Source organism: Moschus berezovskii, chromosome 2, assembly GCF_049115385.1.
Source record: "Moschus berezovskii isolate FMDL1 chromosome 2, NW_MosBer_1.0, whole genome shotgun sequence".
In the NCBI taxonomy this organism is placed as follows: domain Eukaryota; kingdom Metazoa; phylum Chordata; class Mammalia; order Artiodactyla; family Moschidae; genus Moschus; species Moschus berezovskii.
The window spans coordinates 74,035,330-74,107,418 of NC_142461.1; positions in this window are offsets into that span (position 1 = coordinate 74,035,330).

Genomic DNA, 72,089 nt, shown 5'->3' on the forward strand with positions numbered 1-72,089 from the left:
ATAAAAAAGTACAATTTTGACCAACCTAGATAGTATATTAAAAAGCAGAGACATTAGTTTGCCAACCAAGGTCCATCTAGTCAAGGCTATGGTTTTTCCCGTGGTCATGTATGGATGTGAGAGTTGGACTGTGAAGAAAGCTGATCGCTGAAGAATTGATGCTTTTGAACTGTGGTGCTGGAGAAGAGTCTTGAGAGTCCCTTGGACTGCAAGGAGATCCAACCAGTCCATTCTAAAGGAGATCAGTCCCGGGTGTTCATTGGAAGGACTGATGCTAAAGCTGAAACTCCAATACTTTGGCCACCTCATGCAAAGAGTTGACTCACTGGAGAAGAGTCTGATGCTGGGAGGGATTGGGGGCGGGAGGAGAAGGGGACGACAGAGAATGAGATGGCTGGATGGCATCACCGACTCGATGGAGATGAGTTTGAGTGAACTCCGGGAGTTGGTGATGGACAGGGAGGCCTGGCGTGCTGTGATTCATGGGGTTGCAAAGAGTCGGACACGACTGAGTGACTGAACTGAACTGAACTGAGGAGCCAACAATAATATTTTGTATTATAGAGGGATCTTGATGTTCAAAACTGTTGGACATCATTGAGGAAAGTTACCCAGATGATCCATCCTCAAATTTTGTAAACAAAAGGGTGACTACTTATCCTAGAATTCTCCCCAAGCTGATCTGCAGATTAACACAGTCTCTATCAAATATCAATAACCTCAGACGTGTGGATGACACCACCCTAATGGCAGAAAGTGATCTTGATGAAAGTGAAAGAGGATAGTGAAAAAGCTGGCTTGAAACTCAACATTCAAAAAACTAATATCATGCATCCAGTCTCATCAGTTCAGTTCAGTTCAGTTCAGTCGCTCAGTCGTGTCAGACTCTTTGCAACCCCATGAATCACAGCACGCCAGGCCTCCCTGTCCATCACCAACTCCCGGAGTTCACCCATACTCATGTCCATCGAGTCAGTGATGCCATCCAGCCATCTCACTCTCTGTCGTCCCCTTCTCCTCCTGCCCCCAATCCTTCCCAGCATCAGAATCTTTTCCAGTGAGTCAACTCGTCACATGAGGTGGCCAAAGTATTGGAGTTTCAGCTTTAGCATCAGTCCTTCTAATGAACACCCAGCATTGATCTCCCTTAGAATGGACTGGTTGGATCTGCTTGCAGTCCAAGGGATTCTCAAGAGTCTTCTCCAGCACCACAGTTCAAAATCACATCACTTCATGGGAAATAGATGGGGAAACAATGGAAACAGTGACAGATGTTATTTTCTTGGATTCCAGAATCACTGTGAATAGTGACTGCAGCCATGAAATTAAAAGATGCTTTCTCCTTGGAAGAAAAGCTATGACAAAGCTAGACATCACATTAAAAAGCAGAGATATCACTTTGCCGACAAAGCTCCATCTAGTCAAGGCTATGATTTTTCCAGTAGTTATATATGAATGTGAGAGTTGGACCATAAAGAAGGCTGAGCACCTTGATGCTTTTGAACTGTGGTGCTGGAGAAGATTCTGGAGAGTCCCTTGGACAACAAGGAGATCAAACCAGTCAATCCTAAAGGAAATCAACCCTGAGTATTCATTGGAAGGACTGATGCTGAAGCGAAAGCTCCAATACTTTGACCACCTGATGTGAAAAGCCGACTCATTAGAAGACACTGATGCTGGCCAGGAAAGATTGAGGGCAGAGGAGAAGGGGACAACAGAGAATGAGACAGTTGGATGACCTCACTGACTTAATGGACATGAGTTTGAGCCAACTCTGGGAAATAGTGAAGGACAGGGAAGCTCAGTGTGTTGTAGTCCATGGGGTTGCAGAGTCGGATGTGACTGAGTGACTGAACAAACAACAAACAAAAGTCCCAGATGACTTTTTTTTTTGCAGAAATTAACAAACTTCTTAAAATCCAGAATAACCAAAACAGTCTTGAAAAGGAAGAATAAAGTTAGAAGACTCACACAATTACAAAATTTATTACAAAACTTCAATAATGAAGACAGTGTGGTATAAACATAAGGATAGACATATAGATCAATGGAACAGAATTATAATCAAGGAATAAACTCATATTTGCAGTTGATTGACTTTCAACAAAGATGTAAAGATAATTCATGGGGAAAGAATAATCTTTTCAACAAATACCATCATATGCAAAAACTTAAGTTGGGCTCAAACCTCACACTATATACAAAAATTAACTTAAAATGGATGATAGACCTAAAGGTAAAAGCTAAAGCCATAACACTCAGGAAAAACACAGGAATAAATCTTTGTGATATTGGATAGGCAATGGTTTCTTAGATATGGCACCAAAATCATAAGTGAACAAAAAGAAGGCATGAATTAGACATTGACAAAATTACATCTTTTTTTTACTTCTAAGTATATCATCCAAAAAGCGAAGAGCAACCCACAGAATGAGAGAACATATTTGCAAATCATATGTCTGATAAGTGACTATGATCAAGAGTATATAAAGAACTCTTACAATTCAACGATAAAAAGACAAATAATTCAAATTTTAAAATGGACAAAGGATATGATAGACATTTCTCCAAAGAAAGCATGCAGTTGGCTAGTAAGCACCTGAAAAGATCAACCTTATTCATCATGCTGCTGCTGCTGCTGCTAAGTCACTTCAGTCGTGTCCGACTCTGTGAGACCCCATAGACGGCAGCCAACCAGGCTCCGCCGTCCCTAGGATTCTCCAGGCAAGAACCCTGGAGTGGGTTGCCATTTCTTTCTCCAATGTGTGAAAGGGAAAAGTGAAAGTGAAGTCATTCAGTCGTGTCCAACTAGTAGCAACCCCATGGACTGCAGCCCACCAGGCTCCTCTGTCCATGCGATTTTCTAGGCAAGAGTACTGGAGTGGCTTGCCATTGCCTTCTCCGTATTCATCATCAGGGAAATGCAAATCAAAGCCACAATGATCACACCCAGTTAGATGCCTTGAGTCAAAAAGATGGACAATAAGAAGTGTTAGCAAGAATTTGGAGAAACAGGAAATTTCATACATTGTAAAGCTTGTAAAACAGTGCCATTGCTTTGTGAAACAGTTTGCTAGTTCTTCAAAATGTTAAACATTTAGTTACTGTATGATCCAGCAATTCCACACCTAGTTATATACTCAAGAGGACTGAAAACTTAAACCATACAAAGCAAATGTTCATAGCAGCATTAACCATAATAGTCAAAAAGTGGAGATGACCTTAATATCCATCAACTGATGAATAAGAAGAAAGTGGTATATTTACACAATGGAATATTGTTTGACAATAAAAAGAAATAAAGTAACATGCTGTAACATGGATGAACCTGAAAAATAGTATACTTGGTGAATGAAAGAAGACAGTAACAAAAGACAACATATTATTCTACCTCTATGAGATGTCAAGAATGGGCAAATCCATAGAGATAAGTATTAAATTTGTGGTTGCCAGGGGTTAGGGTGTTGGCTGCTAATAAACACTGGGTTTCTCCTGGGGTGATGAAAATGTTGTCAAATTCAGTAATGTGATAAGTGCAATAATTCTGTAAATATATAAAAATTCACTCAATACAGAGGTGGGCAAATGTCTTCTGTAAAGAGCCAGATGGTAAATGTCATAGGCGTGTGGGTCATACAATCTTTGTTACAACTCTTCAGCTCTGCCGCTGTAGAGGGAAAGTAACCATAGGCCATGTGTAAATGAATGAACATGGTTGTGTTCTAATAAAACTTTATTTATAAAAACAGGCATCGGTCTTCAGCCCTCAGATGTAGTTTGCCAATCCTTTCTTTAGGTAGTGGGTTCTTTAAGATGGGCCATGCTTCATTCACCTTTGTGTCCCCTGTTGGCCTCATCAGTATGTGGTACTCCATACATTCTTACTTGAATTAAACAGAAATTCCCTTGCACCATCTGTCTCCCTTCCATGGACAAAAGGAGTTGCTAGAATTTCTTATCCTGTTTGGCTTCTGACAGCATGTGGAAACATAGTGACCAGATACCCCCTGGTTGGGTATGGAAGAAGTTCTATAATTTGCAGACAGCTGGGCATAAGATCAAAAAGAAAGGGATGGAAATAGGATAAGAACAAGTGTCAATGGAGTGATGGAGACTAAAACACGGAACCCATTGAACAGTTGAGTTACCTCATCTAGAGTCTTCCTGGAATAGCAGCACTGTTCAGAAAAAGGAACTCTGGCCTAGATGTCCCAGTAACTGCCCTGCTTCCAGCTACAGCCTTAGGGCAAACCCACAGGTTTCTAGTATAGCTACCACACCAAGTGGAAGTAGTCTGTGGTTCTCCTCTGAAAAAGGACCTTGACCTATTGTTCTAAACTTAGTTAATGCTCTGTCAGTCTTTATGTAGGAAAGTCTTTGCCACTTGCCACATTAATCCAACTTCTCCAAAAGAGGAATGCAAATTCTTTACAACATTTGCCGTCCTGACTTAATGGGATTGCTTTGAAGTGTGCACATCCCAAAACTGTTTGCTCTTGCACAGGCTATGGGGAGAGATGGAGCCATCAGATTGTGTTCCATTAAGGGTAGTGAGAGGAAATAGGGCACAAAGTCCCTCTCTAGACTTTCCCAGTGATGAATGATGGGGATGTTCCATTGATCACTGCTGTGCCTCTGCATTCACAGGTTCCAGCTTTCTCCAAATAACTCAGCCTTGTTCTTCTCTCTTTAGGAAGACACCCCAGAGTGAGTAATAAGGACAAGCTTTGAATTTTCACCCAGTAGTGGGGATAGATACGAGTCATTCCCATCCTCTGATTTATTTAGAGCTTAATGACCTCAGCACAGTGACTTACTATAGATATAGTTGAACCTGAAGACAATTACAGATAAATAACTACTAATTTCTATAACAGCATCTTACAGTTGTTTGATACTCAAGTAGATGTTGGGGAAACATTAGGAAATACAATACAGTCTTCTTTGCAGAAGAACATGTCAGATGGAAATAGTGTTATAAGCTGTGCTTTTATTTTTACACAAGGCTATTGTATACTTTTTTATGTCCAGAAAGCCAGAATATGATATTTGGAAGACACGGTTATTTTAACATATTGATGTGTGTCATTTATTGTCTTTTTAAAGTTTCAAGCACCAGAGGGAAAAGACAGCAGATGTGTTAGGCACTGAGCAAGAACGGATAAGAGAAGTGTTTATATCTGGTGTGCCCCTCAAAGCCCTTTGGAACAAGGATAAATTGGTATTGCCCACTTGGGTCACAAGATGACAATTGGAACCAAAAAGTTTATCTTAGTTCAAAATGAATACACATAACCCATAATAATTCTGCATGGCTGCAATCCTCTAAAATTACCAGCCTGGCTCCTTGCTGCATCCCAGTGCATTTTAGAAATTGGTCCTGAGGGGATTGGGTAGAAAGAAAGTATGGACACAGTGATAGAGCCTCCCCACTAAAGATGGGAAGTAGTTTGCAAATATTTTTATTTATAGAATTTCCAGTTTGCAATAAACACCCATGTCAAGAATTTTACTTCGAAAGATTAAAACGACAACAAAGCCCAAGCCTATACTGTTAATGCACTTTCAGCTACAAGTAACTGAATTTACTGAAAAGTTCACACAAAAAAAGTTAACACATTAACCCATTAACAAGGAGACCAGGGGCAGAGAGGGGACCAGACATGTTGTATTAGAGTTCCAGCCCCACGTCTCTGTAACTTTCTCATTCCTTCCATTCCTCCTGTGCTGGCTTCATTAACAGGCTTTGTAGAAAGATGATGATGTGTGTCAAGTCATGTGCGCAATGACTGTTGAGAGGAAAAGGACTTTGTTAGGATCAAGAAACTATAGAGGCAGAGAACTATACTCAATATTTTGTAATAACCTATAAGGGAAAAGAATCTGAAAAAGAATATACATATATATACACTGTAATTGAACCCCTTCACTGTACACGTGAAAGCAACACAACACTGTAAATCAATTATACTTGTTTAAAAAGTGGAAAAAACAAAAAAGAAACCATACATATCCCCATTGCAGGATCACCCGCATACTTCATTGGCCAAAACTAAGCCACATGTTCCTTCCATAACCAGTATCTACCCCTGGGCTTGGGGTCACCTTTCTACAAATCACCTAGAATAGAGATGTATACCTGGTTAGAATCTGTTAGGAAGAGAAATAAAAAATAGTATATAACCAACAACACCCTCTGCAGACAGATCACTGTGTCAGGCCTGGGTCAAGTCTCCACCTTTCAATCCCCTACAGCAACAGTTAATTAACAAACCTGCAGTCTTGACTGTTTTTGCCCCTGACCCCACTAGCTTTAGGGCCAGTTCTGACCTAAGATGGAGACTCTGTAGATAGGAGGTCACCTGTTTTGGTTACCCATTGCTGCATAACAAAGGGCCCTGAACTTAGTAACCTGAGGCAACAATCACTTGAATTGTTCACAGTGCTATGAGGCAGGAAATGAGAAAGACACAATGGAGAAGATTCGTTCCTGCTCCATGATATCTGAAGCTTCAGATGGGGGAATGGCCAACTGGGGGACCTAGAGTTTGGTTCTTGGCTGAGTTCCTTGGTTGTCCTCCACGTTGAGAGCCTACATGGCGAACTTGGGCTTCCTCACAGCATGATGGCCTCAGAGTTCAAAGAGGGAGAATTCTAATAGTGTAAAGTCAATGAGCAAGTGCTTATCAGTGCTCTAATTAATCAGATTTGCTGACATCTCATTGGCATAATAGAATGTATGATTCTACTTGGTTACACAGAATATTAGGGTATTCTTTTAGCGAAGGAAGAGCCCCAGGGCTCTGGTTTTCTAGTTGGTATGTCATTTCCATAATACTGGGCATATAGCTCCAAGTCCAGAGTCCAGCCCAAGATGGAGTCCTGCTTTCAAAATAGGGCCTTCATTGCAACTTTCAGACCTTCATTCCTCCTGTACACACACACAAACAAGCACACACACACAAACACACACACATGGCTTCCAGGATGCTTGTGCACCATATGGTATCATCCTATCAGAGCCATGAGAAGGTCTTTGTTTCCGTCACTCTCCTTCTAGTACTCCTGGTACAACTTTACAGTTTCGGTATTCACATAGATAGTACCTCCAGGACTTTACCCCCCACTTTCCTGATCTCCTCTTCTCCACTTATTTTGTCCTCCCTACTTCTGCTCACCACCACTTTGTTCTTTGTCATTACCATATGCCACACCCTTCCACAATCTGTATTTCAAGTAAAGCAATACCAGACCACCTTACCTGCCTCCTGAGAAATCTGCGTGCAGGTCAAGAAGCAACAGTTAGAACTGGACATGGAGCAGCAGACTGGTTCCAAATCAGGAAAGAAGTACATCAAGGCTGTATATTGTCACCCTGCTTATTTAACTTATATGCAGAGTACATCATGAGGAACACTGGGCTGGAGGAAGCACAAGCTGGAATCAAGACTGCCGGGAGAAATATCAATAACCTCAGATATGCAGATGACACCACCCTTATGGCAGAAAGTGAAGAGGAACTAAAAAGCCTCTCAATGAGGGTGAAAGAGGAGAGTGAAAAAGCTGGCTTAAAACTCAACATTCAGGAAACTAAGATCATGGCATCCAGTCCCATCACTTCATTGCAAATAGATGGGAAAACAATGGAAACAGTGAGAGACTTTATTTTGGGGGGCTCCAAAATCACTGCAGATGGTGACTGCAGCCATGAAATTAAAAGACACTCCTTGGATGTAAAACTATGACCCACTTAGTTCAGTTCAGTCGTTCAGTCGTGTCTGACTCTTTGTGAACCCATGAACTGCAGCATGCCAGGCTTCCTTGTCCATCACCAACCCCCAGAGCTTGTTCAAATTCATGTCCATCGAGTCAGTGATGCCATCCAGCCATCTCATCCTCTGTCATCCCCTTCTCCTCCCGCCTTCAATCTTCCCCAGCATCAGGGTCTTTTCCAATCAGTCAATTCTTCGCATCAGGTGGCCAAAAGTATTGCAGCTTCAGCTACAGCATCAGCCCTTCAAATGAATATTCAGGACTGATTTCCTTTAGGATGGACTGGTTGGATCTTCTTGCTGTCCAAGGGACTCTCAAGAGTCTTCTCCAACACCACGGTTCAAAATCATCAATTCTTTGGTGCTCAGCTTCCTTTATAGTCCAACTCTCACATCCATAAATGACTACTGGAAAAACCAGTAGTCTAGGCCTAGACAGCATATTAAAAAGCAGAGACATTACTTTGCTGACAAAGGTCTGTCTAGTCAAAGCTATGGTTTTTCCAGTAGTCAGGTATGGATGTGAGAGTTGGACTATAAAGGAAGCTGAGCACCAAAGAATTGATGTTTCTGAACTGCAGTGTTGGAGAAGACTCTTGAGAGTCCCTTGGACAGCAAGAAGATCCAACCAGTCCATCCTAAAGGAAATCAGTCCTGAATATTCATTTGAAGGGCTGATGCTGTAGCTGAAGCTCCAATACTTTGGCCACCTGATGAGAAGAACTGACTGATTGGGAAAAGACCCTGATGATGGGAAAGATTGAGGACGGGAGGAGAAGGGGATGACAGAGGATGAGATGGCTGGATGGCATCACTGACTCGATGGACATGAGTTTGAGCAAGCTCTGAGGGTTGTTGATGGACAGGGAAGCCTCGCATGCTGCAGTTCATGGGGTTGCAGAGTCAGATATTACTGAGTGACTGAACTAAACTGATTCTCAGTCTTTTGTCCCAAGCTTATTCCCTCTGTACGCCAGTATCACTGATGTTTTGACTACACTGGGATCATGAACCCTGTCATCATTTCACTTGTCCACTCATTAGATTCCATGGTCCATTATTGGAATAATCCTTCATAGGCATAGTCGACTCCTCTGCTCCTCTCTTGGTCTGTCATATTCACTTGGGCAGCTCCATATCCACACAGCTGAAAGTGGTCAGAGAAAAGCATACAGCTAGGATGACTTGTCTCCTCTTAGTCACTCCAGTGAGTCTGTAGCACTGATTGTCACACCCACCACGTTCCCTGAGTCAATTCACTCCCCCATTGCATGATGAGTAATTCACACCACCTTCTCTCCTCTCAAGCTGCCCACCTCCTTCCCACCGCACGTCTCAGCTGAAGACCTCACCTTTCATTTCGCTGAGAAAATAGAAATAATCTAGAGAACTTTCATGTGCTGCCATCTGCTTTTCTCACCCTCTTAGACTTATACCCATTTTTCCTTCATTCTTTATGGTCTTTATGTCAGATTTTCTTTGCTGTTTAATTCAGTCTCCTCCTTTCTGAAGACCATCATTCTCATCTCACTTTCCACCACAGTCACCTCAAAATGGTAACCTGAGCCCCCAAGACCACTTGATTTGTTTCTAAGAGTTCCAATTTCAAATTCCCAGTGTGAAAAAACTTATTGTCTAGCTTGGGTCAGGTGGTCACCTCCAGTCCATTTACCTGTGACTGTGGAGGAGGGGTTACACTGCACATGAGGCTTTTATAAAGAGATTTTGAGTAGTGGATATAGGGTAATAGAAAATACAGGACAGCAAACAGCCAAAACCAAACAAACAAAACAGAAAACCCCTCCAAAAGTCTGTCTTCCACTGGGGAAAACCAAAACCAAGACATTAAAAAATCCAGACAACAACTATCAGGTGTAATATAGGCTGAAGGATGTACAACACTGTACATGTATAACATATTGTACAACACAGGGACTATAGCCCGTATTCTATAACTATAAATGCAAAGTAATCTTTAAAAATTGTATAAAAATATTTTTTATTAAATTAATTTATTTATTTTAATTGGAAGCTAATTACTTTACAATATTGTAGTGGTTTTTGCCATACATTGACATGAATCAGCCATGAGTGTACATGTGTTCCCCATCCTGAACCCCCATCCCGCCTCCCTCCCCATCCCATCCCTCAGTGTCATCCCAGTGCATGTTTCAGTGCTATTCTCTCAAATCATCCCACCCTCACCTTCTCCTGCAAAGTCCAAAAGACTGTTCTTTACATCTGTGTCTCTTTTGCTGTCTCGCATTATAGGATCATCGTTACCATCTTTCTAAATTCCATATATATGCGTTAATATACTGTATTAGTGTTTTTCTTTCTTTTTTAAAAATTTATTTATTTATTTTAATTGGAGGCTAATTACTTTACAATATTATAGTGGTTTTGCCATACAGTCACATGAATCAGCCATGGGTGTACATGTGTTCCCCATCCTGAACCTCCCTCCCACCTCCCTCCCCATCTAATCCCTCAGGGTCATCCCAGTGCACCAGCCCTGTGCATCCTGTATCATGCATCGAACCTGGACTGGTGATCTGTTTCACATATGATGATATATATGTTTCAATGCTGTTCTCTCAAATCATCCCACCCTCGCCTTCTCCCACAGAATCCAAAAGTCTGTTCTTTACATCTGTGTCTCTTTCACTGTCTCGCATATAGGGTCATTATTACCATCTTTCTAAATTCCATATTTATGCATTAATATACCATATTGGTGTTTTTCTTTCTGACTTACTTCACTCTGTATAATAGGCTCCAGTTTCATCCACCTCATTAGAACTAATTCAAATGCATTCTTTATAATAGCTGAGTAATATTCCATTGTGTATATATACCACAGCTTTCTTATCCATTCGTCATACTTTTTTTTAATTCATATAACAAAGCTTTATAGAAACTACTGAGAAAGTAAGGAGATAGTATTGTAAGAAGAATCTGAGGAAATTATAGCTATAATGGAACGTGTATTTCACTCTGCATCCTGTAGATTGTATTGAATAAATGTTTCAGAGCCCAGAACTTGCCCTGCTGATTTTTATAAACCAGTATGTAACATGGTACCCAGCATCCAATATTTGCTGCATTGAATAGAATCCCCTGAAAGATAATGGGGGAGAAATGACAGAATGATGGGCATTGCAGTTCTCCTCTATAGACAGTCAAGTTTTCCTGGAGAGTCAGATCTTTCTCAGGGACTGAATACCATGAAGAGAAATCTTTATTTGGGTGACATTTGGTCACATAGCAGACAGTGGCCTCATCTAAGGTTTTGGAAATGATTCAGAAATGCCCTTCAACTGTCTTGCCTGTTTCTTATGTTATCCCAATTTAAGAGCCAAGGGTATAATTCTCCATCATAACTCTGGGATGGTATTTCCATGGAGAGATGAGCTAGTCTGGCAGAACGAGCTGCTTCCTGACCAAACACAAAGACAGAGCTGAGAAAGCCTGGAGATGTGGCTCTGAGCTCTGGGGAGAGGATTGGGAGACAAAGAGGTATATCAAAATCATCTGAAAGAATTTTTCAAAATACAAATCCACCCTTCACCTTGATTTTCATATTACCTAGGAAGCTGGGGAGTGGAGGTAGGGAAGGATGAGAAAAAAATACTAGAATGTACATTTTGAAAAATAGAGCTCCCTTTCCTTTGCCCTCCCTTGTCACTCTCTTGAATATCAATAACCTAGAGGGATGCATTTGTGTTTGATGTCTCTCTCAAATCTCAGCATTTCATTTTATGTGTGCCTCTATGTATGTATTTATATGCCATCTCATTCCAGAAAGGATGGCAGATGGCTTAAAATGATATATCAAATACCAAAAAAGGAGCATAAAAAATAGAAACAAAATGCCAAAGAGGAAAAAAAATTGGAAATGTAAATGCAAGTCACCCTGAGGTCACTTTCACAAAGTTCAGCTGGCTTCCATTCAGGAGAGACTCAGCTCACAGAGAGAAAATCCAGGATAGTGCAGGCTGGGTGTTCAGGGAGCACATGAGCCTTAGGCACCGGATTGTCTGCTGGAAAAGCTGCTCATCTGTTACCAAGATGGGGACCCATATTCTTCGGGTCCTCACAAGCTGGAAGCACTCCTAAGTGAAAAAGGAGTGGGCAACCAAGGTCCTGTTTTCTACAACTTGGGATGTTTCAGGGTTCCTGGGGAAAAGCCCAAGAAGGATAACACTTTTAAGGACTTAGTAGGCAAGGTCAAGGATTGTTATTAGGTCTTACTATGGCCTTTCCTGACCAGAGAGATGCTCCAGGTTGAAGCATCTGGAATTCAGCCTTTTATACCCAGGTTCCATCTTGACCACTGTCCAAATTACAGATTAATGCTGATTCTAGTTGACTGTCTTGTTTTGCATACAACAAATATATACTTGGAACATGACCAGGCATTTATATAAGATCCTATGATAGTACTGAAAACATGTGTGGGGAAGTCATGGGGAGTTGGCATTTAGGTGAAGGACAGCAAATGATCAATTAATTCTATCCCCAGATATTAATAATGATAGCTAATATTACTGAGGACTTTTTAAGTGCTGGAGGCTTTAAGTGCATTATCTCATTTAAGCATTTCAATGACCACTTTAGGAGTACTCTTGTTATCCTTCTTACTTTATAGATGAGGAAATGGAGGTTCAGAGAGATTAAATGTGTCACTCAATACAGTTCAGCTTTTAAGCTGTTGAAATAGGATTCAAGTCTAGCAGTCAGCCTTGTTAAGCAGGACTACAGAGGGAAGGTGTGAGCTGATGTGTAGTCTGTAGTTCATGGAAACCAGGTGGAAAAAAATAAACCTTGATCTGTTCTCCAAAGCTCAGAAAACTCTGCTTTTTTAGACAAGTAAAAGAGCAAAGATCCATGGAAAAATGTTTCTCCAACTTCCCTTCCAAAATAATGAGTCCTCAGTTATGCCATAGAAAAATTTCTACTAATATTTAGCAGTCATCCCAGTTTGTCTTAGCCAGTGGTTGAAGATAGGGAGGTAGAAGTGGTGGGGAGGAGGCAGCAAATAAGATGTAGGGTACCTGAGAATTCTACCATCCAGTCCAGAAGTTTTCAATAGATTTTCTTCTAGTTTCTTTTAAGACTTAATTTTGACTTGAAACAATGTAAGAAAATACAAATGTAATGCCATATTGCTACTTTTAAAAGTTCTATCATTTTAAAACTAAGAAGGGGCTTCCCAGGTGGCTCCATGGTGAAGAATCTCCCTTGTTGAATAATGACTTCAGAACCACTTATTCTTCATCAATATAAAACTTCTCTTCAAATTTACCATTCTTTGTGCATTTTTATACTCTACCACTTCTGCTGTATCATTTGCCTTCAATAAACTCATCTGCCATTTAATTAAAAATATGGATTAAAATGTTTATTAATATATGTTATTTAATATAAAATATAAATTTATATACATTTAATAGTTGTCTATATAAATTGTTTTGTTTTTTATTAAAATATAGTTGATTTACAATGTTGTGTTAATTTCTTCTGTGCAACAGATTCAGTTATACATATATATATGTATATACACATTCTTTTTAAAATATTCTTTCCATTATGGTTTGTCACAGGATATTGAATATAGTTTCTTGTGCTATGCAGTAGGACCTTGTTGTTTCAGTTCTGTTCAGTTCAGTCGCTCAGTCGTGTCAGACTCTTTGCGACCCTATGAATCTCAGCACGCCAGGCCTCCCTGTCCATCACCAACTCCCGGAGTTCACAAAAACTCCTGTCCATTGAGTCGGTGATGCCATCCAGCCATCTCATTCTCTGTCGTACCCTTCTCCTCCTGCCCCCAATCCCTCCCAGCATCAGAGTCTTTTCCAGTGAGCCAACTCGTCGCATGAGGTGGCCAAAGTATTGGAGTTTCAGCTTTAGCATCAGTCCCTCCAATGAACATCCAGGATTGATCTCCTTTAGAATGGACTGGTTGGATCTCCTTGCAGTCCAAGGGACTCTCAAGACTCTTCTCCAACACCACAGGTCAAAAGCATCAATTCTTTGGTGCTCAGCTTTCTTCACAGTCCAACTCTCACATCCATACATGACCACGGGAAAAACCATAGCCTTGACTAGACGGACCTTGGTTGGCAAAGTAATGTCTCTGCTTTGTAATACGCTATCTAGGTTGATCATAACTTTCCCTCCAAGGAGTAAGCGTCTTTTAATTTCATGGCTGCAATCAGCATCTGCAGTGATTTTGGAGCCCCCCAAAAGAAAGTGACACTGTTTCTACTGTTTCACCATCTATTTCCCATGAAGTGATGGGACCAGAGGCCATGATCTTTGTTTTCTGAATGTTGAGCTTCAAGCCAACCTTTTCACTCTCCTCTTTCACTTTCATCAAGAGGCTTTTGAGTTCCTTTTCACTTTCTGCCATAAGGGTGGTGTCATCTGCATATCTGAGGTTATTGATATTTCTCCTGGCAATCTTGATTCCAGCCTGTGCTTCTTCCAGCCCAGCGTTCCTCATGATGTACTCTGCATATAAGTTAAATAAGCAGGATGACAATATACAACTTTCACGTACTCCTTTTCCTATTTGGAACCAGTGTGTTGTTCCATGTCCAGTTCTAACTGTTGCTTCCTGACCTGCATACAGGTTTGTCAAGAGGCAGGTCAGGTGGTCTGGTATTCCCATCTCTTTCAGAATTTTCCACAGTTTGTTGTGATCCACGCAGTCAAAGGCTTTGGCATAGTCAATGAAGCAGAATAGATGTTTTTCTGGAACTCTCTTGCTTTCTCCATGATCCAGCAGATGTTAGCAATTTGATGTCTGGTTCCTCTGCCTTTTCTAAAACCAGCTTGAACCATCATGGTCAACAAAAGAGTCCAGTGCAGTACTTGGATGCAATCTCAAAAACGACAGAATGATCTCTGTTCATTTCCAAGGGAAACCATTCAATATTACAGTAATCCAAGCCTACTCCCCAACCAGTAATGCTGAAGAAGCCAAAGTTGAACGGTTCTATGAAGACCTACAGGACCTTGTTGTTCATCCATGCATATATAATAGCTTACTTACATCTGCTAACCCCAACCTCTCAATTCTTCCCTTCCCCAAATCCCTTCCCCTTGGCAACTGCAAGTCTGTTCTCTATGTTCATAAGTTTGCTTCTATTTCATAGATAGGTTCATTGTGTCATATTTTCAATTCTGTATGTAAGTGATATCATATGATATTTGTCTCTCTCTGACACACTTAGCATGATAATCTCTAGTTGCATTCGTGTTGCTATAAATGGCATTATTTGTTCTTTTTCGTGGCTGTGTAGTAGTCCATGGTATATATGCACCACATCTTTATCCATTTATCCAATGATGGACATTTAGGTTGTTTCCATATATTGGCCATTGAGAATAGTGCTGCTTTGAACATAGAGGTGCATGAATCTTTTTGAATTAATTATAGTTTTGTCCAGATATATGCCCAGGAGTGGAATTGCTGGATCATACGCTAATTCTATGTTTAGTTTTCTGAGTCAATAGTATTTTTTAACCCATATCACCATTTGATGAGGAGCTTCCCAGGCGTCTCCATGGTAAAGAATCTCTGTGACAGTGCAGGAGATACAGAGATGCTGGTGTGATCACTGGGTCAGGAAGATTCCCTGGAGTATGAAATGGCAATGAACTCAAGTATTCTTGCTGGGAAACCCCATGGACAGAGGAGCCTGGCGAACTACAGTCCCTGGGGTCACAAAGAGTCAGACACAACTGAGTGATTGACCACACATGTACCATTTGATGAAAAATTTTCATCACCTCCCCAAGAATTATTAATGTGCAGAAGAGTCTGTTGTGTTTTTTTTTTTTGACATAGCCTTCCTAGCCAAGATTATACTGAGTTTTACTTTTTTAGTTAGAATTACAAAAATGATTTTTTTGGTTTGTTTTCCAAATATAAATGTTATTACAATTTAAATATGTTTCAAACCACTCATATTCCCATTTGAGAGACTCTACCTTCTCACTGCCCTTGAAGAACACTGAGAGAGACTTTACAACTAGGAACTTCTGTCTGAACGTATATTCTCTGGAATACTTCCTAGAGTTCAAGAGCCTCTGAAGGAGGAACAATTTTGCAAGTAGGAGGAGTCAAAAAATTCTTTGTTTCTTCTTCATCCCTGGCTCTAAAAATCTTCATGTTCCTCCCTAGAGTAGCAAAAAAGACCCTGATGTTGGGAAAGATTGAAGGCAGGAGGAGAAGGGGACACCAGAGGATGAGATGGTATCACCAACTCAATGGACATGAGTTTGAGTAAACTCTGGGAGTTGGTGATGGACAGGGAGGCCTGGTGTACTGCAGTTCATGAGGTAGCAAAGAGTTGGACACGACTGAGCGACTGAACTGAACTGAACTGAGAGTAGCAAAAATCACCTGATCAGTAGGGTTTGGATGTATCATTGTTTTTAATGTCTTAAAAATTATATTCCTGGGTATTTTCCTCCTGTTTCTTTCCTTTATGTGATGCACAAGATTATAGCATGTGTTCTCCATTCCTCCATGGGGCTTTATCGGACATCGGAGCCATATACACATGACAAGTAGATGACCTCTGAGGTTTCTAAGGCAAGTGTGTGTTGTGTGTATGCACACACATCCTGAACTCAGGCAAATGAAGACTTTTTGCCAATGTCTTCCACTCATAGTTAAACTGGACAGAGTGATATTTCTGTCATAGCTTTTAACTTCTGAGCTTCTCAACTACAAGTTACTTGCAGTTCCTTCTAGGTTTAATTAGTTGCTCCATAAGTTCTCTATATGTTCTCTATATGTATAGTTGGATCCTGAAGAACTGTTTCATTAACTTTGTAGTCCTTAGGCCAGAGCAGTTACTGTAGTGGAACATTTAAGAAATGCCTTTTCCTAATAATGAAGAAAGAGACAACTAAGGATGGATACAGGCTTTGGAGTCAGGAGATTCCCTTTTGTTTATATACCATTTTATTCTGAAAGAATTTAAGACACACAAGATGTTACAAAAGCAGTGATAATTATTCCCATGAACCCCTTCACCCTGCTTCCCCCAAAAATCATATATTATTAATACATAGCCACAGTACACTGCAGAGACCTGCTTTCAACAGCAATACTTACTGAGCACAAGGACAGTGTACCAGCAGCTGTTTTAAGGGTTTCAATGTGTTAACACCTTTAATCATCAGAGCAAACCTTGGGAGTAGGCATAGTAGCCCCCACTGTACAGCTGAAGAAACCAAGGTACAAAGAGATTTGATAAGGCATGCCTAGCCAGGATTCAAACCCTGACCAACTGGCTCTAGAATACATGCTTTGAAACACTCCACTACCCTGTTTTTTTTCCCCCTATGTGGTCAAGCAGCATTTGCACTGAGGTTTGCACAAAATAAACCAGTCATTGGTATGTTTCTAATACTCCAAAACAGCACCTTCTTGTTATCTCTGTAACGTCAGGTCCTTCAGATAGTTTTCTTAAGGAATTGTATATGGGTATGAAAGGGATAATTTTCTGATGACACAAAATTCAAGATTTAAAAGCAAAAAAGCTCTCCAGAAGTATTCAAGCAAAAAGGATGGGAATGGAATTCATTTGCATGCTTAGGCCTAATGATAAGAATCGATACCAAGTGTTTTATTTCATGCTGACTCTGTGCCAAGTTCTTTACAGTAGTGTGTGCATGCTCAGTCATGATCAACTCTTTGCAACACTGTGGACTATAGCCCAGCAGGCTGCTCCTGTCCATGGAATTTTCCAGGCAAATACTCAAGCGGGTTGCCGTTTCCTATGTCAGGGGATCTTCCCAACCCAAGGATCAAACCGGAATCTCCCGCATCTCCTGCATTGGCGGTGGATTCTTTACTACTGTGCCGCCTGGGAAGCCAGAACTCAGGTCTTTACAGTGTCTCTAATCATCACAACTTCCACAAAGCAACACCCCATTCAAAGAGAAAGAAATTAGAATTTAGGTACTTTTCCTTTCAAAAAGAAGGAGCAGGAATAGAATCCAGGTGACAATAGCATCCTTTCCTAGTTCTGTTGTCTACTCACCTCAATTAAAACTTAAGAATAGGCTAGCAATACAAAGATAAGCTAATTAAGGGGAAAGCTAGTTGCCTTGCTAGTTAGGAAGTGTGCCTTATCAACCTCTTGGGAACTCTAAAGAATGTACATCATGGTATAAATAGTGACCAGTAAGATCATTTTATGCCATAGAGATTCTCTGTCTTAGCTTTCTCCTCCACTCCATCTCCTTTCCTGCCTTAGTTAGTTCAGATAGAAGAATTTTAAACTTGAATCAATCCAAACTTATTGATAAGGACTCTAAATTGGTTAATTCTCTGTGTTAATTTGATCACAGAATGCCCAGATGTTGATAAAATATTATACTGGATATTTCTATGAAGCTGTTTTTAGGTGAGATAAACATTTATCAGTAGGCTGAGTAAAGCAGGTTGCTCTCTCTCATGTGGGTGGGCAGTCAAAGATCTGAATAGAACAGAAAGGATAACTTTCCCAAGTAAGGAAGAGCTCTCCTGCTTGATGACCTTCAAACTAGGACACTGTCTTTTTCACGCCTTTGGCTTGAACTGAAACATCAGCTCTTCTTGGATCTCAAGCCTGCCCACTTTCACACTGGAACCACCCCATCAACTCTCCTGGGTCTCCAGTTTACCAACTCACCCTACAGACTTAGGACTCATCTCACAAATCTCACCTCACAGATCTTGGAATTAATCTGCATGTTCATATGACCCAATTCCTTGTAATAAATCACAGACACACACACACACACACACACACCCCTGATTGGTTCTGTTTCTCTGGAAAGCTCTAATGAATACCGGCTCACTGAGTAAAGAATCCATAATTGAGGATTTAGCTCAAAGAAATTGGAATAACTCTCACTTTTTGCTTGATTGATTGAGTGAAATGTGTATCCAAAAGTGGTCTATAGTAAATGAAGATGAGATGCCAAAACTTCCTTCTGAGCTTGGGATGGAGAGGTTGGAGAGATGTTGTAATGCCACCTCATCCACTCTGGGTGGGATCCAGAGGGTACACTGTTCATTACAGCTGTGATAAATTAGTTAAAGGGTACCCTCCACCAGCATCGTTGAAGAGTTTTGTGATTGCTCTTCTCTGTAGGTCAGATATTATAGTGTAACTTGTGACTCAACTGTGATTCCTAAGTGTGACGAGAATGATCGGACTCTGGAGAGGCACAGAAGAGTCCAGGCAGTAATCAAAAGTCCAACTCACAGAGATCTTCAGCACTGAATAACTGATCATGCTGTCCCTAGGACCAAAATAGTTGGACGGTATATTAAAGCCTTATTTTATCTGTATAGTCATCAAAACTCGAAGTTAAGTGAACAGAATTCTGACTCAAGCTACCAAACTAGAAAGTTTTAGCCTTTCAGTCCATCTCTAAACTTAAGCCAGTTCACCAGCCCAGACTCAGTGGGTCCTTGAAGAAGCCTGCCACACTCTCAAAAGTGTATCTTTTTTTATTGAATTATGGTTGATTTATGGTGTTGTGTAATAATTTCTGCTGTGACTCAGGTATGCATACATATATACATTCTTTTTCATATTCTTCTCCATTATGGTTTATCACAGGATATTGAATATAGTTCTCTGTGCTATACAGTAGGACCTTGTTGCTTATCCATCCCATATATAACAGTTTGTGTCTGCTAGTCCCAAACGCCCAATCATTCCCTCTCCCCCACTCTTTGACAAATACAAACTCTCTTTGACTGTGAGTTTGTTTCTGTTTATAGATATGTTCATTTGTGTCATATTTTAAATTCCACATACAAGTGATATTATATGGTATTTGTTTTTCTCTTTCTGACTTAATTCACTTAGTTTGATAATCTCTAGGTCCATCCATGTTGCTGTAAATGGTATTATTTCATTCTTTTTATGGTTGAATAATATTCATTCATACTCATTCAATATTCATATTATATTATATATAGCATAATATGAATATGTTATATATATATATATATACATATATATATACACACCACGTCTTCCTTATCCATTCATCTGTCAGTGGACATTGAGGTTGCTTCCATGGCTTGGTTATTGTAAATACTGCTGCTATGAAAATATGTGTGCCTATCTTTTCAAATTATGGTTTTGTTTGGATATATGTCCAGGAATGGGATTAAAAGATCATATGGTAGCTCTATTTTTAGCTTCTTGAGGAACCTGCATACTGTTCTCTATAGTGGCTGTACTGATTTATTCAATACATTCCCACCAAAACTGTTAAGACCATTTCCTTTTCGCCACACCTCTCCAGCATCAAAAATATATCTTGTTCAACTCCCTCCCATCCTTCTCCCCAAAGATCTCTGACTGTTTACCAGGGAGGCTGTGCACTGGGGAAGGAGACACATTCAGACTTTTCAGGGATTCTGGGACACTGAATCTGGATGTGCATGATTTCCTGAAAAGTCTAAAATGTCACCGTGGTCCACCAGTCAGAGCAGGGGTTCTATTGATGAAATGACTGATGGAATTCTGGTACAGTTACACTTCATAGGGGGCTCAGTGGGTTCCTGAAGCCATCCTGGGGTTACTTGCCCAGATCTGGGCTGCATAGTTGGAATAGACATAGCAGAATCCCTAATCTGTAGAATGAGGACTATTGTGCTAGGAAAGACCAAGGGAAGCCACTAGTACTCTGTGTACACAGGAAAATCAGAAGCCAAAGGCAGTACCACATTTCAGGAGAGATTGTGGGGATTGTTGTCACCACCGAGGACTTGAAAGATGTAGGCATGGTGATTACCGCCACATCCCATACAACTAGCCTGTAATAGTTCGCCTGTGTCGAAAACAGATGGAACTTGAATTACCTTAATCAGATGGTGCATTTAGTTGCAGCTGCTCTTCCAGATGTGGTTTTGTTGTAGCAGATCAACACATCCTCTGGCACCTGGTATGCAGCTATTGGTCTATCAAATGCCTCCTTCTCTATAGCTATTAATAGGATCTTCAGAAGTGGTTTACTTTCATCTGGCCAGGCCAGTAATACACCTTCACTGTTCTATTTTAGGACTGTAGGAACTCTCCAGTCCTGTTCCCCAATCTAGTCCATAGAGACATGACCACCTTTCCATCCCATAAGATACTGTGCTGTCCATTTCATTGATGATATTATAATAATTGAACCTGGTAAGCAAACTTCAGGCATACTGAGGTAACATCTAAGTAAGGTAAGGGAAATAAATTCCACAAAAACCTTAATGAAATTTCATTGTCTGTGGCATGTTGCAATATCTCTTCCAATGTGAAGGACAAATTGCTATATCTGTACCATCCTGCATAGTGGTTCTCTGGATTTTGGAAGAAACACATACCCATTTACCAAGTGATTCAAAAAGCTTCCTGTTTTGAGTGGGTCCCAGAACAAGAGAAGATTTTAAAGCAGGTCTGCCATGCCAGCTGCTCTGACACTTGGACCACAGAACCCACAGATCCACTCATGCTTGAAGTGGCAGTGGCTGGTAGGCATGATGTCTGGAGGCTTTGGAAGGCACTTGTATGTGATTCACAGGGCAGATTCTTAGGATGTGGGAGCAAAGTCATGCTATCCTCTGCAGATAACTACTTTCCTTTGAGAAAAAACAACAGCTTTGGGCTTTCCAGTGGGCATTGGTGGAGACAAAATGGTCCTGACCATAGGACACTACATTATTATATGACTTGAGCTACATATTGTAAATGGGGGGTGGGCAGTGTCTGACCCACAGCAGCACTCCATCATCATATGGAAGTGGTATATATGAGATCAGAGTCAAGCAGGTTTTAAATCAATTTGCATGAAGAAGTAAATCAGATCCCTACATTCCTCTAGGGCTTCCCTTATAGCTCAGTTGGTAAAGAATTTGCCTGCAACACAGGAGACCTGGGTTCAATTCCTGGGTCGGGAAGATCCCCTGGAGAAGAAAATGGCAACCCATTCCAGTATTTTTGCCTGGAAAATCCCATGGACAGAGGAACTTGGCAGGCTACAGTCTGTGGGGTTGCAAGAGTCAGACAGCACTTAGCAACTAAACCACCACCACCACAGATCCTCTATCTTCTCATCACTTTCTCTCTTTTAACCCACACCTATGGCCTCATAGGAAATTCCCTATGGCAATTGGTTGAGGAGAAGAATGAAGAACTTTTGGGTATGGTCCACAGTTGATTTTGTACTTGAAAGCACGTGGTTGCCTCATTATAGCCTCACTCTTGAATGAGCCAGAAGGACAGTGGAAAAGGGAGATATTCCCAGTGGACACTTATGGGATATTTATGGAATATTATGGAAGAGTAGCCACTTACTCTGGGCAGAAATTTGTCTTTCCTGCCTGCAGGTCTTCTGCCAAAACTACCATCTATGAACCTACAGAATGCCTTATCTACCTTCCTGGTATTTTAATCTCAATATTTAAAATAGAGGATATAAAAGAGGGCATGTGAATCTCCTAGGGGAAAAAGAAACATTACCCAAAGACCAAGAAAAGGGTTCTATATTCTGTTTTGGAGAAATGGCTGGGTGTTTCTGTCTGCACACTAAATAGTCATATTATGGTAGGTAGAAGGATGACTTTGCTACTGTCTTTATTTGGAGATTAAAAAGTGTGGTTTCAGGAGTGCCAAATGGTCAGGAAGCAGACTCCAGTATCTGTGTGACGTGTCGGTGTGGCTAAGCTACCCTACATTTGCTAGATTCCCTTTTTTGGCTCAGTGTTTCTGGGTAGGATGGGCCACAAGAGATATTCTTGTGGGAGACTGGGGTTGGGGGAGGAAGGGAAGCTGCAGGTGTTGAATAGCTCATGCGTGTGCTCATGTATCTGCTGGCTCATCTCTTTGGTGTGAAGGAGAAGTCAAGGCTGCAACTGCTCTGCTTTCTCCTGAATCCTTCTTCAGCTTGTGCAGTTCCTGGACCAAGAGTGTGTTTCACACCTTGATGAAGAGCCTCAGCCCTTATGGTGGTGCTTATACCACCCAGTCCAGAGGCAGTGAGAACTGACATGGGCTTCAGTTTATCCTCATAAGACCCCACTCATCCTGTGGGTTCCAGCTCATCCTTTGCTCTCTTCTACTTTACAGTCACATACATAGGCATTTAATGTGTTTCAGAAGTTTGGCCTAACCAATAAACAGTGTGAATAGAGACCAATAGTCTCTCCCATATAATATTATTAGCCAACCACATCTATCTATCTAGATATAATTTGTTGAAGGAATTTGACCTTACCAAGAGTAAGCACTATCTATGCAAATATATAATATAAAGGCATTATATTATATATAATACACACAAATACTTTGTTGCAGGGATTTGGGATAGATATTCTTTTTATTAATTTATTTTGTTTTTGGCTATGCTGGGTCTTTGTTGCTGCATGCAGCTTTCTTTCTTTCTTTTTACTTCTTTTTTTTTTTTTTTACTTTACAATATTGTATTGGTTTTGCCATACATTGACATGAATCTGCCCCGGGTGTACATCTGTTCCCCATCCTGAACCCCCCTCCCACCTCTCTCCCCATATCCTCCCTCTGGGTCATCCCAGTGCACCAGCCCCAAGCATCCTGTATCATGCATTGAACCTGGACTGGTGATTTATTTCACATATGATAATATACATGTTTCAATGCCATTCTCCCAAATCATCCCACCCTCGCCCTCTCCCACAGAGTCCAAAAGACTGTTCTATACATCTGTGTCTCTTTTGCTGTCTCGTATACAGGGTTATTGTTACCATCTTTCTAAATTCCATATATATGCGTTAGTATACTGTATTGGTGTTTTTCTTTCTGGCTTACTTCACTCTGTATAATAGGCTCCAGTTTCATCCACCTCATTAGAATTGATTCAAATGCATTCTTTTTAATGGCTGAGTAATACTCCATTGTATATATGTACCACAGCTTTCTTATCCATTCGTCTGCTGATGGACATCTAGGTTGCTTTCTATAATTGTGGCAAATGGGGGCTACTCTCTAGCTGTGGTTTGCAGGCTTCTCACTGTGGGAGCTTTCTTGTCGTGGAGCACAGGCTCTAGGCACGCAGACTTCAGCAGTTGCAGCTCATGGGTTCCAGAGCACAGCCTCAGTAGTTGTGGTGCATGGGCTTAGCTGTTCCGCAGCACGGGGAATCCTCCCTGGGAATCCTCCCTGGGATCGAACCTGTTTTCCCTGCATCGGTAGACAGATTCTTATCCACTGTGCCACCAGGGAAGTCCCTGGTGTAGATATTCATTCCCAGTGACTCTGCTTCTCTGATTGAATCCTGACCCATATGTTACCAAACCAAACTTGAGTCCACTCACGCTGCTGAAGTGAAGCCAGTCTACTGACACCAGGTTGTGGTGAAGGAAAGTGCAGCATTTATTGCAAGGCCAAGCAAGGAGCATGGGCCACTAATGCTCAAAAGGCCCACACTCCTCCTTCTATGGAAAGATATTTTAAAGAAAGCATGATGGAAAGGGTTACGGGATGTGTGATCAGTTCTTGGACATTCTTCTGATTGGTTGGGGGTAAGCTTCAGCAACCTTCTGGCTCCAACTATATGGGGTCTATGTGTTTGTGGTCAGCATGCTATTGATTTCTTTCACCTCATGGAGATTTCAACTCAAGGATATGACTCAGAATATTATCAAGAGCCAATGAGGAGACACTAAAGGTCCTTGACTTTATTTAATGGCTAAACTATTATTGTTTTATCTTGCTTAACTCTATTATCTCACCTCTCTGATTAAATTTCTTCTTTGGAACTCAGGAAGGCCTAGAAGGCTAAAGTTTTTCACAAAATAAGAAGCAAACAGAATATGGGGTGGGGTGTGGTGGTCAAGGGGTGGGGGTGGGTCCTATCCCTAGAAGGTCCCATAGGTTTCTGCTTGGTAGGTCTAGCTCAAAGGATCAGAGATGTGACCGCCAGGAACACACCCTGTGAGATTCTGAAGAGCCCCCAGTCTGTGCAATAACCATCCATCATAAAACTCCCAACCTTGGGTCTGGAGGAGAAGTCTTTATTCCTTTATGGCTTCTTTTCTTTCTAGGCTCATCCTTTCCCCTGTTGCACCATCTCAGGGAGGGGATTATGACAGGGATGATTCCAGAGCAAGAATGCTGGAGGAAATGAGAAATGGCTGCCAAGACCCTTGAACTGTGTCCCAGGCCTGGAAAATCACACATCAGCTGTATTCCTCAAGGACTAAGGATTCCTGCCTTATCTCTGTGCATCTTAGGAGGAGGTGATTTCCTGCTCATTCTGAGTGAACTGTGAACCCTGTCCAGTCTTTCACCAAGAAGCACATATTCCTATCATGTGAAACTGCATGTATTTCTGAGTTTGTCCAAGAAGGGTCTACGCCCTCCCTTTCAAAAGACTTCAGCCCTGTTATCCATTGTCTTGAGAGCTTTTTCTCAGAATCGCACCCCTCCCCCATATAAGCTGTGAATCTGACTTTCCAGGAGGACCAGTAACATTGTCCTCCACATTTAATCATCCTGATAACTTCAGAAGTTTCTATCTGATACCATGCAGAGCCCTGTAGGGCTCCTGGGCACAAAGGCATTTCTGTGTCCCCCATTTTTTTGATTATAGGAAGCAGCCTTTCTTCATCCTCTATGACCCTCCCTGAGTTCCAATAGGCAGATTCAAACAGCTGTTAATTAGGGAAGGGAGGTGATGCAAGACTGGGGAGAAACACAGTCAAGAGCAGCCTTGGGACAAGGTCCTGTCTCCCCATCAGTGGATGCATACAGCAGTATCTTTGAGCTGTTTTACAGATACTGAAATCCCCTCTAGGTGGGCGAAGTTAATGGTATCCTGTCCACAAGCACGCAGACCCAGGCCAGCTGGACTTGAAGGTTGATGCTGACTCCCACTTACCTCACTACTAAACCATCAGAAGAATGTCCAGAAACTGATCATGCCCTCATACTATAAACCTTCTCCCTATGTTTCCAAAGTGGGGACAGATGGTTTGAAGGCATTAGCCCACTGTGTCCCCCTTTGCCTGGCAAAGCAATAAAGCTATCTTTTTCTACCTCACCAGACTCTGTCTCTGAGATTTGATTCAGCACTGCTGTACAGAGAAGCTGAGCTTTCAGCATCATATACCAAAGCTGTTTGTTCTAGTGGGTCATAGCTCAGTTGGTAAAGAATCTGCCTGCAATGCAGGAGGCCCCAGTCTGATTCCTGGGTCAGGAAGATCCACTGGAGAAGGGATAGGCTACTCACTCCAGTATTCTTGGGCTTCCCTTGTGACTCAGCTGGTAAAGAATCCACCTGCAATGTGGGAGACCTGGGTTTGATCCTGGGTTGGGAATATCCCCTGGAGAAGGGAAAGGCTACCCACTTCAATATTCTGGCCTGGAGAACTCATGGAGTCTCAGAGTTGGACATGACTGAGTGACCTTCACTCACTCACTACCTCCCACAGACAAAGAAGTCTATATTAGGGTGTTCTCAGTATTCTTTAGAATATTGAAAATGCCAAACAATGGGAGTGTTCGATAATAGAATCTTGGAATAGCTAGCAAAGAAAATCACGTTTTCACTTTTTTTTCGTATAAAAGAAGTGGCTACAAAATGCTAAATCTTTTTTAAGAGCAAGTGGCAGAATGATATAAACCCATTTGTTTATTTTCGTTAAACTTTAAATTACTGACTATGCCTGGAATAAAAAGTCTCAAGCTGTTGGCAGTGATTTCTTCTAGGGAATGAATTTGGAGAAGAGAAAATTTCTCTTTTCTACTATATATAATTGTGAATCCTTGGGTTTACTTACTATAATTTTTTGTAATTAAAAAAATGAAGATTCAAAATTATAGGTATTTTTTTTTGTCACACCATTTGGCATGTGGGATCCTAGCTCCTTGATGAGGGATCAAACCCCTGCCCCCTAGATTGCCAAGGAAATCCCTAAAAATTATGTTTTTGAAGATTGATGACAGAGAAATGTTAATAAAGCAAGGTTAATTTTTTAAAGTAGGACACACATATATATAAAGGCTAAAACCCCATAAAATATTCTGCCTCTCCAACACACACACACACACACATACACAAGGTCAAAAAAGACACTGAAAGGAAGAAAATAATTCAACATGTAAATGCAGGTAATTTCTGGGTATGAAGGTTGTAGATAACTTATGTCCTTCAGTATACATTTTGTGTCCTGAAAACTTCTAAAATGTAAATTAATTTTTTAAGTCAGAAAAAAAAGTAGACAGTATTATTTTTTATTATTTTTTATTCTTTTCAATCCATTCTCCAAAATTATCCCACTCTCGCCCTCTCCCACGGAGTCCAAAAGACTGCTCCACACATCCAAGTTTCTGCTGTTGTCTCATATACAGGGTTATTGTTATCCTCTTGCTATATTCCATATATGTGTATTAATATACTGTATTAGTGTTTTTGTTTCTGGCTTACTTCGCTTTGTATAATAGGCTCCAGTTTCGTCCACCTCATTAGAACTAATTCAAATGTATTCTTTTTAATTGCTGAGTAGTACTCCATTGTGTAAATGTACCACAGCTTTCTTATCCATTCGTCTGCGGATGGACATCTAGGTTGCTTCCATGTCCTGGCTATTATAAACAGTGCTGCAATGAACATTGGGGTACATGTGTCTCTTTCAGTTCTGGTTTCCTCGGTGTGTATGCCCAGGAATGACTTTATTATTTTTTAAAGTCAACTTTTATATTACTATCCTGTGAAGTGTTAGGCTAGAGCAGCTGTGTAAAAGGCTCACATTTCCTTATTTCTTTTCCCAAACTGAAATTCTTCAGGGAAAATTCTCATGGGTGCTGCAGTAGCTTGTGTTCCTGTAGAGAACATTAAGGAACAAATCTTGGAAGCACCCAGCCCGGGAAACAGCTCTGCAGGCCACCTGGGCTCTCGGCTGCCCAGCACAACCACTCCCAGTGTCACCAGTGGACGCTGCCTCCACCTGATTGATTAACAGGTTATTAATTCACCTTCTTCCTAAGCAGACTTGTTTTTGTACCCAATTCTCTAATGCATATCTACTGTCAAACACCATTCCCTTCATTTTACCAACAATAGAAATGGATGGGAGAGTATTTAACTCACTGCCAAAAGAACCATGTGCAATAGCAGGGCCAGGACCAGACATCCACCTCAATTATTCTCAAGTTTATTCAAGTATCTAGTGTGTGTCGTTCATTGTGGACAATGAGGATATAAAAACCTCACTGGCATAATCTTTGTCCTTTGGGTGTTCATAATAGGCGTGTTGGAGAAGGAAAAGAGGGCCAGGGAAAAGCAAGGAATGGATTTAAAATGAAGGGAAGTCACAAGTGGTGATGGTAATAAGCAGAGGAAAAACCTGTGGCCATTGCCACTGAGACAGAAGGAAAGTGTAGGGCAGTGATAGTGGAGGGAGGTAAGGTCTAAGCCTGTCCCTCTTCTAACAACACAGGTTTCCACGTATGGTCCCCAGACCAGCAGCATCAGCCTCTCCTGGGGCCTTAGTTGACATGCACATTTGAGTTCCCCATCTGGGACCCTCTGGGAATCTTAAATCCCGGAGGTGGGGCCACTGCCATCTGCACTTTAACACATCCTTCTTCCCCTTCCCACTCTTCACCTGCCTCTGGCCAGCCCTCACCTCCATTACCAAGTGACCCTGACATCTGCTGAAGTCTGCTGCTGCTGCTAAGTCACTTCAGTCGTGTCTGACTCTGTGTGACCCCATAGATGGCAGCCCACCAGGCTTCTCCGTCCCTGGGATTCTCCAGGCAAGAATACTGGAGTGGGTTGACATTTCCTACTCCAATGCATGCATACGACCCCAGAGATGGCAGCCCACCAGGCTCTTCCATCCCTAGGATTCTCCAGTCAAGAATACTGGAGTGGGTTGCCATTGAGAACCCCTGACTGAAAGTTCAGTGAGGAGCAGATTCTAAATAACTCAGGAAGGCAAATGCACAGCAGAAAACCTGACATAGATGAGCTACTCTTGTCTTCTGAAGAAACCACAAAAGATACACCTGACAGCGGTGCTCATAAGATAAGCCCGTAAAATGCCCTCCTCCAGTTGCAAATGGAGATCTAGGACTATTTGTAGCATGCTACTTCCAAAAGTAAGCTAAATGCCTATGCATGCAACTTTGAGGAAGAACTTTCTGCTGAAATTTCAGCCATCTCCAGGAGTGCTGAGTGAGAGAGAATCAAACAACAGCCAAATGCCACGAATCTAAAGAATCATGTAAATATGCACCTGCACAGGTGGTAATGATTGATAAGGGCTTCATTAGAAGTTTGAACACAATGTGACCGAGTACAGAGGCAGCCAGCACTGCTGACTGCTGATAGAAAAGGAAGACTTCACCCAACAGACAACATTCATTGAGGAATGAATCACCAGTAGAATTTTACAAGGTAGAGAAACAATTTGGAACAAAGGTTGGGGGCTCACAAAGGCCTCCTGGGAAGGAGAGAAGGATGGGAAGGGAGGAGCTTGAATCACCAGTAGAATTTTACAAGGTAGAGAAACAATTTGGAACAAAGGTTGGGGGCTCACAAAGGCCTCCTGGGAAGGAGAGAAGGATGGGAAGGTAGATGACAAAGAGTTCCAGGAGCAACCTGAAGAAGATGAATATTCTTCTGTGGAAAGTGGAGACCCTTGGAGGCAGGGGGATGATGTAATGAAATAGACACACAGAAAGACCAATTGGTACGAGTGGGAAGAACCACTCATAATCTTAAAGTTGGAGAGTGGGCCAGTTCAGTGAGATTCTGGTTGATTTTTAAAATTTATGTATATTTTATCCTACTATGAAAGTATTTTACTCAGGACTTCCTTTGAAATTAAGAAGTACAGCTATGAACAGAAGGAGTAACCCAAGATGGGAAAGCCCTGGAGACCCAGACTTAAAGACAAGAGCAGTGATCAAATCCACAGGGAGAAGGGTTGGTACTGGCAAAGAGGAGGGGTCATTTGTCTTTTGAGATCAACGGGAAGAGGATAAAAATTCATGAAATACCAATTTTTTTTCAGATGACTCAGGTTTTATTGGGTACTCAATCAATTAAAAACAATCCAAGGCAAAGTATTGATGTTGTTTGTCTAATTGTAAAATTAACATACACAGAATATAAGATTTGAACTAGAAATATCAAATTTTGAAATGGAACAGAGCTGAGATCATTGGTAGTAGAGGCCTCTATTTCCTCAGTCATGAGACAGCAACACAGCAACACCGTCGCCTGAGAACATAGCTAACACCTCCATAGTGTGTGTTATGTGTCAGGAACTGTCGTCAGTATTTTATATATATTGACTCATTTAATCCTCCCCACAACTCCAGGAGGGAGACACTGTTATCATCATATCCATTTTACAGAAGAGAAAACTGAGGCTTAGAGGTTACGGTCACATGGGGAAAATGGCAAAGCCAGGACTGAACCCAGATCGTCAGCAAGCAATGTCAGGATTTAGAGAAGAAATACCCAGGGAATTACTGAGGGATCAGAAAGTAGTATTGAAATCTCAGCTGAGTTTAAAACCCACGCATTTGCCATAGAAGAGCTAGCATAAGTTCTCCCAAGGAAGGACTTCTAGGGCTGCCCTCAAAATGTTGCCATGAGTTGCATTCACAGGAGGTGATGTGAGCTCTCTGGTCGTGTGAGAAAGCCTGCTTTGGAGCTTTCCCGCAGAGGACGCCAACTGTGGGCCAGTGCACGCCCTGCTGAGTCCAGGCCACCGCGTCCTGGTGACTCAGGAAGGCGGCAGTGGGAAGGGGTTTCTTCCCAGCCGCCTCAACTTTGCCTCATCTGACTGTGGAATTGGAAGTTCTTCAAGTATTTGGGGGAAGAGCAGCTGCCAACTGAGGATCTAAAAATAGTTAAAGCAAACACAAAGACAGAATGTGAAAATCAGATTATTTGGGCAGCCAAGCCAAACTTAGAAAAACTACAAGATGGGAGAGAGAGCGAGAAAACAGAACCACAGCCTCACTCTCCAGCAGCAATTACACCCCTCCTTGTTGTGGGCTGGCTGAGCAGCACTCTCTCCCTCCACCATTCCTTCCCCGGAGAAACCATCTCAGGTCACCTGCACCACACATCAAAGCCTTCAGATCAGATAAGCAAACTGCCTTGTCTAGTACTGTGCTACCATTAAGCACATCAAAATCCTGGGGCACCAAGAGGGTCTCCACACCCTTCTCTCCCATGGGATGGACCCGCCTTATGCACAAGGGAAATAAATTGCAAACCTTTGTGTGTCTAAAAAATGCCCAGCCCCCACACAATATTTTGAGATGCCCCCAGGAGACTCAGCCAAGATTTGGATCCGTTCAGATACACCTACCTGGCTGTCACATCAGAAGACCCTCCTAGACAATGACCTCACCCAGAAGGGTGTACATGTTTTTGTAACATAATAAGACAGTTGGGGGAAGCTAGTTCCAGGGTCAGTTCAGCTGTTCTGTGTTGTCAGGACATCAGTCTGTGCAGTTTGGGGAGCCGTCCTCGGGGTCTGCCTTCCTACTTGTATAGAGACAGGCTTGCCTTCTGCTCAGCTGATATCTTCATGCCCGACCCTTCTCAGGGACAGCAATGTGTTTTCCAGCTATTAGTCTCTCTTGCCTTTTCCATCTTCTGGAGATCACCAGCATCCTTTGGCTCATGACCTCTTCCTCCATCTACAAAGCACACCACTGCAACTCCTACTACCACCTTCACATCTCTCACCCTCTTCTCTGATCCTCTTGCCTACCTCTTTATGAAGACCGTTCCTGTTACACTGAGCCTGCCTGGACCATCCAGGACAAACTCCCCATTTCACAATCTTTAACTTACTCACCACAAAGTCCCTATTGCCGTGAAAGGCAACATAGTCATAGGTTCTGAGGATTAGGTCAATGTCACCCCTGTGCCGTGCTGTGCTCAGTTGCTCAGTTGTGATCGACTCTTTGCAACCCCATGGACTGTAGCCCACCAGGCTCCTCTGTCCATTGAATTCTCCAGGCAAGAATACTGAAGTGGGTTGCCATGCCCACCTCCAGGGGATCTTCCCAACCCAGGGATTGAACCCAGGTTTCCCTTATTACAGGTGGATTCTTTACCATCTGAGCCACCAGGGAAGCCTATGGTCATCCTTCAGTTCAGTTCAGTTCAGTTCAGTCACTCAGTCCTGTCCGATTCTTTGCGACCCCATGAATCACAGCACTCCAGGCCTCCCTGTCCATCACCAACTCCCGGAGTTCACTCAAACTCATGTCCACAGAGTCGGTGATGCCATCCAACCATCTCATTCTCTTTCGTCCCCTTCTCCTCCCGCCCCCAATCCTTCCCAGCATCAGACTCTTTTCCAGTGAGTCAACTCGTCGCATGAGGTGGCCAAAGTATTGGAGTTTCAGCTTTAGCATCAGTCCTTTCAATGAACACCCAAGATCGATCTCCTTTAGAATGGACTGGTTGGATCTCCTCTCAGTCCAAGGAACTCTCAAGAGTCTTCTCCAGCACCACAGTTCAAAAGCATCAATTCTTCAGTGATCAGCTTTCTTCACAGTCCAACTCTCACATCCATACATGACCACGGGAAAAACCATAGCCTTGACTAGACGGACCTTGGTTGGCAAAGTAATGTCTCTGCTTTTATTCAGCCTACCACAAGGCCTCACAAGTGTATCTCTTTGGTGACATCCTGTAAGTGCTCACTCATGCTAAGGAAATAAACCATTCTTTCTAAAGATTTAGTCAGATAATTCTAGAAATTTCTACATGTGTTTCTCAGTTCACTCAGCTTCCCCAGGTGGTTTGGCCACTCCATGACAGGTGTGATGAGGTTAAAGGTGAACCTTTATTTGGGGCCCCCGTGGTGATGTTTCTGGACAGTTAAGGGTTTTTCAAAGAATCATTAGGAAGTTAGCTTTAGGTATAGATAGATAGCAACCCACTCCAGTACTCTTGCCTGGAAAATCCCATGGACGGAGGAGCCTGGTGGGCTGCAGTCCATGGGGTCGCTAAGAGTCGGACACAACTGAGCGACTTCAATTTAACTTTTCACTTTCATGCATTGGAGAAGGAAATGGCAACCCACTCCTGTGTTCTTGCCTGGAAAATCCCAGGGACGGGGGAGCCTGTTGGGCTAATGTCTATGGGGTCACACAGAGTCGGACACGACTGAAGCGACTTAGCAGCAGCAGCAGCAGCATAGATATAGATGAGAAGAGTTATTACAAGAAGTTGACACACACAATTCTGGAGTCTGACAAGCGAGTCCAAAAGCCAGAGCCCACAGAACCAGGAAGAACAGACATCCCAGTTTGAAAGGCACAAGAAGCAGAATTCTCTGTCAGGTTAGGGGTAGGCCAGCCTTTTTTTTCAATTCAGTCTTCAATTGATTGACTAAGGCCCACACACATTAAGAAAAGCAACCTGCTTTTTTTCCAATCTTCCACCATAGCCTAGACAAGTTGACACCTAAAATTAAGCAACCCCCCCAGTGCTAGCGGCAGAGGCGGCAGCTGTGCTGCTTATGCCTGCTGGGGTGGCTGTCTCCCAGCGCTGACACCGCCACTGATGCCACTAAAGCTGCACCAGGGCACACAGAGTCCAGGGGGAACCCAGCACCATGGCCCACACTTCACAGTCAATGCATCACCTGGAGCTAACGGGGCTGATACAGAGCAGCATGAAGCTTCCACACAGTGCAGGAACACAGCTCATGTGTAGTTGCTATTGTTCAATTGCTAAGTCATGTTCGACTCTGCAACTCCATAGACTGCAGCACGCGAGGCTACCCTGTCCTTCACTGTCTCCCAGAGTTTGCTCAGACTCATGTCTACTGGGTCACTGATGCCATTCAACCGTCTCATCCTCTGTCTCCCCCTTCTTCTCCTGACCTCAACTTTCCCCACATCAAGGTCTTTTCCAGTGAGTCAACTCTTCACATCAAGTGGCCAAAGTATTGGAGTTTCAGCTTCAGCATCAGTCCTTCCAATAAATATTCAGGACTGATTTCCTTTAGGATTGACTAGTTTGATCTCCTTGCTGTCCAAGGGACTCTCAAGAGTCTTCTCCAGCATCACAGTTCAAAGATATCGATTCTTCAGTGTTCAGCCTTCTTTACGGTCCAACTCACACACATAAACACACACACACACACACACACACACACAGCTCATGTTCAGTTCAGTTCAGTTCAGTCGCTCAGTTGTGTCCACCTCTCTGCGACTCCATGAATCAGGCACGCCAGGCCTCCCTGTCCATCACCAACTCCCGGAGTTCACTCAAACTCATGTCCACAGAGTTGGTGATGCCATCCAGCCATCTCATTCTCTGTCGTCCCCTTCTCCTCCCACCCCCAACCTTTCCCAGCATCTGAGTCTTTTCCAGTGAGTCAACTTGTCACATGACGTGGCCAAAGTATTGGAGTTTCAGCTTTAGCATCAGTCCTTCCAATGAACACCCAGGAAGATCTCCCTTAGAATGGACTGGTTGGATCTCTTGCAGTACAAGGGACTCTCAAGAGTCTTCTCCAGCACCACAGTTCAAAAGCATCGATTCTTCAGCGATCAGCTTTCTTCACAGTCCAACTCTCACATCCATACATGACCACAGGAAAAACCATAGCCTTGACTAGACGGACCTTTGTTGGCAAAGTAATGTCTCTGCTTTTTAATATACTATCAAGGTTGGTCATAACTTTCCTTCCAGGGAGTAAGAGTCTTTTAATTTCATGGCTGCAATCAGCATCTGCAGTGATTTTGGAGCCCAAAAAATTAAAGTCTGACACTGTTTCCACTGTTTTTCCATCTATTTCCCATGAAGTGATGGGACCAGATGCCATGATCTTTGGTTTCTGAATGTTGAGCTTCAAGCCAACTTTTTAACTCTCCTCTTTCACTTTCATCAAGAGGCTTTTGAGTTCCTCTTCACTTTCTGCCATAAGGGTGGTGTCATCTGCATATCTGAGGTTATTGATATTTTTCCCGGCAATCTTGATTCCAGCTTGTGCTTCTTCCAGCCCAGCATTCCTCATGATGTACTCTGTATATAAGTTAAATAAGCAAGGTGATAATATACAGCCTTGACGTACTCCTTTTCCTATTTGGAACCAGTCTGTTGTTCCATGTCCAGTTCTGACTGTTGCTTCCTGACCTGCATACAGGTTTCTCAAGAGGTAGGTCAGGTGGTCTGGGATTCCCATCTCTTTCAGAATTTTCCACAGTTTCTTGTGATCCACACAGTCAAAAGCTTTGGCATAGTCAATGAAGCAGAAATAGATGTTTTTCTGGAACTCTCTTGCTTTCTCCATGATCCAGGGGATGTTGGCAACTTGATCTCTGGTGCCTCTGCCTTTTCTAAAACCTGCTTGAACATCTGGGAGTTCACAGTTCACATATTGCTGAAGCCTGGCTTGGAGAATTTTGAGCATGACTTTACTAGCGTGTGAGATGCGTGCAATTGTGTGGTAGTTTGAGCATTCTTTGGCATTGCCTTTCTTTGGGATTGGAATGAAGACTGACCTTTTCCAGTCCTATGGCCACTGCTGAGTTTTCCAAATTTGCTGGCATATTGAGTGCAACACTTTCACAGCATCATCTTTCAAGATTTGAAATAGCTCAATAGCTCATGTGGCTGACACCAAATCCTTTATCATAGATGCTTCTTCTGGTGGAAAAAACTTACCCCACCTCACCTTCATCCCCTTCCTCACCCTTTGAACCAAAGTATGGCTTTAACTTTCTCTTCTCTAACCCTAAGATCCTTCCTCATAAACTCCTTTATTTTTCATATAAGCAGCAACACTGCCTCCCACCAAGGGCCTCTTATGCCACCCCACCATCAGCTCTTCACTTGATTAGGCAAGGCTGAATCCTAACCCTAAACACAATTCAAATTTTCAACTGGGCTGGGAAACCTGCTGAAGTTCTCACAGGCTTTAGGATGAAAGATATGTGTCTCTGCTATTGGTAGAATTTCTGGGGTTGGAGACAAGTGGGAAGTTTGAGGGCAGCAGGATAGAACCAGGGGCCTCATGTCATACTAGATAGGCCCTGTCCTGTCTCTTGACTGAATGATTTGCCTGAGAACAATCCACTGTATCTGCCTGCCACCCACAGAACCTGTTGGTAGGCAGCCTTTCTGATCCTGAGCTGCACTCAAAACATGAAGAAACTCCCGCCCCTTAAAGAACTGAAAGTGTTTGTCACTCAGTTGTATCCAACTCTTTGGGACCCCATGGACTGTAGCCCACCAGACTCCCCTCTCCTTGCAATTCTCCAGGCAAGAATACTGGAGGGATTAGCCATGCCCATCTCCAGGGGATCTTCCCGACCCAGGGAGCAAACCTGGGTCCCCTGCATTGCAGACAGATTCTTTGCCATCTAAACATTGGTGGAGGACAAACAGCTAAATAAAAGGGTAGCTCTCATCAGCCTGACTTATCAGCCCACCCGGCTGATCCTGGCAGGCATAGACTTCTCAGAACCATAGGAAAAAACATACATATTTCATGGAAATCTAATCTAACTGAGTGTGTGGAGGTTGGAAAAACAAGCCCTAGGGAGTGTTTCCATCCTGGCTGGGCAGGTGGACCAGTGCAGTGAAGCTGGCGTTCTGGAAGCTGAGAGCTCAAAGGTCCCAGCAGGGAAGCTGATCCTTAGGCCCAGCCTGCAGAGGTAGAGGTGGGACTGCAGAGTCAGTGATCGGGCTTCAGGTCCGGGGAATACAAGTCACTCAGGGGAACTTGGCAGAAACCTTCCCACTGTATCAGGGAAGGGCAGGACAGGCCCCTGTACAACTTATTTCCCAAAGGTTGGCCACAAGCAGCCTTGGCTCATAGTAGAATGAGGTAGCAGCTAAGAACATAGGTTTGTAATCAGATGGTTCTGAGTCTCAAGTCCTGTTTGGCCTTTCTTAGGAAAAGGATGTGAAGCCAGTTACTTTATCCCTCAGCATCATGCTTCCTTATCTATAAAGACCTGTCTCATATGAGATTTAATAACAGCATCACTAACAGCTCCACACTAGCATTAAGGACCCAGATTTCTTATCCTACTGTGTCTCCCTAGTACAAGGCTTTCATTCTCAAGGTCACCTAATGATTCAAAATGCTCTTGGAGATTCTGACTTTTAGGCTGGAAGGAGGAGAAAAGTCAAAATGGCAAAAAAAAAAAAAAAAAGAGGAAAGAAAGAGCCTCGTCTGGTTTAATCAGCTCCTTTTAAGCAGACTGTGCTGCCCACATGACACACATTTACGCTTCTCTTTCAAGGAGGAGAACTCAGTTTCATGACCAAGCTGTAAGGTACAAGGGCACCAGGGAAATCTTCCTTTATGTGCTTTTATTAAACTAGGTTCATTGCTTATCCCGCTAAGTAAAATCAGGCTCCTATTCCTAAGAAGGAAGGAGAAATGAACTTTGAAGGAGGCAACCAACTGTTGCCACAGAAGCCCCCCTCCTCCTGAGCTCCTCTCGAGGTCACTCCCATCACAACGTCATGCTCACATTGCTCCTCAGATTAAGGACATGGAAAAAGCATCCAGAGAGCAGTACTGGGACAGAGCACAAAATTTAAGGAGGCTCTCACTCTCAGGTTCATGCAAGTGCTAATAGTGTACTTGTGTGAATCTGGGACTGAAAGCCTCCTTAAATTTTGCATCCTAGGCAGTTTGCAGGCCTAATCCTAATCCCATCTCAACCTTAAACTTGCCAGGTGGAAACTCCCAGCCCTTATTTCCCCCTTACCATGTTGTTCAGGGCAGTGTCTTCCTATTAGATCTGATTTTCCAAAATGAACAAGCCTTCTAAGTGAGCCTCAGAATTTCAGTCAGCTGGGAGTTCTCAGAGACCTCGGACCTCTTCACACCCTCTGTAACACACAGGTCTCACCATCACAGTCATGTCCCCATCAGCCCTAGAAAGCAGGTAAACAAATCACGATGGTGAGGCTGAATGCCACTTCACCAAGAAGGGCAAAGCCACTCAGCCCCTTGGCACAGCTTCTCCTAGCTTTAGACTTTAGAAATGATGCAGAATAGCCATCATCAAAATAATCTACAAACAATAAGTGCTAGAGAGGGTGTGCAGAAAAGGGAACCCTCCTACACTGTTGGTGGGAATGTAAATTGGTACAGTCACTATGGAGAACAATATGGAGGTTCCTCAAAAACAAAAGACAGAACTACCATATGAACCAGCAATCCCACTTTGGGGCATATATCAGAGAAAATCTTAATTTGGAACCATATATGCACCACTATTTACAACAGCTAGAACTAGGACGCAAAATCAGTGTCCATCAACATAGGAATGGATCAAGAAGATGTGGTACATACATACAATGGAATATTACTCAACCCTAAAAAATGAGATAGTGCCGTTTGCAGAGACATGAATAGAACCAGAGACTATCATACAGAGTGAAGTCAGAAAGAGAAAAGTAAGTATCATATAATATTGCTTACATGTGGAATCTAGGAAAATGGTACAGATGAACTTATTTGCAAAGCAGGAACAGAGACACAGATGTAGAGATCAACTTGCAGGGGATGGGATGAACTGGCGGATTGGGATTGACACACATACCCTATTAAAATAGATGATGAATGAGAACCTACTGTACAGCACAGGGAACTCTACTCAGTGCTCTGCAGTGACCTAAATGGGAAGGAAATCTAAAAGAAGGGGGATATATGTAACTGATTCACTTTGTTGTACATCAGACACTAATACAACGTTGTAAAGCAACTATACTCCAATAAAAAAAATAATCTTAAAAAAAAGAACTGCTGCAGAGTTTGGAAAAATCAAGGGCTACAGCTGGTACAATTCCTCCCACCCCTTCCTCCCCTGCTTTGAGTTCTTCCAAGAAAACATCAACCACATTAACGCTAGTGTTTTGCAAACCAGCTGGCCTGAAACAAGTGTGGATATGTTGTGGGTTCCACACACAATGGGTTAATTTCCAGTCCAACTATTATAATGGTAATAATTGGACACACTCAGGCAGCTGGCAATTACCACTATTTTTAACCTGCATCACTAAGGCTAATGGTTTTACATACAGCTGCTTCCAAGAAGGCTGAGTTTTCTCCAGCTGGGAAAATTATATACCAGAGTCACTGCCCATCCCTGTTTCCCCTGATGTTCTTCTTCCACTATGGTATCACCTGCAAATCCCAAGCTCATGGGTCCATCAACCTGTTTCTTCTTTCTTGCCCATCCTGTCCAACTGGCTTTCCAAACCAACAGAGATTGATTTATCCTCTTATGATTGGCAGATGCTCAGTGGCTTTTCAACCTGAGCAGCCCCACTGAGGTCCCCTATCCATACTCCCTCATACCAAGAGAAATGTGTATTCCTAGTTTTATTTTGACAATGTGCTTTCTGAACCCTGGCGTGGGTGTCTTGGCTCTGGATGTTTTCCTGACATCATTATGGGCTTGACCTCCTCACTCGCAACCTTGGCCAAGAGAGAGGAGGTTCTGGCTCACCACCAGAAGGACCACACCTATCAGAAAGCAGGAAGGAGGAACAAGGCACCAAAACTCTCCCACAGCTCCATCTCTTGCCCTGTGGATGAGAAGGACGAGGTCCAGGGAGTGTTTTGTGAAAAGCCTGGAAGGATCCTTGCAGATGAAAACCTCCGGGGGACCGTGGACCCCACTCTGTGCCATGTCCGTCTGTGGTGCTCGTGTCTGTCTCTTATAGCCCCTTCTCACTGCAGACACGGTGTGTTTCAGCGCTGTCACTCAGCTCAGTTTCTGACCCTGCTCGTGCCTGCTGCTGCTGCTGCTGCTAAGTCACTTCAGTCATGTCCGACTCTGTGTGACCCCACAGATGGAAGCCCACCAGGCTCCCCCATCCCTGGGATTCTCCAGGCAAGAACACTGGAGTGGGCTGCCATTTCCTTCTCCACTGCTCGTGCCTAGTATTTGTTAAATGAGTGAATGGATGCCATTGGGCACTTCTATAGCTTGGATATGTTGACCTCACCAACTGGAGGTTCAAATAAAGTTACATTAGTATCAATCATATACCACTGATATGTGGAATCTAAAACATGATACAAATGAATTTACTTAGAACAGAAACAAACTCACAGACTAGAATCAAGTTTATGGTTATCAAAGTGGAAACTGGTTGGGGGAGGGATAAATTAGGAGTTTGGGACTAACATACACACACTCCCAGGGAGGCCTGGTGTGCTGTGATTCATGGGGTCACAAAGAGTCGGACACGACTGAGCAACAGAACTGAACTGAACTCCCATATATAAAACAAAGAGATTAACAGCAAGGACCTGCTGTATAGCACAGGGAACTCTATTCAGCATGTTGTAATAACCTATAATGGAAAAGAATCTGAAGTAATATATATCTATTTGAGTTACTTTGCTATACACCTGAAACTAACACAATCTTGTAAACTATTTCAATTTAAAAATCAATCAGATATCATATTTTATATCAAAAGGAACCTATAGTCCATTTTTCCTCTGAACAGTTTCCTCACTGGGCTGTTGCAAATGGTTAAGTAAAAGGACAGAGCCAGCACTAGAGTGAGCAGAGGAAGGCACCCAACTTGGGTGCAATATTTAAGGGGGCACACAAAACCTCAGTTGCCAGATAAATATTTTAATGCAATTGTGTTGAAGGAGGAAACAGAACAGGCTCCATCTTGAAAACAGGACTCCATCTTGGGCCGGACTCTGAACTTGGAGCTATATGCCCAGTATCTATGGAAACGACATACCAACTGGAAAACCAGATCCCCCGGATGGAAGAACCCCAGGGCTCGTACCTAGACTCTCTGTTGCCCAAAAGAATACCCTAATTATCTGTGTAACCCAATAGAATCATAAATTCTATTATGCTTATTGGGGTATGACCACAGGCCTATTGATAATTGTCCACTGTTAACTACCTAGGCTTAAGGCATATGAATCACGGGTTAACTTTGATTGTATCTTTCTTTTCCTTTGTTCAGAATAGTTTCAGGGAATTTGGGGAGGTGGGTTTGGGCACGGGCACTTAGGGTGTATAAGGTTTTCACAAAAACTGGTCAGGGTCCTTGGCTAAGAGGATACTCTGCCTTGGGCCCAGTGGTGTAATAAACTATACTCCACTATCTGCATTGTCCTTCTGAGTGAGTTTGTTTCCCAGAACGTGTGGCTACAACAATGTTAGTTTCCTAGCACTGCCACAACAAAGTATTACAAACAGAGTGGCTCAAAATAATGGAAATCTATTCTGTCTCAGTTCTGGGCACTAGAAGACAGAAGTGAGGGTGTCAGCAGATCCATGCTCCCCTAAAGGCTCTGGGATGAATTCTCCCTTGCCTCTTCCTAGCTTCTGCTGGCTGCAGGTGATCTTGGGCATCCCTCAGCCTGTAGCTGCATCCCTCCTACCTCTGTCTTCCCTTTGTGTCTCTGTGTATCACATAGATGTGGTGGCCTTCTCATAAGGACACCAGTCATTGGTCTTAGAATCTACCCTAATCTAGTATGATCTTATTGTAACTAATTACATCTGCATAAACTCTATGGATTTCCAAATAAGGTCATCTTCTGAGGTTCTGAATTTGAAGGGACACTATTCAACCACAGAAATATTTCTTAGAGCAAAATTCATGCAAAAAAAAAAAAGAACAAAATTTCCAAATTCTAAGTACAGGATCCACCCCTGCACTGGCACAATGGACTTCATTCACCTCCCCCAGGCCCAGCCCTGATGAGATCATCTCTGTAAAAAGCCTCCAGAACAAGATCAGGGAGCTAGAAAGACACACTCAACGACGATTTCTTCTACCACTTTGCACTGCATATGCTTTCAAGAGGAACTATCGTCTGCGGCTGGGATTTGACCTCTCAGGTGTCAAGGGGCACAAGCACAGTTGAAAATATTTCTTTTCCCTGTTGCACCTACTGTCCATACTGGCATGACTCCATTCTTCTTTTTTTCTTTCTTTTCCATTATGGTTTGTTACAAGATACTGAATATACTTCCTTGTCTATACAGTAGAACCTTGTTGATTATCTATTTTATATACAGTAGTGTGAATCTTTTAATCCAAAACTCCTAACTTATCCCTACCCTCTCCTTCCCCTTTGGGAACCATAAGTTTGTTTTCTATGTCTCTGGGTCTATTCTGTTGTGTAGAGAAGTTCGTTTGCATAATTTTTAATTCTCTATTAAGTAATATCATATGATATTAGTCTCTCTCTTTCTGACTTACTTCAGTTAGTGTGATAATCTCTAGGTCAATCCACATTGCTGCAAATGGCATAATTTCATCCTTTTATGTGGCTGGCCATTCTCCATGAACAGCCAGCCATAAAAACCCATAGTCAGAGCTATGGTTTTTCCAGTAGTCAGTTATGGATGTGAGAGTTGGACTATAAAGAAGGCTGAACACTAAAGAACTGATATTTTCGAACTGTGGTATTAGAGAAGACTCTTGAGAGTGCCTTGGACTGCAAGGTGATCAAACCAGTCCATCCTAAAGGAAATCAATCATGAATATTCTCTAGAAGCACTGATGCTGAAGCTGAGGCTCCAATACTTTGGCCACCTGATGTGAAGAGCTGTCTCACTGGAAAAGACCCTGATGCTGGGAAAGATTGAAGGCAGGAGGAGAAGGCGGGTGACAGAGGATGAGATGGTTGGACGGCGTCATCAACTCAATGGACATGAGTTTGAGCAAGCTCCAGGAGATGGTGAAGGACAGGGAAGCCAGGCATGCTGCAGTCGATGGGGTTGCAAAGAGTTGGACACACGTGAGGGACTGAACAACAAATTCTCAATGAAATAATGGTGTTTGAGAGAGAGAGTCAGAGCCCATCCTTCTCGCCGAATGGGATCTAATTATTGCCAGTGAGTGTCAGAGAGAATGAGCAGCCATGGAGGCAAGAACTTCCCCAAGGCTCACGGCTGCAAGACCGAGAGAGCAGACTTGCATGAGTTTGCATGGCAGCCTGTCTCTTTCATTCTCATAGCTTGTGTTGCACACTTGGAAAGGTTTCCAGAATTTCCAGAGAAATTCTACCCACCTCTTTACAGACAACCACACAGCCTCTGCTTGGACATTGAGTTCTCAGTAAGAGAACATGAGGAACAGCACTGCTTGGGCTGCAGTGATTCAAAAAGTAGGTCATAAATATCCTTGAATTTAATGACTGGGGCTAATGGCTGGCAGCAGCCGCCACAGCAAGCAGGTTCTATGTGGTTTATTTTTCTTTCCTTTCTGGAGTTGTAGAGATGAAAGCATTGAAATTTTCATTTCTTTCACTCTTAAATAAAAAAAATGGCAGAGAATTCAGTGTCTTAATATCTATGATTTTTTTAAAGTATACATAAAATTCCACACACTTTCTGTGTGTAATTTCCATGAAAATAAATTGATAAGGCTCATATGGAATCATCCTCATTTTATCATTTTCCCTTTAAAAATTTTTTTAAATTGGAGTATAATTGCTTTACAACTTTGTGTTAGTTTCTGCTGTATGATGAAGTGAATCAGTTATGAGTATACATATATCCCCTCCCTCTTGGACCTCCCTCCCACCCTACCCTACCCTTATCCCCATCCCAGCCATCTAGATCATCGCAGAGCACCGAGCTGCGATTCCTGTGCTTTATAGCAAATCCCCACTAGCTAGCTATTTTACACACAGAAGTGTATACTCTCCCAATCCATTCCACCCTCCCCTTCCCCTGCTGTGTCTGCAAGTCTGTTCTCTATGCTGTGTCTCTATTCCTCCCCTGGAAATATGTTTCCCAGGTGGTGCTAGTGGTTGAGATCCCACCTGTCAATGCAGGAGACATAAGAGATGTGGGTTCAATTCCTGGATTGGGAAAAATCCCCTGGAGGAGGGCATGGCAACCCACTCCAGTATTCTTGCCTGGAGAATTCCATGGACAAAAGAGCCCGGCAGGCTACAGGCCATAGGGTCACAAAGAGTCAGACACAACTGAAATGATTTAATACAGACACACATACAAGTTTTCTAGAGTCTACATACATGTGTTTATAGACAACATTTTTCAACTAGAAAAGTCTCAGACATCTGACTCACTTCAGGTATCCCAGGCCATGGTGTGGTGCCAGAGTCTGAGCCTAGGATGTAGATGTTCCTTCAAACACTAGAATCCTCTGTCTGGTTCACAGACTACATGCAAAGTGCCAATTCTGATAGACACATGACACTACAGATGGCTGTTCTTCTAGGGAGTTCAATGACGAACGCAGAATTGCTCTACATAACATGCCTTTGAAATGGGCATATCATCACCCACACAATTCCACTTCGAGCATTTGCCTTAAGGATGCTATCAATAATAAACCCCAAACTTTATTTATAAGGCTGATTATAGCAGCATTATGAATGATAGTGGAAAATGGAGAGGAAAATGCCCAAAATTAAGAAGTGGTTAAATAAGTTATATGCATGTATGGTTAAAGTGTCCCAGGCTTTCCAACCCTGTGTAGTCACCCTGCTATTTAATTCTCACATGAATCAATGGGATTTTTTATTCTTTGTGACACTGGGACTCCCGAATGTTTCTATCAAGTTCTAGGAAGTAGCCATGGCAATTGGTGGTGGCTCTCACCCCTTGGTTCATGCTCTCTTGACTTCTAGTATCTTTTGGTGGTACCCTTACCCTCCCTCCACTTTACTGTAAACATGGAAATAGCCCCCTTATTTCATTTCTCAAGGCATCACTTGGGTATGTGACTGTGAGTCTTGACTGGGGAGATCATAGAGTTCAAGACCAAAAACACTAAGCTTCAATCTCAAAATCAGACATCAATATCCGTAAATCCATCTTTGGTGCCTCAATACAAGGATCTCCTTGCTGACCTCACCTCTTCGTCCTGGTCCATCCCCTCCCGCACCCCTCCCTTCCCACCCCCACCCTCAAAAGTCCACTCTTACTTATATCCATGTTCTTCTCACCTTTCTGTGTCCTTGTTGTAGCCACGCATTCTGGGAAAGAAACTGACTCAGAAAGACAATGCAGATAGTGGAGTGCAGTTTATTACACCGGCGGGCCCAAGGCAGAGTCTCCTCTTAGCCAAGGACCCCGACCAGCATTTGTCAAAACCTTATACACCCTAAGTGTACGTGCCCAAACCCACCTCCCCAGATTCCCTGAAACTAGTCTGAACAAAGGAAGAGAAAGTTACAATCAAAGTTAACCCGTGATTCATATGCTTTAGGCCTAGGTAGTTAGCAGTGGACAATTATCAATAGGCCTGTGGTCATATGATTCTATTTGGTTACACAGATAATTAGGGTATTATTTTAGGCAATGGAGAGTCTAGGTATGAGCCCTGGGGCTCTTCCATCCGGGGGATCTGCTTTTCCAGTTGGTATGTCGTTTCCATAGATACTGGGCATATAGCTCCAAGTCCACAGTCCAGCCCAAGATGGAGTCCTGCTTTCAAGATGTAGCCTGTTCTGTCTGTTTCCTCCTTCATTCCCCCTCTTGATGTTCTTAACTCATAGAATGAGCATCACTCATAGGGATATATTGCAACCTGGCTCTCTGACTGCCAATTTAGGAGAATGACACCAACCTCTGGGTTACAAAGTTCATAATACATTGTAAAATGCAGGATCCACAAAACAGAACTATCAAGGCAACTATAACAATGGTAAACATAGTTTTCCACCAATCACCCTTCACCCAAGATAGGACCGAAGTCCAAAAATAAAGATCATCATCAGACATAGCTTTTACCTGACCTTTCATGTCACCTAGGGTGGCTGATATATTGCCAGATAAATCAGGAATGTATACACATTTAACCTTAATTATAGCACAGGTCCCTCCTTGAGCAGCTGTGAGTATGTCCAAAGGCATTCTATTATGAATTACCACTCTTCTCATTTGGATTTGCTCTTCATTTAAGGCATGGATGGCTTTTGTTCTATCTAGGAGGACCTGTTTTGTGAATAGTCAAGGCCTCTACTTTAATCATAATATCTGTTGTCCCTATAGAGGGTACGAATAAGGCAGCAATATACTCATACCATTGAAACACAGAGTTGTCCACCTAGCATGTAAATAAGGTAGATTTACCGGGGCTGGTTGTAGGTTAGGCTTTTGTTACACTGGCATTTCTATCAAATGTAACCCCATGACCCAAGTCTATTGACTGTAGATCTTACACCAAGAGAACAGGAGAGGTTATGATTGACAAGAGAGAGGAAAGTCTCTTTTTGTCATCCCAGAAAAGAGCAGAGTGGTTTAAAATCTCCTTGCAGAGCGGTGACACCTACCAAGGAAGGCCATCCATCACTGACAGAGGCATAGCCCCACATACACAGCAGTTGGAAGTGTTGTGGAAGTCTGCGTAGGAATGTGCCCCATGAGATAAAAACATTGTCCTGAGTTAAAACGGAAGTTAAATTCAAAATCACGTTGATGAGGTCAAGCAGCAGGAGTTGATTGTGCAGCTTCATCCTGAAGGGGTTCGTCCAGGATCTTCTTTTCCTTCTTCTTAAGGATGGTCTTAGTCTCTTGAGGGTCAGCGGGGTCCCTCTGTGCAGTCCACTCAGCGTTTTTTGGATCTGCGTGGTATGTTCTCTTCACCCTCATGTGATGGATCCAAGGAACAATACCTGCAACTTTAACTGCAGTAGGGGTAGTTAGAATAACATAAGGGCCCTTTCACCAAGGGGCTAGCAAATCATGTTACCAATCTTTGACCCATACTTGGTCACCAAGCATAAACTCATGAATCTGATCCCCAAGGGGAAATGGAACCCTTTTTTGTACAAACTTAGTTACCCAATTTATTACCTTACCAAGTTCCATCTGCTGCGAAATCTTATCCCCCCCTTACCTAAGGCAAATTTGTTGACACCTGTTTTATTATGGGAGGGGGCCTCCCATACACAATTTCGCATGGAGAATAGCCTTGGGACTGTGGGGTCATCCTGAGTCTGAGCAGAGCTGTCGGAAGCAAGTCCACCCAGGAGCAGTCAGGCTCTATGATCCACTTCGAGAGTCTCTTTAAGTGTCCAGTTGGTTCATTCTACCATCTCTGAACTCTGGGCCTATATGCAGTGTGCAGTTTCCATATGATGTTTAAAGTTTTGCTTACTTGTTGTACTAAATCAGCTACAAAAGCCGGGTCATTGTCTGAACCAATGCCGTCAGGAAGTCCAAATCTGGGAACTATTTCCCTAAGCAGGCACTGGGCTACTTCTGATGCTCTTTCAGTCCAGGTAGGAAAAGCTTCTACTCATCCTGAGCACGTACATACCATGCCCAGCAGGTAACGGTAGTGTCGGTGAGGTTTCCACTCCCAGGTGTCCAGGGCAGCGTGCCTTTCAGCTGAATCTCTGGAGGTTTTTGTCTGAATACCCGAGAGGCAGCATTGACCTGTGAGCAGGCAGCATGGCCTAGGTGGGTCGCCTGGTGTGTTTGGCTTACCAGATTGTGTGCCAGCTCCTCCGGTACCAATAATTTGCCACTTGGCAATTCCCACCATCCCTTTTCAGTCTTGATGGCCCCTTCCACTTTGGTTAACCTGACAGTGGTTGTCCTTGTTTTATCAGGCTAGTGCCATCAGTATATAGGACCAAATTAGGGTTTGGAACATTGTGTCCTTCTTTAAAACAAACCCCGGATACCTTACCTTCTTCTTGCAGATCTGTGCCTTCTTCTTCGACACCCGGTAACCTGCTTCCATCAGCAGACTCTTCCGGATGGAATGAGTTCAGGTCAGAAGACAAGGCTTCGCCAAAGATGGTTGGGGAGTTCTTAAACCCTTGTGGGGGGAGTCCAGATGAGCTGTTGTTTGGTGTCCCAGACTGGATCTTCCCATTCAAAGGCAAAGATGGGCTGTGACGCTGGGGCAAGGCGTACGCAGAAGAAGGCACCTTGAGATCTTGGCGAGTATAAACTTTAGTCCTCCGCAGGAGGAGGCTAAGTAAGGTATAGGGGTTTGGAACAGTGGAGTGTAAAGTCACAGTAGCCTAGTAGCCTGAGTTCTTGTATAGACCTATAGTCCTGTCCTTCTTCCTTTTTGCCTGGTAGGATCGGTGTATTGCAAGCCGACTGGCACTCTACTAGAATGCCTGCTTCTTTCAATCTATTGATGTGGGGCAGTATACCGGCCCAGGCCTCTATCGGCAGTGGGTACTGGCGCTTTCTAACCAGGATGGTGCCTGGTTTGAGTTCTATTATCACTGGGGCTTGATGTTTAGCCAGCCTGGAGGGAGAGCGGGGGGGTTTGTCTCCCACCCAGACCTCAGGGAATAATTGAGTTAGCTCTCTCTCATGCTCTTCCGACCCACCCGGTTATTCCTTCAGAGGCTCGTGCAACCTCCACTCATCTTGGGGTGGTATTGAGAGACAGCAAATAAGTCAGAGTGCCCATCCAGAAGGTGGGCCTCTCCTCCGGGGAGAAAGTCACTTGTGCTCCTAGTTTGGAGAGCAAGTCTCTTCCCAACAGGGGTCCTGGGCACTCAGGAATGTAGAGGAATTCATGAATCACTTGGTGCTGCCCCATCTGACATTTTCTGGGCTGGCAAAATGATGTAATCGTCTCTTCTCCCGATACCCCAGTCACAGCGGCAGTCTTTTTGGACAGTGGTGCCACAGGTTTTGTTACTACCGACAGTTCTGCTCCTGTACCCACCATGAAGTCAGTGTTTTGGTCCCCCACTTTTAAGGTTACCATGGGCTCTCGGGGACCCGATATCTCTGAGCCCCGGCAGCCCTATTTAATTTCCAAGTCAGCAAGCCCCACCACTGTGGGAGCTTCCCTTCCTTCCTTGCCTTAGGGCAGTCATCCTTCCAGTGGCCAAAAGCTCAGCCACCAGGTTACACTGGTTTGGCTGTAATGGGGCCCAGGGCCTCCGTTGGGACCGGTTGAAGGACTGTCCTGTCCCTGGGGCAGAGGAGGTTTCCCAGAGGGCCTGAGATAGACTTTCCCAGAGCAGAAGCTAGCATTGTCAATCTCTTGTCCGTTCTCTCTCTTTCCCTCTGACTCTCTGGCAGAGCGAAGTCTCTGCTTAATTCCAACGTCTCCCTCCCCTTCTTCTCAGTACTCACCAGGAGAGGCGGGTATAGCTTGGGCGGTTCAGCTGGAGCCGGATCCTGGAAATGTTGACCAGAGGCTTCTGTCACTGGGATCAGAGCCTGCCAAAACGGCGGCTCTATGAACTCCAGGAGAGCTGGCGGAAGAGCAGTGGCTGCTGCAGGAACTTCACCTGGCTCTGGGTTGGGCATTAAAGCGGCCTCCGGTCCTGGTGGAGCACTGGGAGGCAGGGGCGTCATTGTCCAGTATGGGGGGAGGGGCAGGTCATCCCCATCTAAATCCTGTAGAATTTCCTTTTTTATCATCAGTCAATTTTTGTGCCATCAATATTTTTCCCTTTCCCTTCTGGATACAGAACCTTGTCCAAGTAGGAGGGTCTTGAGCTAATCCTAGCCATGAGTCAATATATGGATTTTGATCCAGGTGTCCTGGCTCTCCTGTGACTACTGTTGAAGAAGGAATTCATAGGGCCTGGACTCCATCTTAGGCCTGTTCATGCTGATCATGCTCAGCCACCTTTCCAATGGACTCTGAACTCTGTGTTTAGTGCCTATGAAAACGACAACAGAAGGATAAGACCCCCTCCAGACAGGGGAACATTGAAGATCGTATCTAGGTTACTCATGGCCTAAGAGAAAACATACACTAATTACCTTTACAGGCCGTAAATTTTTCTGTATCTATTGGAGTGAAACCTCGGGCTTACTGATTATTGGCTAATTGTTTGACTGTTTGAGCACATGAGCACATTGCACGTGAATGATGGGGTTATTGGGATTGTATTTTCCTTGGTTTATGTAAGTCTCAAGGAATTTGGAGTGGTGTGTTTGGATACGTATGCATGGGGAATAAAAGATTTTCACAAATGCTGGTCAGGGTCCTTGGCTAAGAGGAGACTCTGCCTTGGGCCCACTGGTGTAATAAACTGCACTCCACTATCTGCATTGTCCTTCTGAGTGAGTTTCTTTCCCAGAACTGGTAGCTACAACACTGTATCAATTGCTTCCACTATTTTTAAGTTCGTGGTGTTCTCTGGTGGCCATCCTACTCCCACAGGGGTGGAGGGCCATTTGACCTTACAGAGTATGTGGAGGTTGTTAGGCATCATCTTCACCCCATAGTCTCCTCCAAATCTCTTATTTAAATTTTTAATCATGCACTCCAATACAGTTGCCTTTGATTCACTTCCCCCTATCTTGCTTACCTTCTCAGACCTTTTACTTTTCGTTTTTTTTCTGTCTACGAAGTTCTCAGTACCCTATGTACTTCTGATATTTCCACTCAATGAAACACTTAAATTGCCGTTCCACCTCCTTCCTAATTGGGGTGAGAAGAGCCTTACCTACTAGATCCCAAAGGGAGAAGGGATTGGAGTGTCTTCACCTGCCGGTCAGCACAGCTGAACCAGAACACCACATGGTCCAAGACTATTTCTCCCTTAACTTTCAAAGTCCATTCTGCTTTGGTGGACTTGATCAGGTGCGGATGAAAACACAGATGGGTTAAATATCCCATGTCCCCGGCCATCTCCAGAAAAGCCAATTCATACTCACTTATGTATTCCCCTCCTTCTAGCCTGACAATTCCCAGGGGGTCAAGAAGTTCACAGCAGATGGGACACCTCCTGAGGGAGGGCAGAATGTGAGCACACAGGGACCAAGTTTCTTCTCCTAAAAATCCCCTGGCGATTGCTTGGTAATAATTTTCCCCAAGATGGCGTGGACACCACCTCTTAAATGACCTTCACAAATTTCTTTCCTAAGCCCTAACACGTTAGCCTGTCAACCTGTGTACCAAGCAACTGCCGCCTGTCTATTCCAGGCTCCTGTGGGTCCCCGCTCCTTCTGGTCCCTCCCAGGGGGGTGATCAGGCCCCTCTTCCCCCCTGACGGGTTGGCTCCTCCTCACCTGAGCCCTCAGTTCCCTTGCTGCCGTTCACTCCCTGCCAAAGCGAAGAAACCGGGCGTTGAAAGGCTGAATTTTTCCAAAGGGGTGAGGCGCCTTCCCCCCTCTAGGAGACTCAAGCCACAAAGCCTCAGGGTGGCCTCAGATGAGACCTGTCTCCTCAAAATGAGGAGTTTCCCGGACAATGCACCAAATGTTGTTGCCACGCCTTCCGGGAAACAAACTCATTCAGAAGGACAATGCAGATAGTGGAGTGCAGTTTATTACACCGGCGGGCCCAAGGCAGAGTATCCTCTTAGCCAAGGGCCCCGACCAGCATTTGTCAAAACCTTATATACCCTAAGTGTACGTGCCCAAACCCACCTCCCCAAATTCCCTGAAACTAGTCCGAACAAAGGAAGAGAAAGATACAATCAAAGTTAACCGGTGATTCATATGCCTTAGGCCTAGGTAGTTAGCAGTGGACAATTATCAATAGGCCTGTGGTCATACCCCAATAAGCATAATAGAATTTATGATTCTATTTGGTTACACAGATAATTAGGGTATTCTTTTAGGCAATGGAGAGTCTAGGTATGAGCCCTGGAGTTCTTCCGTCCGGGGGGCCTGGTTTTCCAGTTGGTATGTCGTTTCCATAGATACTGGGCATATAGCTCCAAGTTCACAGTCTGGTCCAAGATGGAGTCCTGCTTTCAAGATGGAGCTTGTTCTGTCTGTTTCCTTCTTTATCCTAAGCCTGTAACCCTGACTCCAGACCCCCAAAGGAAGCCAAAAACCAATAACTATTAGAACAACTAAAGAGGCATTTTTTGGTGCCACTTATTTCCTCCTTGTTTCAAACCTTGGCTCCACTGAAGGAATTCGTTCTTAACTTTGCATCATCAAAGGCCCATTAAAATGTTCTTTTATATCAATTAAATAAAAAAATTCTCCCTCAAATGAATTTTGCTACCACATCCTAGAGAAACCAAGACAAATTGCCAATGGCTTTTAAAATAGCAATTTATTTTCCTTCCCACCAAACATTTAATTGAATTCCTCAGGGTCATTAAAAGTCATGTTGTAGAAAAGTATTTAATGACATGGAAACAGTGTTCATGGCATATGGATAAGTGATAAAAAAAAAAAAAAAAGACCTATCCAAAAGAACATGCAGTAGAATTCAAATTGTATGGAAGTAGTGTTTATGTTTGATTAGGAGAAGACGGTAAGATTTGGAAACATATTGTTGTGTTCTTCTGTTTTGCCTTCCTACTTCCATCTGCCTAGGGGCAAGGCATGATTACAGATGCTAAGGGAAAGAATGACTGTTTAGCTTTTGACATTCAAAAAAGGATTTTACACCTGAGATGGGCTTGAAAGCTGGGAAGTCAATAGCTTTGCATAATGGATTCCGTTCCGTTCTGTTCCGCCGCTCAGTTGTGTCCAACTCTTTGCGACCCTGTGGACTGTAGCCTACCGGGCTTCTCCATCCATGGGATTCTCCAGGCAAGAATACTGGAGTGGGTTACCGTTTGCATAAGGGATTAGAGAGAAGGAAAATGGAGACAGAGTGGGGAAGCTGTCTCTGCTGAGCTCAGGGGACTGAGGGCAGACAGACTCTTACCCACGACTCCTCCTGAAGAGGACAAGGCCAAGGTGCAAGACAAGTCCATGGTGCACAACTCATAGCAGAGAGACACAGCTGAGCAGAGCAAGCAACCCTGTGGATGTGGAATCTGAAATAAGATGTGGACAGGTCACAGCATGGGTGGATCAAGCCAATCAAGAGTAAATAAGAAGAAATGACAGAAACTCAGGGGTCTGCAGCACCTGTAGGAGTCATGGAAGGACCTAGGTTGCAGAGGGAGGCTCCCGGCCCCCAAACAAGCTGAGAAAGAACAGGACATGTGTCAGCGGTCACATGATAGAGGCAAATGCCAGTAGAATGTCCAAGATGAGACTCGGCCAGCTGTCTCTCGTTAACAGCACTCAGCACATGGGGGACCCCAACACAGGGCCAGGGGTCCCTCTGGGTATGGGGACATGAAAACTCAAACCCTCTATTTCCCAAATGCTACTTTGAGAAGAGCTGGGTAAGAATCTGAAAGACTCAACAATTGTCCCAAGAAGATGAAGGTAAGCCTAAAGAGACTATATAAATTATCAGTCTGGATTAAGTTTCAACTCCAATGAGCTAAGTGGAAGATCTTCTCTAGCAACCCTGTGTAATTAGAGAGGATGTGGTGGGGGTCAGAATGGTGCAGAGGATCAGATTAGTTACAGATATAGAAGTCCTCTGGCTTTAGTGTGCATTAGAATCACCAGAAGGGCTGTTTAAGTTACAAATTACTGGACCCACCACCAGAGCTTTGGAGTCCCAGGAAGTCTGACTTGGGGCCTCATAATTTGCATTTCTAAGAAGTTTCCCCAAAACGCTGCTAGTTCAGGAATAATATCTTGAGAACCACTCTTCAAGAGAGTTAAGGAACACCATGGTCTGGACAGAGCTAAATGTAGTGATGTTAAGGCTTCTCCATCTCTCTGTCTGTCTTATGACTGGAAGTACAATGTACAACAAATGGTAGTTGTGATTATAACTAGGCTGTAAGATTATGGATGATTTATATTTTTTAACTCTGTCCATTCTGAACTTTTCTAATTACCTAAAACAAGCACTTATTTCTCTTGAAATTTGGAAAAAAAAGTATATGGGAAAAGTGTTATTCAAAAGATAAAGAGACTTGATGGCTCTCTAATATAATCCTAGAAAATGACACTGACCAATGGCTGGGGCACTCACTCTTCCTTCCAGGCCTGGCCTGGCTCGTCCCTTCTCAGAACCTTGTGCAATAGACATTTAACTGCAAAAAACAAAACAAACAAACAAAAACAGCATCTTTTTAAAGACAAAGACAGCAGCCACCCAATAGGTGTGATTCAATGGGTAAAGCAAATCCCACAGGCCCTCGAATCCCTCTCTCTCCTGCCTGCACTGCTCCTGGAGATTGTTTAGAGACTAATCCCTAAAAAACTCTGGAAGACATGCACCATCACCAGCGCCTGGTGGGGTTTAGCATTTACTTTCCAACCAGGAAAGCTGTGATCTAATGCAACACCTGAATTCACCTTGGGTCACTAGGAGACTTAAGGGTTTTTTTGAATGTTGAGTTTTAAGGGAGCTTTTTCACTCTCTTCTTTCACTGTCATCTGTTAGGAGCCCTAACATCTGAGTAGCCAGGATAGGCCTGAGACCTTGCTTAGGCGTAAGTTTCAATTTCCTGGAGACAGGGTGGAGGCTAAGTTCACAGAAATTCCTCCCTAAGAAGATCCCGCTGGCGCCAAAAATAAGAAACTCCTCCCTAGAAAAGTCCCGCCAGCGCCAAAAATCGGGCCAATCAGAGGAAAGAGGGAAATCCCCCAGAAAAACTCCGCGCATGCACAAACTGGCCAATGAGCTTCTGCCAGTTTGATCTTTTGAACAAAAATAGGTGCTTATGTAATCTAAGACTATAAAAACCGCAGTGACCTGGGCTTGGGGCTCTTGTCCCACTCCACTGCGCTGGAGGAGGCATGAGCCCTAGCTCGAGCTAGAAATAAACCCCATTCTTGCTTTTGCATTGCTGCGAGTGTCTTATTCTACCAGTATGGGGGGACCGGACTCAGGGCATAACATCATCAAGAAAGTCTTTAGTTCCTCTTCACTCTTCACTTTCCGTCATTAGAGTAGTATTATCTGCATATCTGAGGTTGTTGATATTTCTCCCAGCACTCTTGATTCAACATTTCACATGATGTACTCTGCATATAAGATAAATAAGCAGGGTGACAATATACAGCCTTGTCATGGAATCTGGTCCTATCACTTCACTGCAAATAGAAGGGAAAAAAAAGGGAAGCAGTGACAGATTTTAATTTTCTTGGTCTCCAAATCACTGCAGATGGGAACTGCAACCATGAAATTAAGACACTTGCTCCTTAGAAAGAAAGCTATGATAAACCTAGACATGTATTAAAAAGCAGAGACATCACTTTGCTAACAAAGGCCCATATAGTCAAAGCTATAGTTTTTCCAGTAGTCATATATTTACGTAAGAGTTGGACTGTAAAGAAGGTTGAGCACTGAAGAATTGAAGCTTTCACATTGTGTTGCTCGAGAAGACTCTTGAGAGTCCCTTGGACTGCAAGGAGATCAAACCAGTCAATCCTAGAGGAAATCAACCCTGAATATTCATTGGAGGGACTGATGCTGAGGCTGAAGCTCCAGTACTTTGGCCACCTGATATGAAGAGCTGACTCATTGGAAAAGACCCTGATGCTGGGAAAGATTGAAGGCAAAAGAAGGGGGCGACAGAGGATGAGATGGTTAGATGATGGTTAGTATCATCGACTCAATGGATGTGAATTTGAACAAACTCTGGAGATAGTGAAGAACAGGGAAGCCTGGTATACTACAGTCCATGTGATTACAAAGAGTCAGATGTGACTTAGAACTGAACAACAACAACACTAGAAGACTTCAGGAGTCTAAGGAGACAGGTGACAGATTGATTTTGCTGGCAGATTTAGTACCAAAAGTTCCAGGGCACAGCACCCAGCCTGGAGGAAACAGTGGGCAGCTGTGCATATCCAGGAGTACACCCAGGAAGGGGACTTGGAGAAGAGGCGCTAAAGCTGACATGCACATATAACATTAAGCCTGGCCACAGGGCTTCCTGCCTGGGCTTCACTGCAGTGCCAAGCTTAAACCGCCCCACCTTGGGACAACTAACATGCACAGCGGTTTGGCAGGGGGGCTACTGCGAAGGCCAAATGGCCTATACAGCTGGAAATAATACATTTCACACACGATTGTTTTAAAAGCAGTTGGACTCTTTGTGGAAAATTTTCCTTTGAATGTCTTAGGACATCTTATTTTCCAAAGGCAAAATTTTGTGTGTTAGGTGCAGGAGGCCCAAATCTGGCTTGTAATAAAAATAGCAGAATGCACGGTGATTCTTTTTTAAAGGACACCTCAGTTCTTATGAGACCGAGTTTGCCTCCTGCAAGCATCACTGTTCCCTCTGATTTCCAATTTACTGCCTTGCTTGTATAATAAAAAGTGGCTCAAATATAGATTCCTTAAACTCTGCTTCAGAGCTGTCCCAACTTAGAGACTAAGCAGGCTGACTTATAGTTCTGAGAAACCAAAAAGATCCATTTATTTAAGGTGTAGAGTCTATCTTTGCTGTTGCCCTTCCCCACCTCACTCAAGGAGCAAATCCTTAAGCAGCAACAGTGACAAGTCATGGAGTGGTTCTCTCAAATTCTGCCCTGGAGCTGACAATCCCCAGCCTCTGGGCACCAGGTGACAGGAGCAGAAATGGCCAGCTGACTGCACAGTATCTGTCCTTCCCTGGGTTTTTTCTCCCTACTTGGTTGTGAGCCCCTTGAGGACAAAATATCTGAATCCTCACTGTAACTGTGAATGCCTAGCCCTGTGCTGGTATGTGGTAGGTTCACTCATGTTTGTTTCCTGAATGAAGGATTCAGTAAATAGATAGCAATTACAGCGGTGCTCATGAAGAACAGGCATAAATTACGTATTTGACACTGTGCTAAAAACTGACATTGTATCATCCCATTTAGTCCTTCTAACAAAGCATTTTATAGATAAGAAATGGGGAGGAAAAGAAATGGAAAAAGAAAAAGGAAAGAGGATAGAAGGATGCAAAGAGGGGATGGAGAGTAGCTGAGGGTAGAAGGAAAGGGGAAGGGGGAAGGAAGGAGAGTGGAAAGAAAAGGGGATGGGATAGGATCATGAGGGGAAGCGGGGATGGGAATCGGGAAGAGGTGAGATGAGAAAGCGTGAAGGAAGGAAAGATTTAAAGGATAAACAGCTGGTATCTGCAAGTAGCTTTGCCCCAAGGGAAGCCGAGGTCCAGCAGAAGGTGTCCAGAGGATCGGGATTGAGCACACCGTCCTGAGGAGAGAGCCACTCGATACGATACCAAGACAGCAGTCAGCACTGAGATCTGACAAGAGTGACCTGCTGGGTCACCAGGCCCTGGCAGGAAGACTCTCCCCACCAGCTGGATTGGAAAACCAAGCGGGCAGCCTCAAAGTCTGTCAGCAACTAGTGAAGCCGGACATGCTGGATTAGAAACCAGAGACTGGACTCTCATCCAATGTTACAAAAGAGATTTAGGACTGGAGCACTAGGCAGGAATGCAGTTACAGAACCAAAACACAAGGAGAGACCAGATAAGACGCCTCCTGGTCAGACTGAGGGAGAATATGTTATAGGCTATGCATACATAGAAAATTATTTACATATTCGTTTTCAGAATAAAATGACTTCACTGTTTTAGGAAATGAACATGTGGTCATTATAACATAAAATTAAGCAATACAAAAAAGAACAGAGATCAAAGAATAAAACATTAAGTTGTATCAGTGAGGAAAAAGCTTTCTTCCTATTAGATGGATGTCATTTCAGACAATTCTAAGCACATATACGCAAAGAAACCTAGGCAAATAGATGTGTGGACACATGGATGAACACCTGAACAGACAGGTAGATACTGTTACTTTTAAAGTATTAAAGTTAATTTTATTTGATTTTACTTAGATTTTCTTAAATTTAAATTTTGCTTAAATCTATACCCCCAAATTCATACTTCCTTATGTTTTAAAAATCTTCAAACCAAAAATAGAGTTTCAAATCATCACAGACTGTGATACTGCCTTAAGATACAGAGAAGAAATAAACACAGTTCCTCTCTGAAGGGTCCACTCATCCCAGATCCTGAGAATTCCTATACATCAAGTTCCAAGAAAAATGAGTGGTGTAGAGTATAACATCATAAAACACACATGAACACAAGTCACCAGGTCTGAGAATAAGCCAAAACAAGAGAGAGGGCTAAAGCAACATGAAATATTTCAGATATTAGAATTATCAGACACATAACTTAGAATTGTGTTTATCATGCTTAGAGATACTGAGGGGACACTTGAAAAATGAGCAAGAAACTAGAAATATGAAGTGTACCCAGATTTCAAGAAGAACCCAACAGAACTTCTAGAAATAAATAAAAAAAAAACTAATTGTAATTAAAACTTTGATGATTGGCTACAAAACAGATTAGTCACAACTGAAGAAAGACAGTGTGAACTCAAAGTGAGAAATGGAGTGATTATCCAAGGTTAAGTAGACACAAAGAGATGGAAAAACACCCCCCACACACAAAAAGGAGTTAAAGTAGGAAGGTACAACATATGTATTGTTAGAACTCCAAAAAGAGAGGAAGAAGAATGAGACAGAAGCAGTCTGAGGAAATAAGAGCTCAGCATTTTCAAAAAGTTGTGTTACTCTTATGCACACATTTAAAAAGAAGAAAGAGGATAAGGCTGATGCACTTTGCCATGCACTTGAAGCTATCACAACATTGCTGATCAGCTATACTCCAATAGAAAATAGAAAATTTTAAAAAGCAAGGGGGTTAATAAAGAGAACTGAATCTTGGGATGCATCATAATCTAACTGGGAAATACCACAAACAAAAAGCAGATCGTACAAGTAACCAGAAAGAAAACACAGGTTAATTTCAAAGCAACAAAAGCTAAACTCTAAGTCTCCTCTCAATGGAAAAACCACGGTATCATAGGATAATATCATGAATAATAGAAATCAGCACTTCCATGGTACCTGTATTGTACCTAAGAATGCTCTAAGGGCTTTTCTTGCTTTCATAACCCATTTATTCATTCCTCAGAATCACACGGAGGTAGGTGCTGATACTATTCTCATTTTACACATAAGAAAACAAGCGGGAATCTGGGGGGTTTTTGGCTTTGCTGGGTCTTCGTGGCTGTGGAGGTTTTTCTCTGGTTGTGGTGAGCAGGGGCTACTCTCGTTATGGAGCGTGGGCTCTCGGGTGCAAGGGTTTCAGTAGTTGTGGCTCCCAGGCTCTAAAGCATAGGCTCAATAGTTGTGCCACACAGGCTTAGTTACTCTGTGGCATTTGAGATATTCCTGGGTCAGGCATCAAATCCACGTCTCTTGCATTGGCAGGCAGATTCTTTACAAGTGAGCCACCAGGGAAAGCCCACGTCAAGCAGGAATCTTAACGGGTTCACACAGCTAGTAAATTTCAGAGTTAAAATTCAAATCAAGTTAGCCTTGTTTCTGAGACTATGCCCTTGATCACTATATTCAGTCAATCCTCTGTGCTAAGAGAAATATCAGCCTGAATTTTTTACCTGTGAAGATTTCTTTCGATAATAAGGCCATAGGGAGTTTCCTTTCTGGTAATGGCAAGCCATATAATTCAATTAAAATTTTGAAGCTGTAATTTAAAACCTCCCCACAAGAAAAACTCCAGGCCCGGATGGCTTTCCTGACAAATTCTACTGAATAATTAATAAATAAAAAATAAAACCAATCTTATACAAACTCTACCAAATATCCCAAATTTGTTTTCTGAAACAAACATAATCCTGTTACCCCCATCTGACAAGAACATGACAAGAAAGCAAGTCCATCTCACTCATGAACATAGATGTAAAAAATCTTAACCAAAATATCAGCAAACCAAGTCCTCCAGGGCAATTTGTAAAGATCTGTTCAATGAAAAGTACATTTATCCTATGACCTGATAATCACAATTCTGAGAATTTGTTTCACAGATTTAATTGTGAAAAAGATAGTTTTCACATATAAAATATTTATTGCTTCATTGTTTGTATTAGGAAAAGATGGGAGACAACCCAAGTTGCCAATGATAAAGACCTTGTTAAATAAATTACTGTACACCCAGACAGTAGAATATATAAATGAATAATGACAATCTCTATGTATTAATGGGCCTCTCAGGTGGCTCAGCGGTAAAGAATCTGCCTGTAGTGTAAGAGACCTGGGTTCAATTCCTGGGTCAGGAAGAGTCCCTGGGGAAGGACTCCAATATTCTTGCCTGGGAAATCCCAAGGACAGAGGAACCTGGAAGGCTACAGTCCATAGAGTCACAAAGAGCTGAACATGACTTAGTGACTAAATGACAACAACCACATATTAATATGAATCATTTCTAAGGTATACAGTTAAACTTGAAAATCAAAATACACAAGTGTTTTACAGTATGCTGGCAGCTATATATGAAAGTCAAAAAATGAGAATTCATATTTATAGCTGTTTGTACAAATATTAAGAAATACTAGAAGATTATAAAAATCTTCTCTTTGGAGAGGTAAGGAGGTGGGTTGTAGTCAGAAACGAAAGAAGAATTTTTATTAAACTTCCCCTTTAATGTTGTGTTTTGACTTTTTGAACTATGGGCTATATTATAAAAACAAAATAAATATCAAAGAACAATATCTTATGGCAAGAAAATAAAACAAAATTACAGTCAAAATAACTGACAAAAACAGCATATAAAGAAAGAGGACATGATTGGAACTGGTGCTTATTGTTTGAGATGTTAAACGAAAATCTTGTATAACTTTAGAATGGAGATGTGCCAGGTGCTCAGTCATGTTCGACTGTTTGCAGCCCCATGAGGCTCCATGGACTATAGCCTGCCAGGCTCCTCTGTCCATGGAATTTTCCAGGCAAGAATACTGGAGATGGGTGCCATTTCCTCCTCCAGGGGATCTTCCCAACCCAGGGATCGAACCCGCATCTCCTGTGTCTCCTGCTTTGCAGACGGATTCTTCACCCACTAAGCAATCAGGGAAGCCCTAGAAGGTAGTAAGTTAAGCACTAATATTACAATCCTAGGTTAATAACTAAAAGAATAGAAGTAATAGCGTATGACTTCTGAATCTGTGGACCAAAAAATGAATAAAGAAAAAGTATTTAATCTTTCACAAAAAAAGAGGAGAGAGGAAAAACCACGAGAAAAATCACAACAAATAAACACACAACACACGATGGCAGAAATAAATCTAAATACACAAATAATAATATATGTAAGTTGCTCATTCATGCACAAAGTCTGTCAAATTTTAAAAATCCATTTTAAAATATAAAGACTTTCTAAAAACAAAGTTTCAATTACATAGCATTTGCTATGATTGATGTAATTAATATAGTATTTCTCTAATAATGTAGCCTCAAAAAAATAAAGCAAAATTTGACAGAACTGCTAAAAGATATAGATGAATGTTTCACATCATACTGGGAGATTTTAGCATACCTATCTCAGTCAGTATTTTGACTTTTTGAACTATGGGCTGTATTATGAAAACCAAATAAGTAACTATCAAAGAACAATATCTGTGGCAAGAAAATAAAACAAGATTACAATGAAAATAAATGAGAAAAACAGCATATAAAGAAAGAGGACACAATTGGAAGTGATTGTATGATTTCAAGTCGACAAAAAATAAATAAGGGTATAAACAATTTGAACAACATAATAAACAATTTTGACCTAATAGCACATATATAATTCTGGATCCAATAATAAAATAAAACATATGAAGCAAACATTAAGCAGTTGTAAGAATGACATTGATATTTGTACTGGGAATGATATTTGTCCTGGGCCATATGATATATGTCAGTAAATTTCAAACAACTGGTATCATCAGACTATCCTTTTTTACTATTAGGCTAGTAATATAGAGATTCACAACTAAAAACACTTATTACATAACAACTAAAGAAAATTAATTCCAATCTTATCCAAACTATTGAAAAATTAAAAAATACATACCAACTTATAGGGTAAACATCACCTTGATTCAAAAATAGCAAGGACATTATGAGAAAATAACACTTTAGTTCAAGCAGCAGCAGCATGGTGAATATAAACTCAGAATCCCTGAATTAAGCATCATGCTCTTGTTACTGACAGGGTTCTTGGCCTTCCCCAGTGAATAGAAATTAACTAGAGGCCAGACAAGAAATTCAGGCAAGGCTTTACTGAGACCCCTGTTGCAGTAGAGCATAGTGAGAACAAACACCCATTTCCTTTGTTTGCCCACTCCCTGATGGTGGGGCAAGCTTGTTTCTTAAATGGGGTGAGGGTAGGGGTGGCTTAGGCGGTCTGCCCACCCACTTGGTGATGTTGAGTGCAGGGGGTGTGTGCAGTACCCTGCTTTTGCTCCTGACACTCTGTTTTTCTCCAGGCTCCTAAAAACTGTCAGTTGGATTTTTTGGTCTCTCTGAATTTTGGGGGTCCAGAATTTGATCAAACTGAACGGTGCATGCAGTTATTTTTAGTTCTATATATCTATATATTTTGCATTTTGTTGCTTGAGGGAGGGGTGTCCAGGTGCGAGCATTGCAGCACTCCAGCAAAGGGTTCCAGGTCCCAGGCCTATCTCATGCTTTCTATTGGCAAACCAAGAAGGAGATAGAAGTCAAAGTGGTGGAGATACTGAGGTCAGAGTCTGAGATAGCACAAAGGCAGCAGTAGTCCAAGGAAGAAGTTCCACAGATCACCTGCTCATCACCAGAGGGCTTCAACTCTCTGTTTTGTAAGACTTCTGAGTCTAATCACTAAATCCAACTCTCACATGTGTATGTTGGGGGCTGTGGAGAGGAGTCCTCACCTTTCTGCTATAAAATCAATGTGACTATAAACTCTTTGAGTCACACTTTCTTCACCTGAGAAATTTGTAGACATTTCACTGCGTTCTTGCATAAATTGTCCCACTAATCTTTTGTTGTTTTTCTCCCTATGGCCTCTCCATTTATGTCTTGTTCAACTGGATTTTATCACAAAGTAACTGTTGATTTATTTGCTTCTAGAAGGTTCATATGTGCTTATTCCCTGATTCTTTAATGTGTGTTAATTGCTAAGTGGTTTTTTTTTCATATTTTCCCTCATATTAATTGTAGGCATTGCTGCATTGAATATTGCTATGGAAAGTCTAAAGATAACCTGATTCTTGTTCAAAAGACTTTATTCATGGTGACCTAAAGAATACTATTTTCCCCTTCTTCAGTAAGTTTAAAAGGATATAATTCAGAGTCTACCATCTGGACCAATGATTTTCTACAGCACAGATTATCTTCTATATCAAACTCAAGTATTCTTTTCAGGGACATTTTTCTTTTATGAAATTTAATAAACGTTATATTCTATTTGATGGATTTTCTGCTTCATGTTTATCAATGTTTGATCATTCTTACCTCCCTTCTATAGCTGTTATCTTCTTTTTCACTAATTCCTTTGGCTTGTTCCTAAATCATTTAAATTTGTTGAAATTACCTCTAGCTTTTCCAGAATTTCCATGGTTACATTTTCAACCACAATTATTCTATTCCTTCCTGTTTCTAAATTATTCTAAGTAATAACTTCTGTAGTGATAGTGGTTTATTTATCATCACCCCTTAGTTTTGCAGCTCCATATCCATCTCATTTAGATATTTTATCATCTAATTTCAGAGCTCTTCTAAATATTGCATTCAAATTCCCATTAAATTGTTGTATAGAATGAAATATTTGCAGACAATTTTCTTCTGTTTCTTAGGTTTTTTTCTCCCAGAATGGAATCTTCAGCTGTCAGCTGCATTCTACGTTCCTTTCACTTATTGTTATTATTTCTATTAATACTATTAGTACATAGGCCGAAGTGCCATGTAGTTTGTTCTGATTTTGCAAAATGCTTAAGAGGGAAGTTCTGTCCTATAACGGAGGATAAATGAATTATCCTTCACTCCTTCCCACTTGACATCTGTTTCTTTCTGCTCCAAATCAACTAAGTGTGACATTTGATTCACTTGAAGATAGAGGAAGTGATCAGCTTGCACTGTATGCAGTCTTCATTGGAAAACTTGGCTCTGACCTGTCTCAAGTGAGTTGAAATGTCCTGTAAAAGGGCTCCACTTAATGAAGTGGGAAGTATTAGCTCCACGCTTCAACTTTGGATTATTTGCTTAATTCAGGATGACTCCCTAGAAACTATGTGTCGTATGAGATTGTCATTTCCTACGGTTTACTTTCTCTTTTCACTCATCTCTTCCCAGCAGCTGTTCTTACTTCCCTAGACAGAAAATTTCCTGAGCTTCCTGTTTAACACTTATTCATTTTTCCTCTCATATTAGAAAATATTTGCAGAAATTCTCAGGGCTTTGTTGATTAATATTCTTGTTTTCATAAACTGCCTCTAAGGGTTGGAAAAAGAAGTATTTGTCTTCCTGATCAGAAGGCTAGGGACTTCCCTGGCGATCTAGTGGTTAAGACTCTGCACTTCGGGCAGACACGAGAGACGCCCAGCTCCGGCGGCGCAGACGCGAGAGACGCCTGGCTCTGGCGCAACCTACCACGTGCAGAATCGTGGCTGAGAGGAGCTACCCCGCGCCCAAGGTTAGGGCGGTGGCCGAGAGGAGCTGTACCACGTCCAAGAGGCAGTGGCTGCTTGGGCACCGGAGGGCTGAGAGGAGCTGATCCACATTCAAAGCAGGAGGGGCGGCCTTGAGGTGATACCCTTCATCCAAGGTAAGGTACAGCAGCTACACCTTGCTGGAGCAGCTGTGAAGAGATACTCCACGACCAAGTGGAATATAAGAATCCAGTGTTTTGGGGAGGAAGGAACAAGATGGTGGAGGGATAAGACGGCGAGACCACTCTTTCCCCCATAAATTCATCAAAAGAACATTTGAATGCGGAGTAAAGTCCACAAAACAACTTCTGAATACTAGCAGAGGACATCAGGCACCCAGAAAAGCAGCCCATTGTCTTCGAAAGGAGAGAGAAGAAATCCAGCTCCACCCACCAGAACACTGACACAAGCTTCCATAACCAGGGAACCCGGACAAGTCACCCGTCCAACCCCACACACAGTGAAGAAACTACTTAATAAAGAGAACTCCACAAACTGCAAGAAGAGAGAAAGGCCACCCCAAGCAAAGCAATATAAGCAAGATGAAGAGGCAGAGAAATACCCAGCAAGTAAAGGAACAAGATAATTGCCCACCAACACAAACAAAAGAAGAAGATATAGGGAATCTACCTGATAAAGAATTTCGAATTTTGATGGTGAAAATGTTTCAAAATCTTGAAAGCAAAATGGAGTTACAGATAAATAACCTGGAGAAAAGGATTGAGAAGATGGAAGAAATATTTAATAAGGACTTAGAAGAAATAAAAAAGAGTCAATATTCAATGAATAATGCAATAGATGAGATCAGAAACACTCTGGAGGGAACAAACAGTAGAATAACAGAGGCAGAAGACAGGATAAGCGAACTAGAAGATAGAATTGTAGAAATAAATGAAACAGAGAGGAAAAAAGAAAAACGAATTAAAAGAAATGAGGACAATATTAGAGACCTCTGGGACAATGTTAAACGCTCCAACATTTGAATCATAGGAGTCCCAGAAGAAGAAGACAAAAAGAAAGACCATGAGAGAATACTTGAGGAGATAATAGTTGAAAACTTCCCTAAAATAGGGAAAGAAATAATCACCCAAGTCCAAGAAACCCAGAGAGTCCCCAACAGGATAAACCCAAGGCGAAATACTCCAAGACACATATTAATCAAATTAACAAAGATCAAACACAAAGAACAAATATTAAAAGCAGCAAGGGAAAAGCAGCAAATAACACACAAGGGGATTCCCATAAGGATAACAGCTGATCTTTCAACAGAAACTCTTCAGGCCAGAAGGGAATGGCAAGACATGCTTAAAGTGATGAAAGAAAATAACCTACAGCCCAGATTACTATACCCAGCAAGGATCTCATTCAAATATGAAGGAGAAATCAAAAGCTTTACAGACAAGCAAAAGCTGAGGGAATTCAGCATCACCAAACCAGCTCTCCAACAAATGCTAAAGAATCTTCTCTAGACAGGAAACACAGAAAGAGTGTATAAACTTGAACCCAAAGCAATAAAGAAAATCGCTACGGGATCGTACTTATCAATAATTACCTTAAACATAAATGGGTTGAATGCCCCAACCAAAAGACAAAGGCTGGCTGAATGGATACAAAAACAAAACCCCCATATATGTTGTCTACAAGAGACCCACCTCAAAACGAGGGACGCATACAGACTGAAAGTGAAGGGCTGGAAAAAGATATTCCATGCAAATAGAGACCAAAAGAAAGCAGGAGTAGCAATACTCATATCAGATAAAATAGACTTTAAAACAAAGGCTGTGAAAAGAGACAAAGAAGGAAACTACATAATGATCAAAGGATCAATCCAAGAAGAAGATACAACAATAATAAATATTTATGCACCCAACATAGGAGCACCGCAATATGTAAGACAATTGCTAACAAGTATGAAAGGGGAAATTAACAATAACACAATAATAGTGGGAGATTTTAACACCCCACTTACATCTATGGATAGATCAACTAAACAGAAAATTAACAAGGAAACACAATCTTTAAATGATACAATAGACCAGTTAGACCTAATAGATATCTATAGGACATTTCACCCCAAAACAATGAATTTCACCTTTTTCTCAAGCGCACACGGAACCTTTTCCAGGATAGATCACATCCTGGGTCATAAATCTAGCTTGCTGCTGCTGCTGCTAAGTCACTTCAGTCGTGTCCGACTCTGTGTGACCCCATTGACGGAAGCCCACCAGGCTCCCCCGTCCCTGGGATTCTCCATGCAAGAACACTGGAGTGGGTTGCCATTTCCTTCTCCAATGTGTGAAAGTGAAAAGTGAAAGTGAAGTCACTCGGTCATGTCTGACTCGTAGCGACCCCACGGACTGCAGCCTACCAGGCTCCTCCATCCATGGGATTTTCTAGGCAAGAGTACTGGAGTGGCCTGCCATTGCCTTCTCCGAAATCTAGCCTAGGTAAATTCAAAAAAATTGAAATCATTCCAAGCATCTTTTCTGACCACAATGCAGTAAGATTAGATCTCAATTACAGGAGAATAAATATTAAAAATGCCAACATATGGAGACTGAACAACACGCTGCTGAATAATGAACAAATCATAGAAGAAATCAAAAGAGACATCAAAATATGCATAGAAATGAATGAAAATGAAAACACAACAACCCAAAACCTCTGGGACACTGTAAAAGCAGTGCTAAGGGGGAAGTTCATAGCAATACAGGCACACCTCAAGAAACAAGAAAAAAGTCAACTAAATAACCTAACTCTACATCTAAAGCAACTAGAAAAGGAAGAAATGAAGAACCCCAGGGTCAGTAGAAGGAAAGAAATCAAAAAAATTAGGGCAGAGATAAATGCAAAAGAAACAAAAGAGACCATAGCAAAAATCAATAAAGCCAAAAGCTGGTTCTTTGAGAAGGTAAATAAAATTGACAGACCACTAGCCAGACTCATCAAGAAACAAAGGGAGAAGAACCAAATCAATAAAATTAGAAATGAAAATGGAGAGATCACAACTGACAACACAGAAATACAAAGGATTATTAGAGAATACTATCAGCAATTACATGGCAATAAAATGAATAACCTGGAAGAAATGGACAAATTCCTAGAAAAGTACAACTTTCCAAAACTGAACCAGGAAGAAATAGAAAATCTGAACAGACCCATCACAAGCACGGAAATTGAAACTGTAATCAAAAATCTCCCAGCAAACAAAAGCCCAGGTCCAGACAGCTTCACAGCTGAATTCTACCAAAAATTTAGAGAAGAGCTAACACCTATTCTACTCAAACTCTTCCAGAAAATTGCTGAGGAAGGGAAACTTCCAAACTCATTCTATGAGGCCACCATCACCCTAATCGCAAAACCTGGTAATGACCCCACAAAAAAAGAAAACTATAGGCCAATATCACTGATGAACATAGATGCAAAAATCCTTAACAAAATTCTAGCAATCAGAATCCAACAACACATTAAGAAGATCATACATCATGACCACGTGGGCTTTATTCCAGGAATGCAAGGATTCTTCAATATCCGCAAATCAATCAACGTAATACACCACATTAACAAACTGAAAAATAAAAATCATATGAATGTCTCAATAGATGCAGAGAAAGCCTTCGACAAAATTCAACATCCATTTATGATAAAAACCCTCCAGAAAACATGAATAGAAGGAACATACCTCAACATAATAAAAGCTATATATGACAAACCCACAGCAAACATTATCCTCAATGGTGAAAAATTGAAAGCATTTCCCCTAAAGTCGGGAAAAAGACAAGGGTGCCCACTCTCACCACTACTCTTCAACATAGTTCTGGAAGTTTTGGCTACAGCAGTCAGAGCAGAAAAAGACATAAAAGGAATACAAATTGGAAAAGAAGAAGTAAAGCTTTCACTGTTCGCTGATGACATGATCCTCTACACAGAAAACCCTAAAGACTCTACCAGAAAACTACTAGAGCTAATCAGTGATTACAGTAAAGTTGCAGGATATAAAATCAACACACAGAAATCCCTTGCATTCCTATACACTAATAATGAGAAAATAGAAAGAGAAATTAAGGAAACTATTCCATTCACTGTTGCAACGAAAAGAATTAAATACTTAGGAATATATCTACCTAAGGAAACAAAAGACTTGTACATAGAAAACTATAAAACACTAGTGAAAGTAATCAAAGAGGACACTAATAGATGGAGAAATATACCGTGTTCGTGGATTGGAAGAATAAATATTGTAAAAATGAGTATACTACCCAAAGTAATTTATACATTCAATGCAATCCCTATCAAGCTACCAACAATATTTTTCACAGAACTAGAACAAATAATCTCACAATTTGTATGGAAATACAAAAAACCTCGAATAGCCAAAGCAATCTTGAGGAAGAAGAGTGGAACTGGGGGAATTAACCTGCCAGACTTCAGGCTCTACTACAAAGCCACAGTCATCAAGACAGTATGGTACTGGCATAAAGACAGAAATATAGATCAGTGGAACAAAATAGAAAGCCCAGAGATAAATCCACGCACCTATGGACACCTTATCTTTGACAAAGGAGGCAAGAATGTACAATGGAGAAAAGACAGTCTCTTTAACAAGTGGTGCTGGGAAAACTGGTCAGCCACTTGTAAAAGAATGAAACTAGAACACTTCCTAACACCATACACCAAAATAAACTCAAAATGGATTAGAGAGCTAAATGTAAGACCAGAAACTATAAAACTCCTAGAGGAGAACGTAGGCAAAACACTCTCCGACATAAATCACAGCAGGATCCTCCAAGACCCACCTCCCAGAATATTGGAAATAAAAGCAAAAATAAATGAATGGGACCTAATTAAAATCAAAAGCTTCTGCACAGCAAAGGAAACTATAAGTAAGGTGAAAAGACAGCCTTCAGAATGGGAGAAAATAATAGCAAATGAAAAAACTGATAAAGGATTAATCTCCAAAATATATAAGCATCTCCTGCAGCTCAATTCCAGAAAAATAAATGACCCAATCAAAAAATGGGCCAAAGAACTAAACAGACATTTCTCCAAAGAAGACATAAAGATGGCTAACAAACACATGAAAAAATGCTCAACATCCCTCATAATCAGACAAATGCAAATCAAAACCACAGTGAGATACCATTTCACACCAGTCAGAATGGCTGCTATCCAAAAGTCTACATGCAATAAATGCTGGAGAGGGGGTGGAGAGAAGGGAACCCTCTTACACTGTTGGTGGGAATGCAAACTAGTACAGCCACTTTGGAGAACAGTGTGGAGATTCCTCAAAAAACTGGAAATAGAACTGCCATATGATCCAGCAATCGCACTTCTGGGCATACACACCGAGGAAACCAGAATTGAAAGAGACACATGTACTCCAATGTTCATCGCAGCACTGTTTATAATAGCCAGGACATGGAAGCAACCTAGATGTCCGTCTGCAGACAAATGGATAAGAAAGCTTTGGTACGTATACACAATGGAGTATTACTCAGCCATTAAAAAGAATGCATTTGAATCAGTTCTAATGAGGTGGATGAAACTGGAGCCTATTATACAGAGTGAAGTAAGCCAGAAAGAAAAACACCAATACAGTATACTAACGCATATATATGGAATTTAGAAAGATGGAAATATAACCCTGTATACGAGACAGCAAAAGAGACACAGTTGTATCGAACAGTCTTTGGGACTTTGTGGGAGAGGGTGAGGGTGGGATGATTTGAGAGAATGACATTGAAACATGTATGTTGTCATGTGTGAAGCGAATCAGCAGTTTAGGGTCAATGCATGTTACAGGATACTCGGGGCTGGCATGCGGGGATGACCCAGAGGGAGGATAAAGGGAGGAGGGAGGTGAGAGGGGGATTCAGGAGGGGGAACTCATGTACACCTGGGGCGAATTCATGTCAATGTATGGCAAAACCAACCAATATAATATTGTAAAATAATAATAAAAAAAAAAGACTCTGCACTTCGAATGCAGAAGGCATTGGGCAATCCCTGGTTAGAAAACTAAGATCCCACATGCCATGCAGTGAGGTCAAAAAATAAATAAAAATTTAAAAAAAAGAATATTAGGTTATGATGAGGTTGTGTTTATTTATTTGGTTGCATTGGTTTTATTTTTGTTTTTGCTTTTGCTGCTTTTATTTAATTAGACAGAGAGAGAAATAAACTCTAAGCTCCAATTTCATTTCACTACACTTATCTGGAAAATAGATGGATATAGACTGACATGGAGAAACAAATTGTTGATAAAAAGGCAGGTTATGAAATAATCATTTAATTGTTATAAAAATACATATTTGATCAATGTTTCTGTATATATCTGTATCTATACTGAAACCTAAAGATGTAGATATACATGTGTATATAGGACTGAGGAAGCAGCCACTTCTGTCCATGGAATTCTTTAGGCGAGAATACTGAAGTGGGTTGCCATTCCCTTCTCCAAGAGATCTTTCCAACCCAAGGATCAAAGTCAGGTTTCCTGCATTGCAAGTAGATCCTTTACCATGCGAGCCACCAGGGAAGCCCACAAATATAGATATGCAAAACTATAGTGTAGAAATATATAAACTTTAGGTAAAAATTTGTAAGGGCAAGACAACTGAAAAAAATTCACAGCCTAAAATTGTGCGTTATGTTTTGTTTGGAGATATTATTGAGGATTGTAGCCTGGGAGAGTGCCTCTTAGATAGCTCTGAGGAATGATTCCAAAAAGGTAAGGAAGGAGCCAGGATACCTAGGAACTTTTGCTGAAAAAAATATGTAGTAGAATATCAAAAGATTACTGCTAATCACAAAATAGACATTTCAAGTTAATGTGAGTGCTTTTCTATATGTGGAAAGATGCAAGAGTTTGGGCTCATTGAAATTATTCCTTTAATACACGTTTTAACTATCTAGGGCTAGTATCCTATTTTCTCCATCCTGAATTCCCTTCAAAGTGCACTGTTTGTTGCAGGGGGTGGTGCATGGGCTGATGGCTTGATGGTGGGCAGCATTCTTTGTCTACAGGTATATACCAAAATGTTAATACTGCTATTCTCTAAATAGTTTTTTCTTCTTTTTACATGTCTACATGTCATAAAATTTCTGTAATACACGTGTTTTGCTTTTTTCAAAAGCATGCTATTGTTTCATTTTTTTTCTTGGTTTTATTTATAGCCTGCCTTTTCCACAGTATATTTGACATGGCTTTCAGCAGCAGAGATATACAATAAGGTTAATGAAATAGAAAATCAAAACCAAGTGAGAAACAAAGAAAGCCAATAAAGAAAGGAAAGAGAAGCAGAGGAACTGCAAAAATGATTTGATTCTGTCCTGAAATAAAATGTTGTATGTCCAGCAAGGAAGGGCCCTAGGCTTGCTTAGAGGAGTCAGTGGGATCCAGTTAGGAAAAGAGTCAAACAAGGGAATGAAGAAGAGACTGGACCTACACCTGCCCTTGAGCTGAGTGGTTCTCTCCCCACATATCCCAGCAGAAAGCAGAATATGCAGTCATATCATAAATGAAGAAACCACTCCTTATACCTAGAAACAGCCTAGCCAAAGCCATCAAGAAATACACATGAATATGCTTCCAGGGAGATTTCAACAAATCAAACATTCGGACCATTAAATGGAACATTCAGATAGAAAGCTAACAGGGGGACAATTCAGAAATTGGCTAATTATTCTCTTCTGCAAAAATAATGCCTTCACGTGACTGCTTGTGGAGAAGGAAATGGCAACCCACTCTGTATTCTTGCCGGGAGAACCCCATGGACAGTGGAGCCTGACAGGCTGCAGTCCTTGGGGTTGCCAAGAGTCAGACATGACTTAGCGACTGAATAACAACAACACGACTGTTTGTAACGTGTGAGGAGGTTATTCCTGACACACGTGGGTTGGGCAGGCAATCCAGCTGCCCTTCCTGCCTCCACGGATACCTGAAGTGTTCCTTTGTTTGATGCTGACTTAGTTTGTTAAGCACAAGAGGGTTCATTTCATTACCTACCACTCACCCAGCTCCAATTCTAATGCC